Genomic DNA, 72089 nt, shown 5'->3' with positions numbered 1-72089 from the left:
TAGTATATACTGAAGCGATCTTCTGTATATAAAGATAATTGAAAATGAAAAAAAAAAAAACCTTGGTGTTAAATTGGAAATTACATAGAAAATTAATCAATCTTTTTTAAAAAATATCATGCAGGATCTCTGTCATTAATGTGTGGTACATTGTTATTTAATGCTATAACTAGTACTCCAACAGTATTTTTTTCATTTTGTGTTGCTATGTGAGGGCAAACTGTTGAAATCTTTATATATACTAAACTGATTTTCTGTATATAAAGAGAATTGAAAATGAATCTTGATGTGAATGGAAGGGGAGAGCGAGTGGGAAAGGGGAGGGTTGCGAGTGGGAGGGAAGTTATGGGGGGGGGGAAGCCTTTGTAATCCATAAGCTGTACTTTGGAAATTTTTTCAACTGTAAGGATGTGACAGGAAACTTGGAGTAAAGGCTGTTACCCTGGTGCTCATAGAGTTTCAGTTCTGAACTCTCCTGGCCTTGGTGAGGAAACTAAAGATTGTAGGGACCTGAAGCAACAGGAAAATGATTTCTTGCTATTGCTTATGAAAAAGCAAGCACAATATGTGACACAAACATTATTCATACAATTCATATTCAACATAGACTAGACCATAGATAATCTATTCTGGAAAACAAGTGACCCAAATGTCTACTAGAACGTGCTTTGTTACAAGTTACTGACTGCTGCTCTGTGTTGTATCACTTATTCTTCAACCCCTGGGAATGTGTGCTTCCTGCAGTTTCTATTGATTGAGCACCACTTGCCACTCTATGTGCCTCTTGGACAATTCTTCAGAGCACCCATGCAGATCCGTGACATACATGGATGACATCTAGCCAACAGAACAAGTCACAGTGACAGACTGAATATGCACAGACTGTTCTATGCCAGCATCTCTCCTTGACCCATCATTCTGCAGCCACCATCCCTGTTTCACAACCTTTCCATTTTTCATGTGAAACTGTATCCCCAATCCCTATAACCCCTAAGTATTGAAGTAGATAAGACATACCAGGTTCCCTGCAGTGGTTTCATGGGGGCATCTGTCCACTAAGAATCAAGTAATAATCATTTCACCCAGTGCCTCTCATTGTTGGTGGTGTCCTGTATCTTAATATGTCTTTCGACCAAATCCTGTTCCTGAGTTTCATGAGTGGGTCATGGGTATGATTTTTTTCCTGGTGCAGGCAATACAGTACATTTTCAGCAAAGAACTTTCAAACAGTAGTAAAATGAACTGTCAGTCAGTCTGCTTTTATTATTACCATGTGTTAGCAACTCTAAACAGTGTTGTATGGGTTGAATTCTATACCTCTTGAAGATAAATTGAAGTCCTCAGTTTCAGTACCTGAAAATGTGATCTTATTTGAAATAGGATTCTTACAGACATGATTAGTTGATATGAGGTCGTATTGAAGTGAGGCATATCTGTATTCCAATATCATTATTGTCTGTCAAGAAAAAACAGCTATGTGTAGACACAGAGACAGGAGAATGTTGTGCAAGGATAGAGGCACAAGACTATAATTTCTATAATTTTGATTAGTAGGTATCCCTTCTGATTGCAACTTCACCTTGAATTTGGATATGCAGGCTAAAGGCAGGAGAGGATCATCATAAGCAGGGAAGAATGAGTGGCCTGGAAGAAAGCCATGGCTGCCACATATTTGTAATGGTCAACAGAGATAAATGTGGTGGCAGTGCCTAGCCTGAACCTGATGTTAAAATGCCCTGTCTCCACCAGCCACAACCATGATAAGAAATCTGCAGCTTGGTTTGTTACCCAACTTTTGCTCTGCTTAATGACTCAGCATTGTACTCTAACGTCTAACCCTAGCTCTCTGCTTCATAAACTCCTAGATGAAGTTGGGGTTTCACTCGTAGGTCAAGAATCAGTTGAATCCCACAGCACTATGTAAGAATGCTAGCCTGATCCAAAATGTCTGATGCCCTAGGGAATGATTTCCTGCCTAAGTTTTAAATATTTATGCATAACTAGTTCATAAAATCAACAGAACTGCTTTAAAAATAATAGAAGAAAGGCATATCAATAAGCAGATTTATATTTTTATCTCCATTATTGACCAGAAAACACCAGTTACTCCACACTTTCCCCCACATTCAGAATACCTTAGGTGGGTATTATGCATTCGCAACCTGTCAGCTTTGGCTGAATTACAGAGTGCTCAATTATGCTCTAATCGAATAGCTGCCCAATGCAGGCCACGTAATGACTTCCTGATTATCTGCCTTTAAATGATGAATGAAATGAATATGTAACATTCTGTTCAAATATAGCATACTTAGCATGCCAAATGAAAACTGATTTTGTGCTCCTCTTTCTGAAAAACGTATATTTTATTGTAATTCAGTTCAGTGGTTGCTCGGTTGCTTGTTTTCTTGTCATCAAGATAAACATTGAATGAGCTATCTAGGAGAACATTTGTCTTCATTTTTGCTTTCTAACAGATGCTAAAGGTGTTAAATATTGTTTATGTTATTTAGGTTCCTCTCCTTACATAATCTCATTGGGAAAAAATGAGGGAAATCATATTTTACAAATAGTTCTTGTTGGCTGTATCCTAAAACATTGGCAAATAAAACCCCCCAACACTCACCCCTCAAGAAAGACCCCAAAAATCTTCTTTGATAAATATATTGCAAAAATAATACCATTACAATATGAATAAATTCTTTATGGTTTTTTTTTCTGGTTTCCAAAGTTTATTAAAAACCAAAGAATAGAAAAACTTTACATAAAAATATGTCGATTTTAGCTTCCACATTGTTGTCCACACACACAAAAAATCGAAACATGATATCTGTTTGTTAAACCTGTAGCGCGACCACAGTGGCAGCCAGGCCAATTCATCTGGTTCACCATGACGGATACGAACATGGAACCAGTGTCTATGAACGGAGCTTTAAAATGTGCACCCCAGGGGACACTCGCCACTGTCCCCACAGTGGTTTCCTTAATGTGGGTTACAGTCAATATTGCTAACGCGTAGATTAGTACAGGCCTACCGGTCAGTTTTTATAAATATTCCTTATCAATAGGTTCACAATTTAAATATTTTTTAAATATTTTGGATAACTCTCGATCACCAAGAACTGCAGACGCAGTGTGCTACTCTGCTGGCCGCCACCAGGAAACCGGCAGGGCAGGCGGCAGCTCCCGGGAAGGCCAGGTCTGCTTCCAAGGCGGGTTTTTTTTTGTTTTTTTTGTTTTTTTTGTTTTTTTTTTCAGGGAACACAAGGCGCTTTATATATAACACACACAGCAGAAGGTACAGGATCTCAATAAGCAAATACACTCTCTGTTGAGGTGAACCCCCATAGCAGCCACTCAGAACACTCCAGGGTGAGGAAGAGGGAAAGGGACAACCATAAATAAAGACCAGGATGGAGGGTACTGTTCTACGGGGCACACACAGGCCGGGGGAGACATGACCTCCTCTCCCCCAGAAGAGCGCAATGCAGCAGCACAGGAAAATGGTAGCCACAACTTTATTGTTAACAGTGCTTTTTGTAAAGCAGCAATTTATGACATTAGCCCTCTAAAAAGATACATCTTTAAAATTTGGCTGTACAATTTATGTCTGGTCTACAATAATAACATGGGTGCTTATTGTGGTTTTTTTCTTTAACATATATTAATTTGCAAAAACCAGCTCAAGAAACTACGTAAAGAAATCCATTATGTGTATTTGCTTTTTTAAAAGAGTAATTTATTCATTTGAGAGGCAGAGTTACAGACAGTGAGGGAAAAACGAGAGAGAGAGTGGGGCGGGAGAGAGAGAAAGAGAGATTGATTCTATCTGCTGGTTCACTCCCCTAATAGCCTCAATGACCAGAGCTCGGAAGATTTGAAGCCAGGAGCTAGGAGCCAGGAGCCAGGAGCTCCTTTTAGGTCTCCCAGATGAGTGCAGGGGTCCAAGCACTTGGGTCATCTTTTACTGCTTTCCCAATGCATTAGGAGGGAACTGGATCAGAAATGCAGCAGCCGGGACTCAGAACTGGCACCCATATAGGATGCCAGCACTGCTGGCAGAGGCTTAACCTACTTCACCACCACACTGAGCCCATGTATTTGCTTTTAAAAAATGATTTTTTTGTTTGATTTGTATCTCTTTTGCACTATGGTTAGGAAGTGTTCTGCCTTCACATTCTTTCATGATACTGGTTATCTTTCTTCTGTTTCTGTGTGTGGTACATCCTTAAGTGTCATTTGTAAGGCTGGCTGGGTGGTGACAAATTCTTTCAATTTTTGTTGGTTTTGGAAGGTCTTTATTTCACCTTCACTCATAAATGAGAGCTTTGCTGGGTATGCTTCTCTGGGCTGAGAGGTTCTTTTCTTTAAGGACTTGGACTATATCTCTCCATTCTCTCTTTGCCTGTAGAATTCTATCTATGAAATATATAGTTTGATCTATTTATATCAATAAAAATTTTTAAAAAGTTAGCCTATGAGAAAAAGAAAAAAATGACTTTTCCACTCACTAGGGAGAGGACAGTAGGCACTCTAATGAGAAGGGATGGCTGAAACTTTGTTACCCATTCTGGACTAAAATGCATTCAAAATTGAACAATTAAATTGCTGCTTATGTCAGTTATCTTGGGAAAGTTTCGCATAATATCTATCCTGGATTGGCTTTTAGTAAAATCTATCGAAGAGGAAGAACAGAGAGCCTCATATACACCTTTTGAAATTTTCTTGTATGGGAAAATTCTTAGTGAAAATAAAGGAATTATTTAAAGATTTATTTTAAGTAGTTGTGTTAGTTCTTGCCTCACTGTGCATTTCTTTCCCCCTTTTCCCTCTTTATCTACCCCCTTATCTTCTTTCTCCTTCCTTCCCTTCCCTTTTTCTTCTTTTCCTTCTATCTTTCTTCTACTGATTTTTTTTTTGTTTTCTTTTATTCTTCTCACTTCTCTATTTCATGTTTATTTTAGCCAGTTTTTAAGACCTATAACAAAATACCTGAAACAAACTACTCATGAAGGAAAGAAGTTTACTTTGTCTCATGGTTCTGGAGGTTTGCAATCCAAGGTCAGGAAGACTCACTGGTTTGGCCATTGATGCGGGTTGCAAATGGCAGTAGCAGAATCTTGTGTAAAGGAAGGACTGATGCCATGACAAGACAGGCAGCAGAAAGAGAGGCTGGGTACCAGAGTTTATAGCCTGAAGAGAATTGCCTTTAGAGGGTATGTCACCTATATCTACACACTTCTTTCTCAGCCCACCTCCTAAACACCACTCAATACAATTGAGTTTCCACCCTGTTAACACCATTAGCTTAATGTCTTGGTTTAAATGCTTGCTTGAGTTCCTGAGCCAAATCATCAAGCCAGAGCAACATTCACTACTCCTTTTCTTTGTTTCCTTGTGTATTCTTTTTTTGTTTCCTGGTATAAAATATGAACTGATGGTCCTATGGATATATTACACACACACACATACACTTAGGTGGAGAATCATAGAACCTGTATTAAAAATCTTCTGGGCTGGCGCCGGGGCTCAACAGGCTAATCCTCCGCCTGTGGCTCTGGCACACCAGGTTCTAGTCCCGGTCGGGGCGCCGGATTCTGTTCTGGTTGCTCCTGTTCCAGGCCAGCTCTCTGCTGTGGCCCAGGAGTGTAGTGGAGGATGGCCCAAGTGCTTGGGCCCTGCACCCCATGGGAGACCAGGAGGAAGCACCTGGCTCCTGGCTTCGGATCAGTATGGTATGCTGGCCTTTCTCCCTGTCTCTCTCTCTCACTGTCCACTCTGCCTGTAAAAAAAGAAAAAAATCAAACCTGAAAATGAAAATATGTAGCTATCTTGTGAAGTTTTTAAAAACACCAGGTTTAAAAAACAACAGGGTTTTTTTTTTTTTTTTTTAAGATTTGTTTATTTACTTGAAAGTCAGAGTTACACAGAAAGAGAAGGAGGGGCAGAGACAGAGAAAGAGGTCTTCCAGTCGCTGGTTCACTGCCTAGATGGCTGCAACATCTGGAGCTGGGCTGATCCTAAGCCAGGAACCAGGAGCTTCTCCCAAGTCTCCCACCCGGGTACAGGGGTCCAAGACTTGGGCCATCTTCTACTGTTTTCCCAGGCCATAGCAGAAAGCTGGATAGAAAGTAGAGCAGCTGGGACTCGAACCCGTGCCCATATGGGATGCTGGCACTTCAGGGGGCAGCTTTACCACTATGCCACAGCACTGGCCCCACACCAGTGTTCTTATGAAACAACACCATAATTTCATGTGTGTGTTGGCAAAGGTATTTCACTATACAGCTGTGTGGTATTTTTTGGTTTTGTTTTAAAATTTCATAATTCAACCTAAATTTAAGAATTTCATTTTATATTTTCATTTTGCTGATACAGAAATGACATATCTAGGATCGAATAATTTGAGGAAGGTTTTTCTTTATTACTTAAATATGGGAAAGAAAAAACACAACACAAAAATCCTCAGTACTAACGGTTTTATTAAATGAGGAGATAAAATTTCCTTTTTGTTTACATCTGGATTTGACAGGTTCTATCACCACTGTTTCTCACGATAATGGGGGGAAATCACCTAAAAACATGGAGCTTTTTAAGGCTAACCATAGACAAATTTCACACTGGAATTTTTCCTTCAGTTTTCATCTTGACTTTCAGTACTTAATAGTTTAAAAATTGAATGCAGTTTGCTAATAATGAACAACTGCACACTTCAGACTATGACCATTTGATAACTGAGTATATGAAGCTAACACAAATGTTGATTTGTCTCCAACTTATAGATGGTAGTAAAGCAGAAAGTTCTTTCCCAGGAAAGTTCCTTGAAGACTTTTAGCCCAATGCAAAATAAAGCAAAACTCTACTGTGAGTTTTTAAAAATTCTGCATCAGTGACAACAATGCTAGCACTTCCGGAATGATGGGTTTTCAATATTTATAAAACTTATAATAAAACCTGGATGCTACCAAGCAAATATTATGCCTGCAAATTCTTTCCTTATTAATGTATTTATCTTCTTGAAAGCAGGACAAAAAGCAACGAAAAAATTATAAGGAATTCTTAAGTAAAAACAATAAAAAGTTAATTTCTAGTGAAACAAAGGACAATATTTTGGCCATTCATATTGTCATTTTATAAGACATAAGACTCATTTATAATTCTGTAGGATAAACCTTTTTTTTAACCTTTTGTAGTATCTGCCTAGATCTTTCTCTTAAAACAGACATGTTCCAGTGATTTTATATCAAGATCTACAAATTCCACAAAATATGAAAAGAAACCTAAATTAATATAATCAAGTTATAGTTCAATTCAATATTTTTCTCCAAAAAGAACAATTACTATAACATACACCATGAAAGATGGCATTGAATTTTGAAATGCTCCTGATTTTTTGCAGTGGGACTAAACTTCTGTGTAAAGGTGGGGCTAGCAACACTTTATTTCAAATATCAGAGAATGGGCTACTACAATGTGCCAAACAGTGGAACACTGAGTTCAATGTCAAGTTCATTATTTTATACTGATGTTTTAAGATATATATTTAAGGTAACTACTTATTCATTAGCAAATAACTCTTGAGATATAAAACAACCAGAATATGTTGCTCTTGATTTGGGTTAGCTTATGTTTGGCTGACTTGCATGGTTTTAGAATTCTCCAGTTTTAGTTTATGGATTCTAATACTTCATATAAATTCGCTCATAGTTTCTGACGACCTTATGTTGTCTATTTGCTATGACAACTTCTAAATTGTTATTCAGAAACAAACATGATCCTAACAATATCCCATTACCTTTACATATTGTTTCTTTAACCTTCTAAATGAAAGCTTTGGTCGTGAATGAACATCAGCTTTGTAAGTACTCAGTCTCTGAGGTTTTACATTCCATGTCCATTGAAATATATTCCTATGTAAAAAGGCTACCTTAGCCAGCTTGATTCTGGACAAATAAAAACAAGTTTTTTTTTTATTTGTAGTTTTATTCTGTAAGCAATCAGCTTTGGAATGCTAGGATTTACTGATGGAAAAATAGGAGAAATGTACTCCCTTATCCTAGCCAACTGAGACACTAACCAGGAGAGCAAGGACTCTAACCAGTCTTCTCTAAAGCTGTCAATCTAAGATGCAACCACACCTACACTTAAAAGCATCTCAGCAGGATGCAGTCTTGTTCGTGATGCTATCCTAGAAGATTTATGATCCTTCATGACAATTCTGGCCACTGCTGCCAAAAAGAAATGAGACAGCTATGTGTCGAAGAGGGAAGAAATGAGTTAATGAAAGTCTTCATTTGGACTTTTCCCGTTTTTCTCTAAGTACAGACATGCCCCTAACAGGCACAAAAACCCAGCTCCCAATGCTGATCACTAGGAATTTTAAGTTATCAAAATTAAAAATAGTTTCCTGAGGGCAGCATTGTGACATAGCAGGTTAAACCACTGCCTGTGACACTGGCATCCCACATGGTCTTTTTTTTTTTTTTTTTTTTTTTGACAGGTAGAGTTATAGATGGTGAGATGGAGAGACAGAGAAAGAAAGGTCTTCATTCCGTTGGTTCACCCTCTAAATGGCTGCTACAGCTGGAATTGCGCTGGTACAAAGCCAGGAGTCAGGTGCTTCCTCCTGGTCTCTCATGTGGTGCGGGAGCCCAAGCACTTGGGCCTCCTCCACTGCCTTCCCGGGCCACAGCAGAGAGCAGGACTGGAAGAGGATCAACTGGGACTAGAGCCAGCACCCACATGGGATGCCGGTGCCACAGGCAGAGAATTAACCAAGTGAGCCACGGTGCCAGCCCCCATATGGTCTTGGGTTTGTGTTCCGGCTGCTCTAGTACCCATCCAGCTTCCAGCTAATGTCATGGGAAAAGCAGCAAAGAATGGCCCAAGTCCCTGGGACCCTACAACCCATGTGGGAGACCTGGATGATGTTCCTGACTCCTGGTTGTGACCATTTGGGTGGTAAACAAGCAGACAGAAGGCCTTTCTCTCTTTCTCTCTCTTTCAAATAATCCACACAAATCTTAAAAAAGATATATAGTAGCGGTAGTACCAGTGGAGATATCTTTAATGAAAACAAAATCAGTTTTGTATAGTTAACAAATTATATGAGTCAAATGAAATATTTTATTTCCATCTTTTTCTAAAAGTATATTTTGTGTGTTTCACCCTCATAAAGGTTTTAGAATGTATAAAATATGTTGTAAAGTAGCAAAATCATAAAATTCATAAATAAATAAATATTTATAGAATGAATATATATTACAAAATTATTTATAGATAGGCATATAATCAAAAAAGTTTGCAACCGTAACTGCAGCCCATATATTGCACTGTTGGGTACTACTTTTCCCTGTTGTAAATCTGGTCAGTCAAGAAAAAAATGAGAAAATGCAAGACTCAGGACCTGCAGATGGGGATTTATGTCCCTCATATGAGCCTGGCCTGCCTTTGCAGATGACAGCATCAAACACAGCAATACTGTGTTGAAAATGATGGTAGCCACATATGTTTTCATTTTATTGTTATTGAAAATATGTGTATACATTTTTAAAGCTTTTCCATAATTCATTAACTATGTATTTACTAACACATACTTGTAAATTTTCTACTGAAATATGGAAAAGTATTTTGTAACTATTTCCAGATTCTCTGTTTCACTTATTCCTTTAATGATGTCCCGCGCTGTTCGATGGCGCAAGAGACATCAGGGTAGACAACCCAGAATTTTCTTTTGTGGGAGTTTACATTCTACTGAGAGAAACATGCAATGAACAAACAAGCAGGATATTTTCAGAATTGAGAAGAAGCTACTCAGAGAATAGAACCAGGGTAGTGTAATAGAGTTGACTGAGGTGTTGGCTTCATTGTAGTTAAGATGATTGCGGATGGCCTAAGGCTGCAGTGATTTCTAAGGTGAGACAGATGAGTTCTCCAAAAGACATCCTGAAGCTGTCCACTCCTACTCCTCTCTAAGCAAGACTGTCAGTGTCTCAGAGCTCAGTGGTGGCAGCTCAAGGACATCCTGCTAGCTGTACACCTATGCACGCTATCCAGCTTCCACCCTGGCCTCTACAGCCAGGAGACTATAGGCTGCAGGTCTTCTTATTGTCTCCAGATTCCCAGGCTCCGGCCTTCTCTGCTGGCTGGTATGGGCCTGAGGTCATCTGTGCCATTGCCCTTAAGAAGCCTTTCCCATATGCATACTGAGTTATGGAAAACATAGTAGAAAGGAAAACTCGGAAGGAGTTGGGAGTATAATTCTGAATCTACTGCCTACCTAGGTAAATCTATGTACCCCATTGAGAGACGGCTGGGATATTTAATCAGGACTGCAAATTTTGAGTTTTCAAATACAATAATACCTACAGGCTGGGAAGGGGGAAATTTTAAATTCCCTCTGATATTTTGGCTTGAATTATGTTATTTGTTTTCTGAATAGATTGCTAATGAAAAATAGAGATAATTTTTAATCAGCAAGTTTCCCTTGACATCCTGCTTGCCTGATAGGTTTTCTCATTGCATTTCCTGGAAGGAGAGGGCATGCTGGAACTACTCAGAAATAATGTTTCCTCTTCCAAACAATGTCATATTTTTTCTTTTCTTCCTATATATTAATTTCTTACTGTTCCCACACTCTAACGCTAAAACATCGACCTTACGACTGTATGTTTTCCTTTGAGTAGATAAATCACCATTCTTCCTTTGTTCATTTGTTTAGCAAAACTGGAGGGAATACAATGAAAAGAAAGCGTTTCAAACTGTGTTTAATTGTACAGGTAAGCAGGACAAGGTATCTGTGTTGTATTACACTCCTAGTGACTGTGCAATTTTTGTTGCTCTTTGTTCACTCACAAACTCTACAGAAATTTGCGGGTGCTAACAAAGAAGGCCGTGTTGCTCAGGCAAGTGTCAGCGTCCTAAACTCCTCTCTCTCCTTTGATCTCTTCCTCTGAAACCAATGTGCCCAGGGCAGGAGTAGGTTCCTGAGCTCTGACAGACTGGCAGCTGCTCACCATCTTAGGAATCTTAGCAATTCATTAGTTTTGTCCTGCAATTCTACAGCCCTCAAGTTCCCTGCTCCTTACCCTTTGTCCATGCTTCTAAGCGTTAATGAATTCACTGGGACTTCCAAAAACCCACATTTGGTCATGACATTTGGGGGCATTGGTGATGAGGCTTATTGAATCCTATTTTGCTTCTCCTCTCCACATTGATGAAATGGTGCTCAGAAAAATAAAATAAGCCAATAAGTTAAGATGACCCAAGTTTTATAAATTTTCATTGATATTAAAACAGAACTCAACAAGTAAGTTTATAATTTCCTCTTATAATAGCAGCATTTCCTGAGCTTCCTCAACTTGATTTATTACTAACTGATGTATATGTTTAATTTAATATGCCATAATTTCATTGTACTATATTTATATACAAGTCAAGGTATGTGTATATGTTGTTCTGATAACAGAGTTAATTAAATTAAATCATTATGTTATTATGAGAATTATATATTCTGATAATTATATTATTCTAATAATTACATGTTTACATCCCTATGAAATATATTGCTTTATTTTATCACCATAATTTCCTTTTTGGTGAAGTAGTATCAATATCTATTTCCTAGGGCTATGGTCATAATAATGAGACAATGCTTGCTCAAAGTGGCTGGCACACTGGCACACTAATTTCTATCTCACATCTAATCATTTTGGTTGTTTTGTTTTCCTAAGACTTGTACCTCCTTGATTACAACTTTGCCTTAGACTTGCTATGTTTTTTGTTATTTTTTTTCTCCCATTCCATTTCTTTCCCTGCACTACCTGTGCTATTCCCCACTGACTTAGCTTGGTTTAGGAAATATTCTAAAAGGCTTCCTCTTCCAACAAACATCACTTCCTTTCTTGCCCCCTCTGCCTCAGAAGACTTTGCATTTATAGTCTGACCTATTTGAGAGCACTTCATGCAGTTAGTAGAAGATGTACTTCATTTTTTGATTGCATTTTACCACAAACTTTTTGAGGTGTCCACATATATCAAAATGGACATTCTTATTTCAGTTGCAATTGTGGAGAACATGCAGCCTTATGGTTCTAGGAAGCACATGAAAACTTTTTTTCTGTTTGTTTTTGTTGCGTTAATGTTAATAAATAAAATTTTGAAATTAAATACCATTACTACAGATGGCAGAAAACATAGGACCAGGAGCAGGCTAAAGCCAGCGAGGTGCCTACATGGGGTGCAAAGTTTAAGGAGAACCTATCTCTTGGCTTCCATCAGGTGCAGGGTCAGCCCCTCTGAATGCCCCCTTCAATTTTATACATTGCAAGTTTGACTTGTCTCACTCTGGCCCAGGTAAAGGAAAGACTCTAGGTTTTTTGTCCCTAGTTTCAAAGGCTGGTTAGAGCATACTTGGATTCAGAAGGAAGATATTCTGTTTGGGGTTTTTATAATGATTGGCTTACTCAGTAGTCCTCTTGGAATTTGCTGTGGCATGATAACAAGTTTAAAATCAGACAACGGTGTAGTAAAGGCCAGGTGTTCAAAGTATAATAAACAGCTCCCTAAAGATTAGAAAATGAATATTTAACTAGATGACTACATTTGATTTCCTTCATTCATTTTTTATGATTTCACTGAAAAGCTCCTTGATGGAAATCACATTGACTGGATTTTAATACCTTCTGGTAAATGAAACCTGCCATTCTAATGGGGTTACTATGTCTTTACAGAGCCTTATGGTAAGCTCTGATGACCAATGATTTTCTCAATAGTTAGGAATTTGGGACTTCTCTGGAGATTGTACATCAGGAGTGTAGAATGTGTCCTCAGAGGTTGATAATTGTGATGAAACTAGTTATATCAATTAGGTCCTGTTTACAAAAGATTTGTTGGTTTTTGAAGAAGAAAAAAAATGGCTTCATTTATTGAAGCTTGAAGAGCTTAATTATTGTTATTTCAGAGGCAAAGGGAACTCTCCTGCCCATCAAAACCGAGTTCCATGCTTAGGGTCTACCAACCTTTCTTGAAAAGCTGGGCCCAAGAAGAAAATCTCTCTAGAGCTGAAATTCATTGAAAATTAGTATTTAGTACAGTTACCTTGGGAATAGAGATCAGAGCATCTGCCTTTATGTTTCTATTGTGTTTATTTTGTGACTGTAGTTACAAGCTACTGCCTGCAGAGTCAGAAACACTTTTGAGTTTCAACATCAGATTTTGCTAAGGAGGTTTTTTCCAATTAGCACAATTGACAATTTTCATCTAATTTGCCTGTTGGAACTCACAGGCAAATGCTAAAACAATTCTGGAACCTGATAAAAATCATTGAATTTCTCTATACAAGCCCAGGTATAATTTTCTTGTTGTTGTTGTTGTTGTTGTTTTAACATGTACCTGTTGACATTAAAGGAAATTCTCAAGTGTATTATTGTCATGTCATGCTAATTATCAAAGATTCTCATGGGAGATTGATTTCAATACAAAGGCATAGTCCTGAGACGCTTGACATTTCATAAGGTGTCCTGCTTTATAGCCTTCATAATGGTTACCTATTGCACTTCTTTTCACCAAATTAAATTAATTGCAAACCTAAGACAAATAATGACTTTCTGATTATCTGTCTCTAAAGGATGGAATGAAATGAATATTGTCACTCAACAGAGAGATAAATAGCTTGTGTAACCTTTGGGAGAAAAGCAAAACTATTTGAAATAGAAGTGCTTTTCAGGCTTTTTAGAAACATTTTATCTTTCCTTCTTTATCATGGTTGGCAGTGGTTACAGTGATAGCCGTTGCATTTCAGAATCTGATCAAATCCTCATGGAAGCAGTAACAGAGACTGAAGAAAAACTGGTAGTATCAGGTTAATCTAGGATTTTCAAACTGGGTTTAGATCAAAAAAGAAATGCAAGATTTCCTAGTGAATAAGGGTCTTGGTTGTATTCCTATAAAGCTGTTCCTTCACCCAGTCTAGCATGATGCTGCTGAAATGCAGAAACCTGTCACCTCTGAGATAAACCACTAAGCCACCTCTGTCCTTGGCCTTTTCTATGGTCTGTGGGCAGATCTTCCGGTGTGGCTATTTCCTATCACTTATTCTCAGCACTACCTTTTGTGTTATAAGCTGATAACTTTAACCGCTGCTTTTTCTGTCTTCTAGATTCAACGAAGACATCTAGACAGCTCTGTGTGATGTTCTGAGAGCAGCCCTCGGTTGAAACTCTTCTGTAGGTAATTCCCAGGAATGACAGCATGTGTGTTATGCAGTTAAAGGGTTGCTCTTGTGTTCACCCAATCAAAACATCTGTGAATGCTTATTTCTAAGTGAATATGCAAATCAACAGCAGCCTCATTTGGTATTTTTCTTGTTTTAGTTAGGATCCTAAATGCTCTTGCTTATATTTACAAAACAAAAAAACTCGTCTGCTCCTCCCTCCTTCCAGTCCAGGTTAGTTATCTAGGTCTCTCATTATACTTTCAAGTTACCACTTAAAATAATTCATGGGTTTCATTTCTGTTCCAGAAACTGCTTGCTGAAAAAGACAGTGTCTTATTCTCTTTGTCCTTTTTAAACCCCCAGTCCCTGACCTGTAGGTGTTTAGCGAAAGTTGTACAAATGTTTGAATGAACTAATGAATGATACCAGGTAACTAGTTAAAAGTTGTGTCGATAGCTGTAAATAGACCTAGATATAAAATCTCCTATCGACAGCTCCATCGAATATCAACTTTATGTGTCCACATTTTTTAATAGTGTGATCTTTTTCTTTTAGTTTCAGTCTCAGCCACCACCCTGACATGTCTTTTCTGTTAGATGAACATATGACAGTGCACACTTTTCCTTTGTTGTATCTATCGCCCTGAAGAAAGGATGTCCCACTGCAGGGAGATCTGATGTGTTCTAATGAGGTTGAGTGTCTGAGAGCTGCTGCCTCTCACCCTGGGAGTTCTTCCTGTCACCCAGCACGTCTCAGCCGACGTGTTAGGCAGTTGGTGAATGAGATTTTGGAGAAGCTCCAAGCTATAGTTAATCACCTACTTCTTCAAAACTCAGCTGACTTTGCTGTCCTCACAGGTGTCTTTGCTCTCTATAGTAAGTGGTTGGTTGGTTGGTTTGTACCTCTAACCTTATTTATAGTTTTATTTAATAAATTAGAAGCATGACAAAATACTGAGGCAAATTACACGTTACATTAGACTTGTTAAAAAGTTTTTAAAAGGCAATGAGAGAATGTAAGTTATGGGACTTTAAAACTGGTCAAGAATCCTACAGCTGAAAGGAATTTATCAGTAATCATTATTAGCTTTGCTTTTTAAGAAACACTTGAAACTTCTAACATTTGAGCTTGCGACATGAAACATTTTTATATTTTTGTTGTGGTTTCCATGAGATTTTTTTGTTCTTTTGAATTTTATTTTGAATATAAAATGGGTTGCTTGTGTGCATATAGGCTTTCTGCAAATTTACAGCTTTTGTATGCTTTTTTTTTTTTTTTTTTTTTTTTTTTGGTTTTCCAGGTCATTCCATTCATTTTGATTTTGCTTGTTCATGCCTAATGACAGTAAGACAATAAATTTTTTGATAAAGCTGATACATCAATCAACTCTATAAATGACAAGTCTATGGGATTTGGGAAACGGAATGGATGGCCAGGAAAAAGAGGAAGTTGCAAAAAAAATTGGGTGGTTCTCACAGAGCGTTTTACTTACTGAAATTTAATCCCAAAGGAAATTGTTGCAGTGTGAAAGACTTAGTAAAAGAACTATTGATATCAGATATATATATGGTATGGTCAGAGGACCTGAGAAATTGATGAGTTGCTGATATGGGCTGCTGTGTTTGAAGACATTTCATGAGTGAATTCTGAAATGGGGTCCTCTGTTGGCTACATACTTTGCAAGTCTCAGTATTATTGATCCATTGAAGACAAAGGAGAAAACGTTCTGATTGGTATGCTAAGAAGAGTTTGCTTCCTAGGGAAAGCAGTATCATGCTTCCTAACTTTTCATTGCAATTGTGAAGCCCACCTAGGAAGACAGAGGTTTGAATTATTAAAGAAACTGAGTTTTCTAGCCTTGAAGCAGAATTTTCAATATTCTGCAAATTTTACAACATCTTGTTTGGAAATACATGTTTCTTTCTCCTGTTTAGAAGCAGAAAAAAAGATAATTCACTCAAGGAGTGCAAAAAGTTACTTATGACCTTGAAATTCAGTTGAATGCATTAAGGTGTGATTGGAATTTTAGACATGTCTTAAGAATCAGTATCTTAGATTTTAAATGCCCTGCATACTGTTTGATATTATGTCAATCCCAAAATGATCTGTGGAGAAAACTAATGTTGTTGTGAATATTTGAGATCTTTTTGTGTAGATAAACTGGTGTAACTAATTTTCAATCCATATTTGAAGGGTTTTCCACTTAAAATATCCTGTTTTCTTATTTTGTTATGAAGTGAATATATTTAAACCAAAGAATAAAGTACAACTCTTAGCATGGAGGAGCCAGTCTTTTTGCTTTCTTAGAAGACAGTCAACCTAGTAGCTTAGGTTGAGCATTTTGGAACAATACAGGCCTGAGGTGAATCCTCATGTTAAATTTTCCCAACTGTATTTATGTAATCTTTGCCAGCTAACATCTTCAAATTACAGATATCAACCTGTAAAATGGGATTAAAATTAAATCTTGTCAGAAGAGTTTGTTATAAAGATGACATTAGAAATCAAAAACCTGGAGCAGGATATGAAATACAATAAATAAATGTTAGCTATTCCCATGATTTCTGTGACTCTATGAAGGATACTGTAAAAAAGATAGAAATGTATTGGAGTCAAATGCTATAAAATCTTTTTGGTCAGTAAGATGTATTCCAGGTAGATATTTTGGTTTTACTTTTTTGGGGGCTGTACACAAGGCTTAGGAACACATAAGTTCTAAGAGATAGAGCTGTGCAAGGTCTTCCTTCTCTTAACTGGAGTTCTCATTAGTGCTGCTAATGAGAAAAGCTTAGGTCAATAGTCAGAAAATACACCTTCTGGCTGAGAAAGGGAAGAGGTCCAAAGGTCAAGGTGAGAAACCAGTGAACAGGTCAGAATGTGACAGTTTATCATCCAGCATTAACTGTCAGCTGGTCAGTGGCAGAAGGTGCACCCTCGTAGAGAAGAGAGATGATCACAAACTCTCACAGCTGGAATGAATTAAAACAGTATGTTTCTTGACATCAATCAGAATATCATTAGAAGAATTTCCTTTGGAGTTCAGGCAAAACATGAATCTGAGGCACAAAAATGTTTGATGCCAGATAATAGAAAATTATTGCTTTCAGAGCAGTAGAAGGTGGCTTCAAAAATGGCCATGTGAAATTCACATTATCTTGTAGTTCCATTTCCATTTTTTTGTGAATTTTTTGAAGTCCCCTTCTATACCTCTATGGCATGAAAGTAGTTGTGTGATGGAATGGGAAGTAGAGGTAAATTGTCACAAGTCATAATTCATATCAAAGGAATTTCCAATTTGAAGATAGGCATCTTGGGTCTACCTGTGAATGCTTGTAGTCCTCATGCAAACACTTCTATTAATGTATCAATTTCAGTTTGATTTACTCATTAATTTATTTTTTCATGCATTATTGTTTTGTTTCTGCTGGATAAAACTATCATACCATAATCTTTTCCTGTCAACCACCTCATTTTCACCTTGGTATGTTGACGTACTTATTTTCGTTCGTTTTACTTTTCCCATGGAGCTAAGATGTGTCTTTATATTTATTTTCTAGCTATGTGATCATTGATGCTAGACGTTTACCTTCTGGCTGCAGTGCTCTCTTTCTGCAGTCCAGGTCTTGATCAAACATTCAGCAGGTTTTCTGTAAAACATGCAATGGAAAGTGATAGTCTACTCTCACTCATTTATTTCTTCTTGGTGTTAGAAGCAATCATGAAGGCTTTACCTGGATTTAGACAGCCTGATACTGCACAACGCTGCTCTTGTTTGACGTGCCAGGGCTTGCAAACCACTGTGCAGCCAGCAGGAGCCTCTTTCCTTTCCTTACACTCACAACCCAAAGGGATTTGAACCCTTTCTCAACCTGGGGTTTCTTCGGCTGCTCTTTACTTATGCTTCCCAAAATGGACTTTTTCAATTCTTTCTCTAGTATCTCACTTCAGATAACCCATCGTAAGAGATGACTTTATTGGTTAACGTATGTTGTTTTGTCATCCTTCAGTTTATTGACTTTTTAATTTATTTTTACAATAACATAAAATCTTTTAAGTTTTTATTTTAGAATAGATTTTAGTACACAAAACAAAATTGTGAAATAATCCACAGAATTCCTTTATGCCACACACCAAGCTTCCCCTACTGTTCATATCCTATATGACTATATGACTAAATTTGTCACAATTTATAAACCATATCCAACTTCCCCATTTATCCACATCTGCTACGAGTATGACATACTGGTTATAATTAATGAAAACTCTACCCATCTTCTCCTACATTTTTAAGTACAAATTTCCTCTATCTCTCTCATTCCTGCTGTCCCTAGTCTCTGTGAATAGTAGAATACAATGAATCTAAATTATCTATTCAGATGGAGTTCTTGTATTGATGTTTTGTTTTTGTTATTCAATTCCCATGTATGGAGGGAGAAAATTCAATATTTTTCTTTCTGTGTCTGGCTTACTACACTTATCATGAGGTCCTCCACATCTATCCATCCCTTTTGCTACAAATGACAGGATTTTATTCTTGTTTATTGCTGAATAGTATTCTGCCATGTATACATACTGCATTTTCTTAATTAATTTATCTCATGGTAGACACCTTGGTTGACCCCATATCTTGTCTATTGTGAACAGTTCTGTGATAAACATGGTGAAACAGGTATCTCTTTGACACAGTGCTTTTATTGCCTCTGTGATAGCTTCTCTCCCAACCTATAATTTTTGTTTATCAATTTAATTATTTACTATGATAGATTTTGATCCCGTTAGCATGCAAATATCATGCAATTATATGTTTTTCTGAGTTGACTTTGATTTTAGCCTTAGGAATCCAGGGAAAAAATAAAAACTTGGCCTTTGGTATGTACTCAGTAATATTTTTAACAAATGAATGAATAAATTACAGCCTTATTATGTCATCACTGTCATAGTCTGTGATTTTCTTCGTGCTTTGAGTATTCAGTGTTTATTGAAGATATGACATGTGAAAAGAACTTAGATTCTGTGAACATGCAGATTAATAAAGACTTGGTTTTTTTCCTCTGCTTCAGAATGAACAAATATGTGCTACCTGCCTAGTGAATTCCTGGAGTGCTATGTATAGAAACATTCTGGGGATGCCAGCATTGTGGCATGGTGGGTAAAGCTTCAGCCTTCAGCATCCACATCCCATATGGGTGCCTTTTGAGTCTACTGATGCAGCTCTCTGCTAATGGCCTCGGGTTAGTCACGTCACCTACATGCTTCTTCTACCTAACGGAACAGACAGATTTTCAGTCTGCCTTTCTTGTGGCTATTTAAAATTTCCACTTTTTGCCTTAAAACTTCTTAACACAGGCAGAAACCCACCCAGCTCTCTCACCCCCATATACCATTTTTCCCTCTCTCTCTTCCACGTGACGAGTTCCTCTTTAGGGATTTATCCTCTAACTGCCACTCTGAACTCTCCAGACTAAGTTAATTTTTCTGTCCTACAGTTTTCATGGTCCTCTGGCATTTACCTTGGCATTCTTGTCATTGTACATATATCTATGGTGTTGGTTGGTTAATGTCTGTCTCCCCAGCAGTACTGTAAATTTCATAAGTACAAGTCTGTCCTTGACTTGCTCACTATTTCCAGTACCAGTGACCTGAGATCAAGCTATGTGTTCCCTGGAGACTTCCTGTTCATATCAGATTATGCTATTCTCAAAGTGCCAAAATTACTGTAAGACATAGTTTTTAACATTGCCCTTAACAATTTTGATATATTCTTTCTGCTGTGGATTTGTAGATTATCTGTATAGAGAGGATGGTTTCATCAAGTAAATATATTTTTAATCTACCATAATCAATGATTATAAAACAGTGAAAAAAAAATTTAGTGATAAGTCAATATTTGACCACAAGGTGACAGGTGAGATTTGGCAAGGCCTGGAAGGTTTCCAACTATTCTTGGACACTATGAGAAGTATCACCCAGCTGGTTTGCCTTACACTATGCACTACCACTTCCCAATTTCTTTCACCTCTTGTATCATGGAGATTAGCAGTTAAAATTTTCACTATAGAGATAAAAAAAAAAAAACCACAGTATAATCAGTCACTTTTTCAGACTGAATCATATATCCTCCTCCCTAAAATGTTTTAAGCATAAAAAATATTTTTGTATTGATTTATTATTTGCTTCACTTATCAGCTGATTTTGCTCAGTTTTTTTTTTTTTCAAATTAGGCTCCAAATGCCCCTTCCTGTTTTTTCTAAAGTGAATATGTGAATATGACAGAGCTCTTTACACTTTCAGAGCTAGCTACTTACATTTATAACCTTGAGGTTGCCTTTGATCCTAAATCAGCTTTTAATTACTATTGTAGTTACACTGGGTGGAAAAAAAAAAGATTTTATTATTTCTAGAACACAGCAAGGATATGACCAATACTATCTCATGAGTACAGTTATTTTAAGGCTTTTATTACTAATTATAGTTGGTTTATTATAATTCATTGTTCACTGGCCTTCTAGGCTATTTACTTAAGGTTCTCTTCAGTGTTACAGCTGCTTCTGCAGCTGCTATTCCTCTGAGATTCTACGACTTCATGAGAGTAACAGGGCTCCTATTTGGAAGAGTGTAATTGGGCTCAAGGGAGACACTTAACTTGGTGTCCCCTGGAACATGGTACAAGAGGGTGCATTATTCCCAACTCCAAGAAGAGGTTAAGAATATAAAGAGAATGGTAGATGAACCCTTTAACCATAATAAACAGACATAGCAACAATGAAATTATTCATTTATCTACCTACTTATTTATTTGGCTAGCTATCCATGTCCAGTTTTCCCATTTTGCACTAGATTCCACCTTTATGAATAAGTTTCCAAATTTCTTAATTCCTCATCAGGCCTTATTTCCTGTTTTGTAAATGAGAAACAGTGGGTATTTTAGATTTTTATATAATTTGTTTTATCCAGCAGGAATGACTTAGCACATACTATGTGTCTGGAATGGATTTTGCAACTCATGCAAATATTCATTAACAAAAAGACCTAAACTTTATTGTATTCTTTTTTCTTTAAGCTCAGGAAATTCCTGCTCACTGGCTCTTAGGTACTTGTTAAGTGGGGATATGAAAGTGTGTAAGAACATCCTGATGACATAAGCCACTAGTATTCTAATTGAATTGGGCAAGAGAATACTGTATTAGGTTCAAGATGGAGAAGTTTGTGCCACAAGTGTAATTTGCTAAATGTGTTAGGCTTTGAGGGTGGTCAGGTTCATCCTCTTTCACCACGTGTATGCAGGGGTAGCCAAATTTCACTCTTTTCACAAATGAAAAATGATGTTCACTCACCTTACTCTGGTTAGTATATCCTCTAGAGAAGGTTTAAGCAAGGATATTTAAAATACTTGTCTTAGCCATCTGTAGATCCTTGATTGAAATCTTCAAAAGCTGGCCCCCATTGGACTATTAGTGTAGATCAAATGTAAAATAAGTCTTCCAAGAGAGTGAATGCATTGCCCAGGGCTTTATACCCTCTTGTATATAGTGAAGAACTTCAATTATAGGAACTATAGCATCTCACCTGTTCCTGTGTACTTGTTGTGTTCCAGAATCAGCAATCTTGCTACAGGACTGCAGTGGCAGCAGAACTAAGCTAGTGACAAAGACCTCATACAGAAACCAGTTCTAGCATAGTCTTTCTTATGCCGGTCAAGTGAATTGTTCCACTAAATAAAATTTGTTATCTCTTCCCCCCCACCCTTTATTTTAGACTTTAACTCCTGAAAGCTAGAGCTGGAAGATAAAAGATTGAAAACAAAATAACCACTGACAAACACACCTTGCCTTCTTGGCCCCCCTCCGCCACCTTAGGAATCCCTTTGCAGTTTACTTAGTAACACAATGTCTGTATTCAGTTAGATGATTCAGAAGTTAAACTGACCTGAAATGTTTGTAACATTTTTATTGGTGCAGATGGTTTATTTTGTGAAAATATATGATACATGAAGTTTACCATTTTAACCACCATTTTTAAATGTGCTGGTCAATAGAAACAAATATACCCACATTGCTGGGCAACCGTCAGTACCATTTCTCTGCAGAACTTTTTCATCTCCATGAACTTCTTACCCATTAAGTGCTGGCTCCATATTACCCTGGTACCTAGCAGTCATCCTTCTACTTCCTATTTCTGTGAATTTGACTATTCTAAATACTTCATAAGCCATGCAATGTTTGTTCTTTTGTGACCATACCATTTCACTTATCAAAATGTTTTTGTGGTTCATCCATGTTGTAGTATGTGTCAGAATTTCCTTCCTTTTTAAGAAAAAAAATAACATTGTAAGTCTTCTATTCCATATTTTGTTTTTTCACTCATCCATCAGTGGATATATGGATGATTTCCATATTTGGATTAATACGAATAATATTGCTGAAAAAAATTGAGTTTCAATATTTGTTTGATCCCCTGTTTTTCACCCTTTTTGGATATATACCCCAAAGTGAAATTGTTGGGTTAGATTTTAACTCTTATGTGTTTTTTTTTTTTTTCAAAAGCCACCATAGCATTTTCCACAGTAGCTTCAGTGTTGTGTATTGCTACCAGCAGCACCTAAGACCTTCATTTTCTCCACATCCTTGTTAGTGCCTTTTATTTTCTGTGTTTTTGTTGTTTGTTTTTATAATAACTACCCTAATGATTATGAAGTATGATTTCATTGTAGTTTTGATGTAAATCCTCTTAATGATTGATGTCATTGAGTATATTTTCATGTGTTTATTGGCCACTTGAGAATCTTTTTTTAAAGAGATATCTACGCAAGTCTTTCACCTGTTTTTAGAACTGTGTGTTTTTTATGCTATTATTGAGTTATAAGACTTCTTCACACATTCTTAATGTTAATACCTTATCAATCATATGATTTTCATATATATTTTCCCAATCTGTTGCTTGCATTTTAGATCTATTGATGGTGTTCTTTGATGTACAGAAGTCTTTAATTTTGATGAAGTCTAATGTACCTATTTTTTCTTTTGTTGCCAGTGATTTTGGTGTCATATCCAAACAAGTGTCACAAATCTTTCCCCTTATTTTTTATTCAAAATTTTTTATAGTTTTATTTCATATGTTTACCTTTTTCTTATACCTGGAGTTAATGTTTGTATATGTTATAACTGGAGGGTCCCAGATCATTTTTTTTTTTGCATGTGAATATGCAGTTTGCCAACTTGATTTGTTGAAAAGACTCTCCTTTTTGCATTGAATGGTTTTAGCTCCCTTGTTGAAAATCAGTTGACCATACAAGTAAGAATTTATTTCCAGGCTATATATTCTATTATCTTGGGCTATGTTTCTTTTTCTTTTCTTTCCTTTTCTTTTCTTTTCTTTTTCTTTTTTTTTTTTTTTTTTTTTTGACAGGCAGAGTTAGACAGTGAGAGAGAGAGAGACAGAGAGAAAGGTCTTCCTTTTCTGTTGGTTCACCCCTCAAGTGGCCTCTATGGCCGTTGCGTTGCGGCCAGCACGCTGCGCTGATGTGAATCCAGGAGCCAGGTGCTTCCTCCTGGTATCCCATGCAGGTGCAGGGCTTGGGCCATCCTCCACTGCCCTCCTGGGCCACAGCAGAGAACTGGACTGGAAGAGGAAGAACCGGGACTAGAACCTGGCACCCATATGGGATGCCAGCGCCACAGTTTGGAGGATTAACCAAGTGAGCCATGGTGCTGGCCCTGAGAGTTATTTTTAGAAGTAAAATTTCTTACTAAGAGGTAGGTGTTGCAGCACAAAAGGTTACTTGCATCTCATTACTTACTCTTGGGATTGAGTTCCAGCTCCTCTGCTTCCAATCTCATCTCCTACTAATGTGCCTTGGAGGAAGCACATGATGGTCCAAGTCACCTGTGTAGGAGAGCCAGATGGAGTTCTTAGCTCCTGGCTTTAGCTTGGCCCAATTCCAGCTCTTGCGGGTATTTTAGTGAACCGAAAGATGGCAGATCCTTCTGTCTTTACCCACCCCTTGACTCAATCACTCTGCTTTTCAAATAAATATATTTTAAAAATATTAATAACTGAACAAGTTAGAACTGCTTCTACCTAAAACATCCACCTCAGTGGCATACAACATTGAACATTTATTTGACACAGAACTCTGGCAATTGACTTAGCACTGGCTATTCTAGGCTGGGTCATTTGTGTTAGCTTTGATCTATGTCTCTCATTCTTCTCTTGAGATCCAGGGGCTAAGGACAATTTTCCTATGTGATAGCAGAAAGAGATAATAGGCCAAATAGAAATAAAGGAACCTTTTTAAGGTCTCAATTGGGATCATCATCCTGCCACTTGTGTCTCATTCTGTTCTTTTTTTAAAAAAATATTTATTTAGTTATTTGAAAGGTAGAGTTATAGACAGAGAAAATGACACACACACACACACACACACACAGGGAGAGAGAGGGGGAGGGGGAAGAAGAAGGTGAGGGAGAGGGAGAGGGAGAAGGAGGATATCTTCCATTCTCTGGCTCACACACCAAATGGCTGCAATGGCCTGAGCTGTGCCAGGCCAATGCCAGAAGCCAGAAACCTCCTCCAGGTCTCCTATGTAGGTGCAGGACCCAGGGACCTGGACCATCTTCTGCTGCTTTCCCAAGCACACTGGCAGGGAGCTGGATCAGAATTGGTGCAGCTGGAACTCGAACCAGTGGCCATGGAATGCTGGTACTGCAGGCCACTGCTTAACCATCTGCAGTGGAACACCAAGCCCTCATTCTATTCTTTAAAGCCAATCTCATGCTTGACCCATTGCTAGGAGCCTAACACACACACACACACACACATACATTATCCCTTTAAATGGAAGACTAAAAAGTCACATGGCAAAGGACATGCATGTAAGTCAACTACATCAACATCCTTAGTAGTATTAAGGTCAAAAATTAACTTCTGTGGTTATTTTTTATATTTCACATATGACTTTTCTGTATGGGACAACAGAGACACACAAACTAAAATCTAATTAACATGGGGAGAGGGAGAGAAATGATAGATTTTTAAAAATCTGTGTCTCTTTTCTTTGGTACATTTTGTATTCATTTTCATTTAATGTATAAATGTGGCTCACATGTCTAGTCTTCTTATAAATTGGAATTATGTGAGGCCAAATACCATGGCTTATCACGAAACATGCTAGTCATTCCAAACATGTTTATAAAGTACTTACAATGTGCCACACCCTGGACTAAATGTGGTACAAATAAATTTTTTATCATCAACACAACAATCTGATGTAAATAATAGAATCTTCACAGATGAAAAATTTAGGCAAAAGAAATGAATTCCTGGAGAAATTCATGCAGCTCTTTTTCCTGGGATCCAATCCTAAATCATAAACCAGTGGTAGCAGCAGGGAAAGGTATGCCATGACTCAGAGTCATGGAGCACTATGTCTGCCAACTGTCTTAAAGTAAATTCTCTAGAGGGGGAAAAATTACATGTGTCAGAAGTACTAAAGAGCAAAATGTCCATCAAAGCAACCATAAAGAAAGAGAAATAAACAGTTCTATTTTCTCTTCAACATTGTAAGGCATTCATAAATTATCTGTTGTTCCAACTGTGAAATAAAGGCAAACTCTAGATGCTCCCTGGAAAGGAGACACACCACTAAAATGGATTGCACTAAAGTACCTGCCTCTTAGGTTTTTCTTTTAGTTATGGTTTGTTTTTGTTTTCATTGCTTTGACTAAGGTTTGCATTCTTAGTAAATTTTGATTGTTGAAATAGATGTGTTATATAAGTTAAATGATTAATAAAAGCTCTTATATAAAGGAATATAAAATCCCTCTTAGGAGCTAAAGTAGTCACATTTTCCATTCATTCACTCAAAGTTGCAATAAAATCGAAGTTGCAAGAACTTCCCATTGAGTTATAATCAAATCTTTGGATCCAGATTTGATTATCCTGTTTTGTTTTGGTCCTTGATGTTATGCTTTAAAACTTCTTAAAAAATGTTTCTGTGACAATTTTTACACAGCCTATGAGTTATTTGAGTTTAGAATAAGATATAAGAACTTTAACATTTATTATGAAAATATTATGATTAAATTGCATAAGATGATCTGAATGATTAATTTCATATAGCCAAACACTGTGCAAATTTAAATGGTATTAATGCTTTCATTTTTTCATAGTCAATATTTGCACTTCTTAATAGTGAAAATCTGCTTAAAAATCAAATGAATCATGATATTGAGGCCATGAGCAACTAAGGAGTCTTTTAAGGGAGAATTTCAAGCTTAGATACACATGCCTTGGCTGAGGTCAGAGTGTCCACATTGGGGTAGAGGGGTCTAATTCTGCTGTCCATGTAACATGTTTGAATGTTAGCAATCAGTTAGCTGGGAGCCAATGAGCATCGAGAACTGTTCTTTATTTAGAATTGTCCTTGGTCTTCAGAAGACAAACAGGAGCCTCAGTTAAGCTTTGAACAGGGGTGTTTTTATGATGTGAGTTATGTACACAGTGATGCATTTGGAATTGATGTTCTTCCACCTTTGCTAAAAAAAAGTCGCTCTTTTAACAAAATCAATCAGATAGGAATAGAAACCTTTTCAAACATCATAAATTCCTGAACAAAAGCTTTTTATTAAGAATCACGTACTATCATTTTCAAAGGTGGCCATAATTACCAAGTTTTTCGTGATATTCTTCTATTATGTTGCGGGGGAACAGAACATCACCAGAAAATCTGTACCCTGAACTAAATACAAAGGAACTCCCTAATATTTTTTACATATTGAAAATAAATCACTAAATTTATGCCAGCAGAGATAATGATTTTTGAAAGAACTTTTTTCTGGAGCATAGTTAAATGTAATCCCCCACCCCCTCATGTCCATCAGATTCCTTTTTAAGCACTGTATACATTTTAATATTATTTATTTGGAAGGCAGAGTGTTGGAGACAGGGAGAGAAAGAGAAAACATCTTTCATCCATTGGTTTATTCCTCAATTGTCTTCAACAGGGAAGGTTGGGCCAGGCTTACAGCCATGAGCCCAGAACTTCATCCATGTCTCCCACTGGGTCGCAGGGACCCCGTGCTTGAGCCATCACCTGTTATATCTCAAGGTGCACATTAGCAGGGAACTGGATTGAATGTGAAGACAGGATTTCAACCCTAACACTGTGATATGAGATGCTGGTGTCCCAACCGGTTGCTTTAACTACTCTTCCACAAAACCTGCCCCCCCCACCCCGATTCTTTATTTTTTTTTCTTGTAGGGTAAAGAACAATGCCTTTGAAAACTGTCTGTAACATTTTTTGAAGGCACAATGTGCTTCTAACCTTCCCTAGATTAGAAAAGCGAACAACATTTCTAGAATTATCTCTGCAACAAGGATAACTAGGTTCCAGCAGGAACCTATGTAAAGGAATCCCGTAGGTGAATTTAGTAAACTGTGTGATACTTATTTTGACCTTGTATCTGTGCTTATCTTTATTTCTGAGCACTTTGTGTGTCATAGCTTGTGTGATGTAGGAGAGGAGAACTGCTGTTTGAACAATGGTCCAATGCAGACACATTTTGAAGAAGTGTGTTTTATAGAGCTGACACTGAGGCTTGATTTAGGACTGTCCTTTTGAAAAAATATATAAAGATTAACTTGGACCCCTCCCATCTAACTATCATTGGTACATTCCATTTGGCTGCCTAAAGTTTCTGCTTCAGTCCTACTGTAGACAGTAGCCCAAACATCAGGACTTCTTTGCTTCTTCCTAGCTCTAACTTAACTGACTTATATTGGACATAAATTCTCTGTGTTGGAGTGCCAGTTTCACATACTTTGTGTTGCACGGATGTAATTTTGTCACTTTCCTTGACAAACCTCCAGCAATTTTCATTGTGTCAAAGCTGCATTCCTCAAGAAGACTTCTGAAAAGGGTCACACTTTCTTCCACACTGGAAATAGTCTTCAGATCTACCCCACCCACAGATTCCACGTAAAATGTCATCCTTTCTCAGAAGCTTTGCATAGATTCTCTGCATAGAGTTTCATGATTCTATTCTTTATCTTTTGCTCTGGTAATTTCAAGTAGTACATAATTGTCAAGGTACACTTACTTATTTACAAAGTTGATTTTTTTTCCCCTCTCTAGATATTGTGGTCCTTCAGAGTTCAGGCTATGTAATGTTCATGTTTCTCCTGTGCTTAGCTCTTAAAATAAAAATGACACTTGTGATAGTGGAAATAGTGCTTGATAAATTAAGTGATTATAATTAGAATTTTCACTTTGTTCATTAGCTTTTTTATCTGTCTCAAACCCTTACACTTTCTTTTTGGTTTCCTTTTTTTGAAGGTTTAGTTTATTTATTTGAAAGGCAGAGATAAAGAGAGAGAGAGAGAGAGAGAGAAAGAGAAAGAGAAAGAGAAAGAGAAAGAGAAAGAGAGAGAGAGAATTCTTCCATCCATTGATTCATTCCCAAATGGCATGCAATGGCCAGGGCTGGGACAGGCTGAAACCAGGAGCCAGGAGCTTCTGCCAGGTCTCTCACGTGAGTAAAGGCATCCAAGAACTTAGGCCATCATCTGTTGTTTTCCCAGGTACATTAGCAGGGAACTGGACTGAAAGTGGAGAAGCAGGGACTCAAACAGGCACCCAAATGGGTTACCAGCATTGCAAGCAGAAGCTTAACCCATTCTGCCACAGCACCGGCCCCACACTCTATGTTCTAAAGGGTGAGAATCTTTGAATGTATAATCCACCATTGTGTACCATGCCCAGGACACTGTTTTGTTTAGAGCTGATATGCAGGAAATGTTCACAAAATGAGCAGACTGATAACTGATGGTATCAGTTACTGATGATTCTTAATGTTTAAAAGAGTTTCTGAACACAAAATTTTTAACTCAAAAGAATGAAAATCTGTTGATGAATATTTTGACATCATTGAAAAGATGGTTTTAAGATACAGCTGTGATTTTGAAAATGTAGGTTGTGACTTACATTTGACATGATCTCAATTTAGTTGACTCTCACTGGCACTGAGAAACGGGGACTGATGGTACAGCACAGTGGTGCTAAGCTGCCTCTTGAGATGCTAGCTTCCCATATCAGAGTGCCAGTTTGAGTCCCAGCTACTCTGATTCCATCCAGCTCCCAAGTGGTCTTCCTGAGAAAGCAGCAAAAATGGTCTACATGCTTGGGTCCCTGTCATCTACATGTGAGACATGCATGGAGTTCCAGGTTCCTGAATTCACCTAGCCCACCCGTTGCCATTGTAGCCATTTGGGCAGTGAACCAGTGTATGGAAGATATCTCTCTCTGTCTTCTATGTCTCTCTCTCCCTCCTTTTTTTTTCTTTTTTGGTCACTCTGCCTTTCAAATAAATAACAAATCATTTAAAAACTTGAAAGATGAATTTGGATTTTGTTAGTTTTCTACTTGAGTCCAAGAAGTCACCACAAATTTAACAGGTTAAAACAACTTTAATATATTATCCAAGTTTCTCAAGTATTGGTACCAAGTTATCTAGGTTCTCTGCTCAAGGTCACACTAGTATGCAAGAAAGGTGTTAGCTTGTGCAGGTTTTAACTTAGTCATGGTGTCCTCTTCCAGGCACATGTGGTTGGTAGCAGAATTCTTTTCTTTGAAAAGTGATGGTTTTTCCTTCTTCAAGTCCAACAGGAGATACTCTGTTCCTGTTTTAAATCCTTCACATCTGCTTCTTGTTTCAAAGGCATTGCCTTCCTAGGTCTGGCCAGTGCAGGTTTATCTCCCTTTTCGATTACCTGCAACTCATTAAAAGCTAGACACTTTAATGGTATCTGAACTTTTTCTTCACTTTTCTTTGCATTGTAACTTAAAGTATAGCATCTCATCACATCCAGTCAAACCCAGATAGAGTGTCCCCATTCGAGGAGCTGGGTTTGTACAAAGACGTGTCCTGGTGGAAGTTCTTTTAGAATTCTGCCTATGGCAAGTATCTAGTAAAAGTATATATTTCTTTTGTGATTTCTACTTCAATAAAGTATATGTGTATGTGTGTAGCCCTTGTATTTATTATATATATATATATACATATATATATATATCTGTGTAAATAGTGGGTCACAATGCAAAATATATTTTACACAGAGTCATTATTCAAAAACCATTTGAAAATCACTAGGCTCAAGGATAAATTTATAATGAATCTCATGTTTCCAAGTGTCAATTAATGCTTATTCTAACCATAGACAATGGTCAGAACCTTTAAAAATTCATTTCCTAATATTCATCATTGGCCATAGAAATTTTGAATTTTGTCATTCAATCAGTGGTTAATTGAACTCATATTACATGTAAGACTTTGTATTAAGCAATAAAGACATTTGATTCCTCCTTGTGGAAAACACTACATGTACTTAAGTAAATAACCAGTATGACACCAGCTAGAAAGTAAAAAAGAAGCAGTTTAGGAAATTTTGAAAAACATCCAAAACAATTCACATTTTGAAGAAGTTTTAATGTTATTATATCTGATAAAAGACCACATTTCCTTTGCAGTTTTCTAAGAAGTAACCTTATAACAATAAGAGGATAAATAAGATAAATAATTAAAAAGGAAGAAAAGGAAAAGATTAAAGCATTTATAGGGACCGATGTTGTGGCATGGTGGATTAAGCTCCCACCTTCAAATCCAGTACCCTGTATGGGTACTGGTTCCTGTTTCAGCAGCTCCACTTCCAATTTAGTTTCCTATTAATATGCCTGGGAAAGCAGCAGAAGATGGCAGATGTGCTTGGGTCCCTGCACCCACATTGGGGATTTGGATGAAAGTCTTAGCTCCTGGCTTCCACCTGGCCCAGCCCTGGCCATTCTCTCTGTAACTCTGCCTTTCAAATAAATACATAAAAAGAAGAAGAACTTATCAAAGGATCCAGTGTCTGGAATATAGTTCTCATACATTTAAAGAAATGTCTTTACTCAGTAATAAAAATTAAAAAGTTAAAGTGCATTTCTAATACATATCTTATTTTGGATAGTTATATTACCCACTTGAAGTTGCTTAAAACCTCAGACATGGGGGCTGTTAGCCACTCAACTTGTTGTCAGTAAGGCTGATGAGTTGTTCCATTTGCTGAACTGGCAACTGGTTCGGAACAAGCTGTGAAAATCCTCCAAGTCAAGCACAAATTATGCCCTCATTTTTCTCTGCCACCAAGCTGGAGCCAGTGGCAATGAGAAGATCATATACTTTATATTTCGTTATTTGGACATGCAGACTTCCCAAATTACTCCTAATGGAATGTCACTTTCTCTAAATCATAGCATATTGTGATCAGCCAGTTTTGTTATGATACACAATCCGTTTCTTCATGCACTGTCAAAGTTTAGGTCAAAATTTTAATCTTATTAATATTTTTTCTAGTTTTTTTTATGAATATAACAAAACAGATTTTATGTATCTCATAGGCACAGCTCTTCCCTTCCCCTAGTCTTCATTTTCTCTCCTTCCTTCCTTCCTTTCCTTATTTTTTTCCTTTAATTTTTGCAAAGACTTAGTTTCAGTCCACTCTATAATCACAGGCTTAGTTCACCACTAATCATAATATCATCCATAGGAAAGGGCTGCTTTGTCCTTAACGTGGAAGCACAGTGTGCAAATAAATGTTTTCCCTGAGTATCTTGAGACTTTCTGTTTCCAAATGAGCTCAGATTCAAGGTTAATGCACAACAATAATTTCCTGGGTAGTTAGATAAGGATATGTTCAGTTTAATTATTATGAACCAATGGTTAGAGGACTGGCTGGCTGCAGTTGTCATGCAATGCCCTTTATTTGCTTATTGCCTCACATTTCTATCAAGGTCATTGTCTTTCACGATCCATTGATACTTCCCCTACCATGTCCATAGTGTTTTTTCTTTTAAAATCTCAAAGAATTTAATGAATGTATCTCTATTTCTGTTTTATTAATGTTTTTGATTAGATATATGGATTTATATGTTCGTAATTTGGGCTCATGAAAGATTTCTTCGCATTGAGACAGAAACCCAAGAGATTAATTAAAACCTCTATCAGGGCTCCTCTTTTACATTTCACCTCTGCTAGAAAACAAGCATGAATGCAAAAGAAGGTGTTAGATTCGTTACTAACTGATTTATTTTCAACAATCATGTGTGATGTGTAATTATCTAAAATTGTGTTAAAATCCATTATTTCATATAAATGAAAAGGGAAGAAGGTCCATCTATAAGATAATCTAAATATTACAAACTCTATTATATCTAACAGAGTACGTAGGATGACAACCTTGAAATACTTGAGTTAAACCCTTCATCTCCTGTCCATGAGTTCTGTAAAGATAGCTAAAAATAAATTGTTTACTCATTTTCCTGTAATAGAGATTTCAGTTCTCTATTTGCACAGCTTTTCTTAGTGATGTTGCAGCTATTTCCACTTCTGTATGTATTAATGTGAAAAGAGTTCAAGGGTAGATGTCCTTCAGATAATTCAAAGTACATGTTATAGTTGCAAAAGTTCAGTTTCAAATGAATAAGCTGCACTTAGTACATGGTGACATTTAATTTATATGCTCAGTAGTATAGATTATCGGTTCTGGGGGTTATACCTTGGCCAGTAATGAGTGTAAAAGTGACATATGACTGACGTTATTGTTTGCAAATTATTATACTGCCAACGAAGGTAACTATTAAAGACAATCAAATATAGCCCAGTTGTATAGTGAAATCATTACTTTCTGCAAATATCTTGTGATTTATTCAAACGCTTTTGCTTTATGGAGCACCAGAGAATTTGAGAGCATACCCACCATAATCCTAGGAGGTTGTGACCTCATAGATTAAATGCAATGATGAATTTCTGTTGTCACAATGACACAGCCTTGAAGAAACAGCCTTGAAAGTATAGAGTCTGCTTGATGGGATTCAAGCAGTGAGTGCATTTACATGTCATTTGAAATGTTGGTATATGATCTTCTTTGTCAGATGAAATATTGACTTATCAGAGATTGATTTGCTGTTGAAAATACTCATTTCTAATGGTGGATAAAATTGAAAAACCATATTTTTTTTCTTTTGCTTTTTGACAGGCAGAGTTAGGCAGTGTGTGAGAGAGAGACAGAGAGAAATGTCTTCTTTCTGTTGGTTCACTCCCCAAATGGCCACTACGGCCGGCACGCTGTGCCGGTCCGAAGCCAGGAGTCAGGTGCTTCCTCCTGGTCTCCCATGCAGGTGCAGGGCCCAAGCACTTGGGCCATCCTCCACTGCCTTCCCGGGCCACAGTAGAGAGCTGGACTGGAAGAGGGGCAACTGGGACACAACCTGGCACCCCAACTGGGACTAGAACCCGGGATGCCGGCGCCACAGGCGGAGGATTAGCCAAGTGAGCCGCAGCACTGGCCAAAACGTAATATTTTTAAGAGTTCTTATTCTCCAAATAATTTTTCAACAGAAGTTTCTGGTTGGCTGGGCCTTACTTCCATACTCTGGGCTCATTGTATTTTCTAATTATTTACTATTATGTAATTTCCCTACCACTCCCCTTTTTTTCTTCCTGTTACACTGTATTCCAAAGAACTACTTATCTAAAGTGATGACTGGCAACTTTTATAAAGATCTCAGCTTTTCTAATGTCCATTACTAATATAATTGAGCTCTTATCTGAGTTCATCAAGACTGAGTAGCTTGACTCATGAGAAAAATCAAATAAATAGATAAATGCTTTCAATTCTTCACTCCACCTTTTCACTAGAAGAAGCAATGGCATATTTAAATTTTCAGTTTTCCAAAGATGCTCTTTCATTGTTCCCTACCCTACCACACTGCTGAGTTTGTATTTAAATGTTTCATTTCATGCATTTCAAACTGTCAGCCTGAAGAAATACCAATAAGTGTGTTAGGTTTAGATAATCGAAAATTCCCTTTACTCAGCTTCTTAGTCTATATTTATCTGTCTGGCTGTGAAATCTATTCCAAGAGTATTCATCTACCACCCAAATCTATTCACCAAGCATCAAGACTCATCAGTGAGATGGAATAATGCCATTTAATTAGTCTTTGATATACAGCTTAATTAGGTCTTAATAAGGGGTAGTGCATCCTAAAATCAATTATCTTGCTCTTTTTAATAAGAGCAACTAATTAGTAGGAAAATCACCACAGTTCTCTTTTTTTCCTGAAGCTTGCCATGGTGCTAGGAAGAAGGTTATGGAGGAGAAAAAATAGCCTCCAAAATATTTGGAAGAAATGTCAAATTGAACCTAAAAGGATACAGTCAAAATGGTTGCAATAGGTTAGAAATATTTTACAGAAAATTTGGTGTTACCCATTCAGCATATTTCATAGCTTTTTATTTCATGCAATAAGATGAGGTCAGGTGCTTCGTATCTGGGTGTAGCTCTTCCTTTTGTATTGTTAATAAATGTCCTACGTGGGTGGCCACCATGACTATGTCTGTATTGGTCATTGTCCTGCATTTTAAAGTCATCTTTGTTAACTGGTGCCTTCTTTTGCTTTTGCCTAGAAAGTACCCCTATCACCTGCTGAAGATGAGCAAGTATGTGTTCTGGGTCTTAGGGTTTTTCTGTTTGTATTTGAATTGTTCTCCCAAACACTGTACATTCTACTTAGCTGTACAGAAGAAGAACTTCTTTTCATATTTATAAAATCAGTCAACACATAGTTATTCAACTGTTACTAGAAACTAAGTCCAGCTCAAATCATTGGGATTCAAATGTGATTAAAACAGACAAGGTCCTTGCTCTCCTAGAGCTCAAATGTGAATGAAATGAGAGTAAAGGAAATGAACCCTGAAACAAATCTATAAGAGAACTTAGATAGTGTAGGTGCTGTAGGTGCCATCAGGTATGATACTGCGGTAGGTAATCCCTGAGGTCGGATGATGAGCTTCAGCTGGGAAAGTCTTGGAAAGGGTCTCTAAAAAGTTGCATTTAGCCTGATATGGGAAGAATGAGAAAGAGATGGTCATGGGAACATATAGTAGGAGAGCAGTACAATGAAAAAATGCTCACTGGGGGAATGGCACCATTCATCTAACTTACAGATTTTCAAAATCAAAATTAGTATTCATTATACTCACAGAATTTATGGCAGTGGGTTTATAAGTTTCTACTGTACGATTCTTTCAGCTGATCTTTGTGTCTTGAAAAGGTGCATAGTAAAATACTGGGGGAGAAAAGCAAAATGTCTGTCAAAATAGAAAACCTAGAAGCAGGGAGTGGTTCCAGCATTAGATGATGGTAGTGTAAATTAGGTTTTCATGGAAGAAATGAAGAGAGACGTGCCTTTAAAAAAAGATCATGTTAAAAACTAATGTCAGGGCCGGCGCCACGGCTCACTAGGCTAGTCCGCCTGTAGCGCCGGCACACCGGGTTCTAGTCCCAGCTGGGGTGCTGGATTCTGTCCTGGTTGCTCCTCTTCTAGTCCAGCTCTCTGCTGTAGCCTGGGAGGGCAGTAGAGGATGGTCCAAGTGCTTGGGCCCTGCACCTGCATGGGAGACCAGGAGGAAGCACCTGACTCCTGGCTTCGGACCGGCACAGCATGCCGGCCGTAGTGGCCATTTGGGGAGTGAACCAACGGAAAGAAGACCTTACTCTCTGTCTCTCTCTCTCTCTCTCTCTCACTGTCTAACTCTGCCTGTCCAAAAAAAAAAAATAATAATAAAAAAAACTAATGTCAGATGAAGTTGCTTCTCTGAAAAAAGTTCTGTATTTTATTGTGCTTAAGAGTAAAATCAAAAGTTCTTTCCCCTGGCTGGTCTCTTACCACCCAGTGGAAGAACAGTCCATGAACAGTCAGAGATTTCTGCCTTGTCTGGCTTGTCAAAATTTGGAAGAGTGCTTCATGGAAGCTAGACTAAGCCTTGGAGTGCACTCGATATTATGCTTTTACTTATCAAGTGAAGCAGGACTACATTATCTGTTCAGCTCTACATGATGCATTTTATGTTCAGCTCTACATGATGCATTTTAATTCTGGCATACTTAAGGATGCAGTAAGGAACACAGAATCCAGGTTCAGGCTTAACTTAGTTCCCTTTGGGAAAGTCACTCACCTCAGCAGGTGGCCAGCTTCCAGGAAAACCCTTCAGAGAGTGGATTAATAACAGCTGCTTGATGCTAACTACTTCTTGGGAGTACATACTTCATAGAAGGGACAACAAATGAGGGACCTTTTTGGAGAGCCTAGTAATCAAGCTCAAGAAGGTATAGGTCATGGACTTTTTGCTTGGCCCCAAACACTGTCATGTGTAATTGGTACTTAACAAAAACAACTCTATGATGATAAGGGCACCTATATCAGTGAGAGCAAACACATTAAAAAGTTTCTTTGATACTAAAAGCTCTCAGCATCCTCTCTCTCTCACTTGCCTTGGCAGCATGCAATCCAAAGGATGCCCAAATATATGCACAACTTGAGCATATGTCAAAGAGCAGAAGTTCTTATTGGGCTTAATTCTTTAATAAATTTAACCTGTATTTTCACTTTGAACAATTTGAGAATGCATCACGATTTCTTTCAGAGAATTCATTTGGTCTTACCTGGAAGATTTAAAGAAGCAGAAAGCTGAAAAGAAATAGACCATTAAGGAAGTGCTGTAGTTTTAGTTTGCGGTTCAGAGAGAGTTCCAGAGCTATCTGACAATGGTGAGCAGGTGTATCCCTGCTTCAGTCTTTCACCTAATACTGTGTCTTTATGTCTTCTCTTCCTATAGTACTCACTGATCAGAGTTAACCCCTACTTTAAAAGTCTCATATGCTCTCTGCCTCCTTGTTTCTCTCCTTCCTTGTGTTTATCAAGCTTCTTGGATGGAAGAATTATCCTGAAACCCACTCCCCCTCACAAGACTGGTAAATTCTGTCTTCCTTTGGATAACTAATCCTGATTCAAATGTTGATTCTGAGTCCCATTGTGGCATAACACCCTTGTGAGTTGTAGTTGCTGGATGAAAAGGTGTCATGGAATGGAAGAACAGATGTTCCAGCCTAATTTAATCCAAGTGCAATTAGATTTGGGGAGAGGAAGTAAGGAGGTAGAGTGGAAAGGAGAGGAGGATCTATTATTGAAAGAAATAGGTAAATAGCTCCACCTCTTCCTGAGGAAAAATCAGATTTGAACATGACTTTATGCCTCTTGAAGGAGCTCAACATCTAACCTAATGAAAAGGCAAAAAATTGGGGGAAAATTTTTAATGAAGTTTAAAAATTAAAAGATTATCAGCATGAGATAGCTAACAAACTTGGGTTTATTAATACAATGTCAACCCATATACAAACACATAAGCCACACTGAAGTTCAGGGCCCTGCTGCAAAGCTCAGCTCCATAAGGGATTGGTGGGTTGATGGATAGATGGATGGATGCATGGGTGGATGGATGGATGGATAAATCTACAAATAGGGAGGGCCCTTCTGGTAGAATGAAAAAATACAATCTGTGACCCTAAAATGCTCTCACTGGTATAATATACAGAGGAAAGTCAGAATTCCATTTCATATTGTAGTCATATGCAGGAAACAAAGATTTATGCCAAAAGTCTCCAACCTCATCTCTTCTCAGACAATTTGGTGAAATGTCACGTTTGCTTTGTCCGTATTAAGCCAAGGAACTGCTAGTACTGGAAACACTGGATAATCAACATGTATCAACGGCTCAGAGGAACTTGGCTGCAATCACAAGGCCTTTAGTTGACGAAAGCCTTAAGCATTGGCTCTGGTTTACTGCTTCCTCTGTTTCTAATGTCTCAACACTCACCCTCTGTTGAGGCCTCGATAATTGACTGTTCCACACCAGTTATCACTTTATTATAAGCATTCGTACTCATTGTTTTTGTATCTGCGTGTCTTATCTGTGATAATAGAAGATTCAGTTAAACATAAAGAATTAGCTGCAATGTCTCACATGTGAGATCCTTCATTTTTCTTCCTTTGTGACTCTGTGTAAAGAAATTAACTTCTCTGAGCCTCAGTTGCTTCATGAATTATAATAAGGATTGAAAAGACGCTTACAGAACTCCTAGAATACATCAGCCTTCAAGTGGTTTTGCCATTATTTAAAGTTTTTAAGGATTTTTCTCTTTTTGTGTTACAGTCTCCTCTAGCTGATCATAATGCTAAGAATTTAGGCACTGTGACTTTTTTTATTTCTTGTAGAAAACAATTTTCCCTCTTCCTTTCATCTTGCTTTATAAATCGAACACTTTTGATTTTATTTTTTTCAGTGCCCACACATAAACCTTGAAAGTTAATACTTGGCAGTGTTTTCACTATAACCTTCTCTTCCCATCCCCACACTATGTTGTCCCAACTATAAGTGTTAGCATGTGTTTCCCTATAATTCCCTGAGTTTACACACCATGATAGCATTCAGGTCCAAGGAATTTTGGCATCATGATTGGTAATTAAATATTTCATGCATTTGTTTTGGCCTCTGTGATTCACAAGTAATACATTTGATGCCACAGTAAAATAGGTATTGATTACAAGGATGATAGAAAGTACAAGGGACTCATTGCTATCAATATATTTCCTTCAGCATGGAGATATATGGAGATCAGAAGCAAAGGGAACCTGTTTCTCTGTATGGCTTCCTTCTATGTAGTTCATGTAGCCATTTATGGCTTCTTTTGCTGTTCTCCTTAATTGATTCCTTATTCAGCAAATAGAACTAAGATACAATTAACCTTGTGAATAGTTCTTTAGGGGGGTACATATTCAGATTTGATTGGGTCTCAGTTGGGTCACTCTCATTGACCTGAAGGTCAAAAAAAGAACATGTTGGCTGCTTTTGGGTAAGTAATATTGAATTAAATCTCTTCAGAGACTAGTTTAAAGCCTGGAAAAGTCTTCAGGCTTAAACAGTGAGAGATAATTGGAGTGTCTTGTGGTATCAAGTGTTTGAGTACAAATTAATATTTTGGTGTGATTGCTTGCTGTATGCTTTTAAAGGATTCCCGTTGAAAGTCAGTTTCGTTTACACACAACCCTCAGTTATCTGCTGCGAACAGTTGCAAGTAGCAGTTACAGCACTAATTACTGGATAGCCATTTTCTCTGCCTATGAAAATGAAGTTATGTTCTTATGACACTTTAAGCAAGTATTATAAGAGTCTGGGCATTTCAGAAGTTAAATGCCTCCCTCAGACATCTATTTAATTGAAATTCCACATAGCAGTATTTCCATTTTCCTCTTGTTTTGAGATAAAGAATTCCTCCTCTGGTACTGAAGATTAAGTCAGGAAATTTGGGACTTGGAGAGCAGATAAGTGAAGGGCAAGAGGGATCTTTGTGAACACTAGACATCAATTTTTAGTGAAACTACCCCAAATCAGAGTGGCTTTCTTGGAATAATTTAACCCCTCGAAATCACCCACCTTTTATGCACCCTATGACCCCGATATGCTGAATAGTTGCAATTTATTAAGATACAGTTTCTCTGGTAATTTTCTTGACTCCTAACACATTTTAACTTTAAAATAATTTATTCTTCAAGGTTATATTCTTGGCACAAGATACTCAAGAAAGTCAATGTATAAGTTGATTTATTTTCTCACATCCTGGATTAAAACCAAGAGGCTTTGTTTCTACCTTGCTTGAGAGATGTAATATTTTGTCCTCAATTATGTTTTATCCACAGAATATTATTGGCTGGATGCTTAGTGCTTATAACCTTATGAAAGGACTTAAAAATACTTCAAACTTAGCAAAAATATTATCTCAAAATATGAGGAAGAAAATGAAAATTTGAATTTGATTTGTATTTCATGTTGATAACATAGCCTATTAACTCATTAATTATTTCATAAAATTTCATTAAAATTTCATATTAGTTAAGATAATTTTCAGGTTAGACAACCTCCTCCTATAGGAATTTCTGAGAATGTACTGTGACTATTGCAGAATCTCTACCAATAATAAATTGAGCTAGTGACACATAACCAAATAGGTACAAAAGCAAAATTATGAACAATAATTTCTTGGCAATTAAAAACCATTTTGATGTCAAACATGTTTGCATGTTAATATGCGCAATGTAGTATTAGGTACTGCCCCTAAAAATAAAAGCCAAAAATTTAACAACAATGTGGTAACATGCAAGATATTCTTAGAAACTCAAAAAAAAGAAATTAAATGTCCCTTTAAATCCTGGACAAACATACCTGTTCCTGCTTATCACTTAGCAGAAAATGTTCCTGTTAAGAATTGATAACAGGTTCTTGAAGACTTACTTGGACATCCATATTCATAGCAGCATTACCCACAATTGGCAGAAAGTGGAAAAAAAAATCACATTGTCAACCAGCAGATTGGTGAATATACAAGATGTGGGAATAAACAATATTGTGGAATATTATTCAGACTTAAAAAGAAGATTTGTCACGTGATACAAAATGTATGAATCTTGAGAACAAAGTAGAAATAAAGCAATCACCAAAAGGCAATGAAGTAGAATGGTAGTTGGGTTGTTGAGTGGTGATAGAGTGTCAACTTTTCTAGACAAAAATGTTGTGGAGATCTGTTTGACAATGATGAGAATATACATCACAGTACTGTGTATATAAGAAGTGGTTAAGATAGTAGTTATATGTTAGCTGGCCTTACCACATTTGAATGAAAATAATGTTTGAATTATGAATTATTGAGTCCTCTATTCCTAGAATTTTGCTATACATGATAATCCTTTGATGAAAACAATAGGTTCTTCTCTTATTCATATCACTTTCCCTAACGTAAGAGAAAACAAAAGCATAAGAAAACAAACTGTTCTATTATTTCTCACATGTAATTTTAGACCTGTTTGAAATTAAAAAACAATTAAAAGATATCCAATCTTTTCAGATTTTTAAAATTTTTAATATTTTTAAGAAAGCCTTTATTTAATGAATACCAATTGCATAGGTATAGCTTTAGGAATATGGTGGTTCTCCCCGCCATAATCTCCCCACCCCCACTCCTGTCCCACCTCCTGGTAACTCCCTTTCCCATCCCATTCTTCATTAAGATACTATACTAAGTAAAGATTTTCGCAATTTGTAGCCACACAGACACACAAAGTAGAAAGTACTGTTTGAAAATAAGTTTTATATTGGCCGGCGCTGTGGCTCACTAGGCTAATCCTCTGCCTTGCGGCGCTGGCACACCGGGTTCTAGTCCCGGTCGGGGCACCAATCCTGTCCCAGTTGCCTCTCTTCCAGGCCAGCTCTCTGCTGTGGCCAGGGAGTACAGTGGAGGATGGCCCAAGTCCTTGGGCCCTGCACCCCATGGGAGACTAGGAGAAGCACCTGGCTCCTGCCATCGGATCAGCGCGGTGCGCCGGCCGCAGCACGCCTACCACGGCGGCCATTGGAGGGTGAACCAATGGCAAAAAGGAAGAGCTTTCTGTCTGTCTCTCTCTCACTGTCCACTCTGCCTGTCAAAAAAAAAAAAAAAAAAGAAAAGAAAAGAAGTTTTATAGTTAATTCTCATAGTGCAACTCATTAGGGGCAGAGGTCTTACATGTGCAGCAAGTGCACAGTGATTCCTGTTGTTGATTTAACAATTGACACTCTTATTTATAATGTCACTGATCACCCGAGGCTCTTGACATGAGCTGCTAAGGCTATGGAATCCTTTTGAGTCCACAAACTCTGTCAGTATTTAGACAGGGCTATAAGCAAAGTGGAAGTTCTCTCCGCCCTTCAGAGAAAAGTACATCCTTCTTTGATGGCCCCTTCTTTCCACTGGAAATTATAATTCACTTTGTTCTATGGTTGCTGAAATATTTATATATGAAAATATAAAAATAATTTAACTTTTGGATGATGCAAACAAAAATTAAAGATTATATTCTCTTACTGTTTTTGTTTTCTTGTATTGTGTGCAAACTTCTTTATATGACATGGTAAACATGTTTGTTGGACATGGACTGAGAGAAATGTACCATGTATATATTAAGATGGTTCTGTGTTCTTTTCTCATTAGCCTACTACAATAAAAAAAAATGACATCTACAGGATGATTAAAAATGTAACTCTCAACTAATATTTGAACAGTTCCATAGTATTCAATTACAAATGCTTAACCAGCTGATTTAGTATATGCTTCTATTCCTTGCTTTAGATTATTATTGAAGAGAAAGCAAATTTAAAACCTTGTCAAACAAATTCTATAATACTCTCTGAGAAAACACTTAGGAACCCCAAGTTATAATACAATGTGAGAAGATGAATTACATATATGAGAGAGAAAGAGGGGAGAGAGACAGATTGGAATATAGAATATTCTAGTATAAGATGTATTCCAAAGTGACATTGGTATATAAGAAAATCAGCTATGCTCCTGGGGATCAGGGAAGACTTCAGAGAGCTAGCTTGAATTAGCATTGAAATTGAGCTTTGTTAGATAAGTATGAAATGCCAATGGACTAAATGGACATGGCCTGAACAGGAAATCCCAACTAGAAGGAGAAAGTTGAGCAAAGGCCAAGGCATGAAAAAGAGCAGGGCACATTTGAGGGAACAACCTAGAATATGGGTGTTCGGGAGAGTTGCTAGAGAGGAACTAGAAGGGTACAGGGAAGCCAATTTATAAAGGATCTTAATGCCCTGCTTAAGACTTTTGTAGTTGATTTAATAGCCATCAACAGGCACCCTCCAAGACTTTTAAACTGTAGAGAAAAGGGTAATCATATTTGTGTGTTAGAGGTACACTGACAATGTACCTAAGGAGAGATTTTGTAGCAAAGAAACAACTGTCATTAGGAATTACAAATAAGCCTAAAAGGTTTGTCAAGGCTAAAGATAAATTAATTTAAAGGCAATTACTTTGTTTAATGTTGGGGAAATGAGGAAAATATTGTTCATTTGAAGGGAAGGGAGTAAAATTTTTAAAGAACCATTTGGGTTGCCATTATGTGGCTTATGAAATATAGCAACTACCCCCAAAAGCTCTTTTAATAAGCTGGAATTTCAAATGAAAAGGACTGAGAGGAAGAGTCTCCTATTTGTAAACACATTTCAGGAAAGTGCAGGTTGCTGGAGTACATACCTGGGAGAGATGAGGAGCCCAGCACTGTGAGACTCAGGATGCTGCCTTTTGTTCCACTGAGTATGATGCATGTTTCTTTCAAGAACAGAAGTAAGAAGATTTATCTTTTTGTGATAAGCTAAGTTGAGAAAAGTGCAGGCATGGGAACTTAGGTGGGGGTCATAACAGATTGATTTTGGTTACAACTTGAATTGGAAAGAGAACAGATGAAAGAAAGATTCTCACTCATTTTTCAGTGTGATAAGTCATCGCTTAGAAAGAAGCAAAAACACTTATTAAAAACATGTTGGTAGCCTAACCACCTGGGTACTCACACACAGTTTCACTTCACTGTTTTAAAGATTGAGTTTATGAACTTCCCCCCCTCAAACACTGTTCCTCTTTTTATGTTTTCTGAGTTAATTAAAGAAATGCCTCTTTCCTATAGATATTCACTCCTGGTTGCTGAAACTATAGCCCTGAGAGTCATCCTAGAATCTTCCCTCCCCCAAGTTTTCTGCCAACTTTTCTTTTTTTGCTATTATTATTTATAAAATTTGTCCCTTCTGCTCTATGTTCACTACAAAGAACAACATGAATTGTATTTCTTCTGACCTCTGACATTTTATTTCTTATTTCTTGTCTTCTTCCCAATTCATCCTTCACTAATCAATTCACATCCTGTTTTTTACCTGAACTGTGGTCACTCCTTTATCCTATATTAAACAATGTGTTTTAAGTCTCCCATAGACATATATTGGTGTCAAGCACAGTACTTACTTACTGAAGGCCATGAGACAATATTGTTCAGCCTCTGCATCTCAGTTTCCTTCATGATAGCCTTGTGAGGGTTAACTAACGTAACAATGCAACATGCCTAGTAACTGATCACCGTTGTTATTGTCTACAGTGACTTCCTAACAGCTCCCCATCTCCATCTGAAGGAACTCTTACACCGAAGTGGAGGTCTTTGAAATATGCCATCTACTTACCCCTCAGATCTCACCTTTCTCCTGTGATGTTCAGGACCATGGGCTCAGATATGTAGAGGAACTTCTCTTTTCCTGAGTGAACCATACTTACTCATCCCGCCAGGTCTTTCTATATGTCAAAGTATCAAGTGCCTTTTTCTTATGTCAGAGTAATTTAATTTCTACTTTTGGCCTTTCCTCATATCCATATTCATGGATAGCAGCTCCTAATAGTAGTCCTAATGTGTATTTCTGTATTGCCCTACATACCCTTCTGTAATGGTAGTTATTACACTGTTTGAATTCTAATTTGTCTCATCTATCAGGCAAAAATCCCTTATGGCCAGCGTTCTAGCTCTTACTCTCATCTAAAATCTTAGGATGTAATTCAAATATACTTGAATATGAGTGACATAGGAGTACATTAATAACATTCCAAAATTTTTGGAGTTCTTCAGAAGTGACTCTGTGGACAATATTCCCAATTCAGTGATACACTGCTATTTATTTGTTCAAATCAAAATTGAAAAAGTCATAAACATGATGACATTTAAAATTGATCCTTTTTTATTGTTTTTGCCTATTTTTCCACTTCAGACACTACATTACTCACTGTATATGGATGGTAGTGGGAACTAGTTAAAAACATTTACAAAGCACACAGCTTTTAAGTGAGATAAGAGGGACATATGTTTCAAAAGGCCATCAAATATTTGAACACAAAAGAAATTAAGATCAGAGATCTCTTGGAAGAGCTGAAGAAATAAAATGCTCAGGTAATTGGAATGATTGAGATTAGATAAAGTAATTCCATGGTTCTCCTTTCTTGCAGTGGTCTGTTATTGCTTTTGTTCAGTTTACAAATTTTTTTTTTCAGTTTCAGAAAAAGCATTGTATTGATATTGGCAGGTAAAACATTTGGGAACCGTAATTAGATTGTGGAAAATAAATTATTATATAATGATGTATCTCCTCTTATCCAGTGTATTAGATTTCTGTTTTTCTTTTATTCTTCTTGGTTTATCATGTTTTTAAAAATATTTATTTATTTTTTATTTATTTATTTATTTGAAAGGCAGAGGCGAGGAGAGGGTAGAGAGATAGAGACATGGACAGAAACAGAGAGACAGAGGTCTTCCATCCACTGGTTCACTCCCCAAATGGTTGCCATAGCCTGAGCTACACCATTCTGAAGCCAGGAGCCTGGAGCTTCTTCCAGGTATTCCATGCACGTGCAGGGGCCCAAGCATCTGGGTCATCTTCCACTACTTTTCCAGGCCATAGCACAGAGCTGGAACCAAAGTGGAGCAGCTGGGGCTTGCAGCAGCTTTACCTGCTACCCCACAGCACTGGCCTATGAGAGGGTTTTTTTTTTTTTTTTTTTTTTTTTTGACAGCGTTAGACAGTGAGAGAGAGACAGAGAGTGAGGTCTTCCTTCCGTTGGTACACCCCCAAGTGGCCACTACGGCTGGCGCTGCGCCAATCTAAAGCCAGGAACCAAGTTGCTTCCTCCTGTTCTCCCAAGCGGGTGCAGGGGCCCAAGCACTTGGGCTATCCTCCACTGCCCTCCCGGGCCACAGCAGAGAGCTGGACTGGAAGAGGAGCAACCAGGACTAGAACCCCGTGCCCATATGGGATGCCAGCATCATAGGCGGAGGATTAACCAAGTGAGCCACGGCGCTTGCCCTGAGAATTTTTTTTTCGTTTTTTTTTTTTTTCTCACCTAGTTCTCTTTTCCTTTTTTTAAATATAGGGTTCAGTGAAATCCCCAAAATAGTCTATACCCAGAGGAACTCATTTTCTTTTCAAGGAAAAGGTCCTGAATGAAAATTGGGGCACTAGCAGTGCTCCAGAGTTCTGAACTCAGTCCCAAAGTCATGCGACAATCATTGATCCCCTCCTAAGGAGGATGCTGTATGAAAGGCACACCTGTTTTCTTCTTTCGGGGAAAATTACCATAAAATACTACATTTAGTTTCCTTGGAATTAGCCATCTCGTTCTCTTTGTCATTCTTTTTATCATTCTCTTTCTCTAAACACATACATCTGTCTTTTCCCAGATCAACACATTTCATTCTTCTTGTAACTGCTTTACTGTTTCTCCCTGGGGGACCGTTCTCTCTATAGTGTCCCCTTATTGAATATAAATCCATCTCTCACTGCAGGGTTATATAGCCAACTGAAACCTGTCATGTAGAGTCAACCAGCTTTTTTTTACAACATTGTTTTTAGACCACTCAGTGGGAGAATATGAGCAGGCTGAAGTAACTGCCTCCAACTTAGAATAAGGAAAGAGCCCCAGTGCAAAAAAAATCTATTTACTCTAAGGAGGCAAAGGCACAGGAAGACACCAAGATCTGTTTCAGTCCCTCCATCCCCTTATGCTACAGCTGCAAGAAGAGCCACTTAATATTTCCATTTTATGAGCTAGTACTGCTAAATTTTCTGTTGCTGTGATAAAAGGTAGACACAGTAACATATGAGTATTGGCTAGTTGCTAATGGGTTCTAAAGTCTTCAAAGGAGGTAAGAGGTATTTAGAGAGACTGTTTAAAACTAGACTGTCGTTTGTCAACCATAAAGACTTTAATTCAGTTGAGAGGTGAGGAAAGCAACAAGTACTGGGTTCTCTATGTTTAAGAAGTTTGCTTGATTTTTTTTTTTTTTTTTTGACAGAGTTAGACAGTAAGAGAGAGAGAAAGGTCTTCCTTCCATTGGTTCACCCCCCAAACGGCCGCTACGGCCGGTGCTGCGCCGATCCGAAGCCAGGAGCCAGGTGCTTCCTCCTGGTCTCCCATGCGGGTGCAAGGCCCAAGCACTTGGGCCATCCTCCACTACCTTCCCGGGCCACAGCAGAGAGCTGGACTGGAAGAGTAGCAACCGAGACAAAATCTGGCGCCCCAACCTGGACTAGAACCCGGGGTTCTAGCCAAGTGAGCCGCGGCACCCGCCAGAAGTATGCTTGTTATTCCACTGGTGTTAATCTGCATGTTACATACTATGAAAAACTAAGGTAGTGTTGACCTGCTTCCTTTTCCAGAATTAATCCGACACTACTAAAAGAATATTTTAGATGACTATTAAAACTAAACAAAAAGCAACTTGAATTTATGTCCTTTAAATATTTACTTTTTTGAGAGTTTTTTTTCCTTGAAAATAACATCATCCTGCTTCCAAGTACGGCTTAAGAAAAAAAATTTAAATGCTTTTAATGGTAGCATAATTTATAAAAATTACCTGCACTCACAGTTTGCCCAAGATTTAAACACGGTGTTTTGAGCAGTTTTGAAGAATGGCTTATCGATTTGCCATGAGGGTTGAAACTTCTATTGAACCACATTTTGCAGATAGCTGATTAGCATATTTCTTGTTCATCTAGCAGTCAAAGAAAAATTTATTGTCTCATGTTCTTTATACTGTCCTCAAATTAAAGAGTTTTTAGTCTTCTGTTTTCTTTATAGAAATAAAAAGCAAAAAAATAAACAGAAAGGGAAGGAATTCAGGAAGGAAGAAATGAATTGAGGAAGAATGAAAGAGTATTGAGCATTTAGTATAGTAATTATTGAATCCCAGAGAAAGGTGGAAAACTCTTTTTGGCAATATCATTCCACTAAATTAATTTAATTAATTCAATGACTTGGTTAATGAATATTCATGGAATGCTAACTGTACTCCAGGAGTTGAACTAGAAATATAAAGATGAATACACAAAGTACTACCTTGAAATAGTTAGTAGTCTGTTAGAGAAACCCAACTGTATATGACTAGTATATGATGCATTTTTAAACATATAATGTATATTGTGAAAAAGCTATCCATAGATTTCAAATTGTTTTTTGTATCCAAGTAAACTTATCTTTTAATTCCATTTTCCATGAGCTTTTTAAATACCCTCTGTGGATTCAACAATAAAGTGCATGTATCAATGTAAAGATACTTAAAAATATATTAAAGTAATGATTCAAATAGTTTTTAATCAAGAAAGCATCAGAGTACCAATAAAAGGGTAAAGAATACATAACCATGTCAGTTCTGAATTATTTCACACACCAGAACTGGTCCCCAGAAATGATCATTTCAAGAGATAATAGAAGAGCAGAGAATATCTTTGCAATGGTTTCTTAAATGATATCAATTTGAAGCAGATTTAACATAATTTATTGACCCACCTCTATGTCTTGGGCAAACTCTGCAATTCTCATAGCAACTCTACTGTTGACTAGTAGTATGACACCAGACAAGATGCTGAACCTCTCTAAATCTCAGGTTCTTCATTTATAAAGGAATGATTTTATTGCATAATATATTTCCGGTGTGGTTCACACTGCTCTGCAGTTTCATGTTTCCTTTTAATGTCATTTTCCTTTCTCCTAAAGACTAACTTTAATGTTTCTTAAAATGTGAGTTCCCTGGTGATAAATCATTTCAGCAGTAGTATGCTTGTAAGTCTTCATAAAATGTATATTTTCTGAATGTAAAATTCTCAGTTGATTTTTTTTCAGTAAAGATATTGCTCCACTGTCTTCTTGTTTGCATTGTTTCAGATAAGAAATCTGCTGTTATGCTTATCTTTTTTTTCTTTTTCTAGGTAGTGTGTATTTTTCCTTTAATAGTTTTAAGAATTTCTTTTTATCACTGTATGTAATAAATGTTAAATTTGTTATGTACCTTGGCATAATTGTCCTTCTGTTTTTTGGAGTTAGTTGAACCTCTTAGATATGTTTTCATCACATTTAGATGTTTTTGATAATTATTTCTTCAAATGTATTTTTGCTTTTTCCTTGTCTGGGACTCTGGTTGTACTTTATTTGTCCACTTGAAGTTGCTTCATAGGGACCATTATTGCAATATAGGGACATTTATCTAGAGATAATTGTTCTACACTATAGAAGCAAACTCAACTAGTTCCATGTGAATTCTGAGATCATTTTCAGACGAGTGGGAAGAGGTACATTTCCTTCCTTCTGTAAACACTAAATACTGTCTCTAGGTGTCTTTTTGGGAGGTTTTTTTCCTTGCCACAGCTAATTTTCTTAAATGCACAGTTGATTTGTCCTTTGCCAAACTTGTGATCCTGCTGACTATTCAAGGCATTTCCATGCTAGGCTGCTGTCTCCTCTCCAGTGCTGTAACTGCCTTCTTTTTCTCCTTGTGTTCTCAGAACTATCTCCATAACATAGGAATTCCACTGGGCATGGCCTGGTTCCCTTTGTTTATGCTAGTCTGGAAACTGTCTCAGAGAGGTCAGTTGGGGCAATTGTCAGGCGCTTCTTGATTTCAGAAAGCACTTCCTTTCATTATTTGATATCCCATGCCTCAAAAACCATTGTATGATAATTTTTTGCAATATTTCCAGAAAGAAGATTAATCTGTGTCTGTTATGCTACCTTAGCTCAAAATAGAATTTCTCTGCAGGTCATTTGTTAAACACCAAAACATGTTTATTCTCAGGGTATAATAGGTTACAGTTTCATATACTTCATGTTCCTAGGAGTGCAAGGATTACTCCTCTATCCAGGGAATCAGGAAACACGCCTTTATAAAGGGAGGTCTCATTATCTATTTGGACTGTGGACTCTGGAGAAAATAGCAGTAGTGAAATATTTGGTGGCTTATGTGACTTTGTTTTTTCCAAGAATACTATGCATTTTGGGAATCCTAGATAAAAGCTTTGGTGTTGTTTCATAGGATGCCTTGCTGACTGCTGGAGTTCTGTTCTAACTTCCCAAGTGATTTGTTCATGACATATGTAAGGGTTGTTTGGTTTATTGTAACATTACATTGTAAGGGCCAGCAGAGTACAAGAAGAAAAACATTTTCTCTTGATTCTAGGAGGTGAGAAACTATATTTCAAAATAAAACAGTTATGTTAAAATCAGCAAGAAACTTTTAAATTTTTAATGAAAAAAATTTTTAAAGATTTATTTATTTATTTGAAAGTCAGCATTACACACACAGAGAGAAGGAGAGGCAGGGATATAGAGAGGTCTTCCATCTGCTGGTTCTCTCCCCAGCTGACCACAATGGCTGGCATTGAGCCAATCCAAAGCCAGGAGCCAGGAGCTTCTTCTAGGTCTCCCACGTGGGTGCAATGGCCCAAGGCCTTGGACCATCCTCCACCACTTTCCCAGGCCACGGCAGAGAGCCGGATTGGAAGTGGAGCAGCTGGAACTCTAACTGGCACCTATATAGGATGCCGGCACCACAGACAGCGGCTTCAACCACTACGCCATGGTGCTGGCCCCAGAAAATGTTTTATTTTATTAATATATTTGAATTTACTAACTCAAACTGATAGGGCTGAGGGTTAAATTGATCTTAGTCTTATGTTAGATACTTAAATCTGATTTCATATATATTAGAGCTTGTTATTGTTAAGAAATCAACAATGTGCCTAAATTTGAAAGGGAAAGTACCTTCATATCTTTACTCTCATATTTCAAATAACATTGTATATTCTATCTGGTAGTTTTAGTCAGGTTTTCACTACTCTGAAATATCTAAGAGAAACCATTAAAGAAAGTTTATTTCAGCTTAGAGTTCAGAGGTCAAAAGTCAAAGGTCAGAATCAGGCAGCCCCATTGGTCTGACATCTGAAGGAAAAATCACATGAAAACCAGGAAGGGCAGATGTTGTGGCTTAGCAGGTAAAGGAGGCTGGCATCCCATATGGGTGCCATTTCATGTCCTAGCTGCTCCACTTCTGATCCAGCTCCCTGCTAATGGTCTGGGAAAAGCAGCAGAGGATAACCCAAGTGCTTGTGCCCCTGCCATCCACATGGAAGACCCATAGGAAATCCCTGGTTCCTGGCTTCAGCCTGGCCCAACCCCAGCCCTTGCAACCATCTGGGAAGTGAACCAGTAGTTGGAAGATCTCTCTCTCTCTCTCTCTCTCTCTTCCTCTCTCTGTAACTCTGCCTTTCAAATAAATATGTAAAACTTAAAAGAAAAAAAAAAACAGGAAGAGAAAGACATGAGGAGCATGTTCTTCCTCTGCTGTCTATGTGGTCCCACCTTATTGTGTAGTCTCTTCTTACATTTCTAATCATTATTAGCTCATGGTGCTCCACCCTAGCAACCTAATCCAACACATTTTCCCAAAAGTTCCAGCTTCAAAAACTGTAACTGGATCAATCCAACAACTTAATTCATCAACTATTAATCCATTAACCATTGACAAAAAACTTTGGTGTTGAAAATATGCAATAGTTTTAGTAACCAAATCTTACTCATACCATACTAATGGTTCAATTTCTGTCACAATACCCTGCCTGTTGACATTCACACGTGTTGCGTTTTTCTCTTTTACAACTCTTGCTTTTACACATACCCTTGCTTCTATATCTTTGCAAAATTATTTGAATATTTCTTTAGAATCTTTACACAAGTTAGGCTTTTAGAGGTTATAGAAAGTAGAAAATTTTACTCTTGACTGTAACTGTCCAATTGTTCTCCCCAAATAATTGTGCCTTGAATTATAATTTTTACCACAATTGGTATAAAGTGATTATAAAAATAATATAATGGCTACTGCTTTGATCTATCAGGACTGATATGAAATGTTTACTTGAGATATAATCAAAATGTATGGCATAAACCACTGTGAATTTTAGTTTTTATTATTAATAATAAGTATATAAGTAAAAGGTGTCAATTACTAATTTACAGCTACTTAACTAAATTGGCAGTCTAAATAATAACTATCTGTTATGAATCCATAATTATATATAATTAGCTTATTAAAAATAGATGTATGAATCTCCCATGCCGATGTCTAAGGAAACCAAATGAGAGTATTCACTTACATAAATAAATTTGGGAGCCAATGATGTTGAGTGAATGCTACATTACTTGCAGTTTTTTTGTTTGTTTGTTTGTTTTTTTTGTTGTTGTTGTTGTTAAGAGCTCATATCATAAACACTTTTCTCTGCTTTGAGAAATCAGTTCTCCAAGTGGGTATATTTCTGCAGGTAGCCCCTTCTGTATTTGTGTTGGCAAATAGTGACAATTAGATAAAATTACATTGTGAACTCTCAAGGAAGGAAACTGTAGGAACAGAATGAGCAGTGGCAATGAAATAAAAGTAAAGTTTCCTGAGTAACCTTTTCGGATGTGTGAGAGGAATCCAGAGCATGTTTCTTTTCAGGTTAAGAATAGGGAACCAGCCACTGCTGACCATATTGAAGATAAAAAAATATACCAAGAAGAATTCAAAATACTGCTACAGCTCCTTCTGGAATCGTTACTCAACAAGCCTTTTTATTGCTATTACTAAGTTATCTTAACTGTTTTGTGGACAACAGCCTCAGGGGCCTGTCTTTATTTGCATCTGTTACTCTGATTACTGATCATGAAAATAATAAAGTTGGGGGAGAGGGAGAGAGAATAGACCCATTTGCTCTGTTTCTTTTAGGGTATAACCCACAATAATACAGAAAATAATAATCTGAAGAAGATAGGGTTGTTGTAATTTATTGGACATGTTGCAGTAATGCTTCCTGTGGGCACAAAATGAAATAAACCAACAGCCTGCATTTTAAACATGGAGTTGTGCTGGTAATGGCAGATGTGGGTGAATAGATCATATCTTCTTAATGAGATCATATTAAAATTTAGCTCTTCCTCTTGATCTGCAACATTGTGAGCCCACTTTTTTTTTTTTTCATTTTTAGCATTTCCAAGTGCTGTTTATGAAAAACTTGCTGTGAAGTCATCACCATCAACTTTTGTTTGGAAGTTGATAATGAGATTTGTAAACTTTTGGGCTGCACAATTACAGTAGAAATTTCTGGTTTTTATTTGTTGAACTTTTTATTTAGTGGAGGTTTAAGCCTGTGATTATAAAGCAAATTAAAAATATGTTAGCTCAACAATTAAAAGAATAAAAGAAAGAAGGGAAACGGAGGGAGGTATGTAGAGAGGGAGGGAAGTATCATTATATTCTAACAATTTTATCTATAAAACTTGAAATCTGTTCCATTTATATTAATAAAAAAGAAAATGTAGGAAAAACTGTGCTGTATATGTTCAAACCTATCTTCTCTTGAAGAATTTGTTACACTGGGACTGTGTTAATAGAGGGTTGTCAAAATTTTTCAATTTACTCTTTTTGCTCACTGAATGGATGAATTTCTTGCTAGTATTCCATCCATTCAAATTTCAGTACATAAAAATTTCCCTGAGGCTAAATTCCCCCTTAGGAAATAATATGGAACTTTGATTTTAGAACATAATCAAAGTAGTTGTCAGTTTTACTTTATTTTTTGAGCTTTAAATTATAAGAAACATCTTTATTAAACTGAAAGCAAAATAAAAGGCATCATCAGTATCCTTTCTTGAAACAAGGTTATTATCAGTATGACTCAAAAGAAAAATAGATGTACAATTTGTTAATGCATGAAATTTTCTAAAATCCAGTTTCCTGTACATATTCTAAGTATCAAAGTGAATTTGTTATGACAAAAGACTCTGGAAACAGAAATCAATTTCCTTCATTCACCTGCCATTGTGATATCTATGTTGCTACTTATTTAGGTACAAGAGCAGACTTCCCACTTCTAATTTAGGAAAAATAATAGTCAATCTAGAAAATATCAAGCACGCTCATACTTCCTATAGCAATTAGTGCTATAAATGTCTCATCTCTGTCTTTTTTTTTTAAAGCTTTATTTATCTGTTTGAAAGGCAGTTACAGAGAGAGAGGAAAAGACAGACAAAGAGAGAGGAGAGCAAATGAATCTTCTACCTGTTGGTTCACTCCCCAAATGGCCACAACAGCCAGAGCCAGCAGCCAGGAGCTTCTTCCAGGTCTCCCACGTAGGGCAGGATCCCAACTACTCAGGCTATATTTGATGCTTTCCCAGCCACGTTAGCATGAAGTTAAATTGGAAGTTGAGCAGCCAGAACTCAAAGGGATACCCTTAAGAGGTGCTGGTGACACATGCTGTGGCTTTACCTGCTATGCTACAATGCTGTCATTTTTTGCATACTTTCCACAAACTGAGGTAAAGGTATCATCTTGGAATGCCAGGAAATTGGTCAACACCAGAGTATTTAATTAAAAGGAATATTTAAAAAAAAATATTTGAAAGGCAGTTACAGAGAGAGAGAGACAGAGAGACAGAGAGAGAGAGCTTCCATCCACTGGTTAGTTCACTCCCCAAATGGCCACATTACTGGCAGACCTGGATCAGACCCAAGCCAGGAACCAGGAGCTTCTTCTGGGTCTCCCAGGGACCCAAGCACTTGGGCTATCTTCTGCTGCTTTCCCAGATGCATTAGCAGGGAGTGGGTCGGAAGTGGAGCAGCTGGAACTTGAACCCGTTACACCACACTGCCAGCCCCAAAGAGGAACTTTTTAGTCTTAACTGAGCTGATTCCACCATGCAATATGAAACCAATCATTTATATTCAGTAATAATTAAGGAATCTTCCATTTGATCTTTTTTGCACGGCCCTGTTTTGATTTTGGCATCTTTAATATTTGAATACTCTAGCATATTCCATGAGTAAGTCCCAAGAAACTGTTCAAACAGCAATGTCTTTAGGTCAGCAGAAATTCAAGGGAGAAATTTGGTTTCACTGTGCAACTATGAGAGCTTTTGTGACAAGCATTTCTCTGCAAACTATTAAAAATCTCACTCAGTTTTTCACTAATTTTCACTGATTCTAGAATGGATTGCATGGGCCCAACTGTGAGGGTCTATGTGTCTCTCTGAGTGAGAATTAATGGGGTAAAAGATGCTTGAAAAAAAGGAAAGCAGATTTTAAAAACTTTGTTGCTGCTGCTCTAAGTTACTCATCCATTTTCATCTTCAGATGTCCTGTGTGAATACCTTCTAGGGGATGGATCCTCCTGCTGCTTTTGAGAATGGACAATGAATACTTTATAGAAACATGAACTTCAAACATTCAGAGTTCAGTCTCCATTGCTGGAGTGCCATTTTGCTTTTCTATTCACACAGGGCTTTTGTTTTCCCTAATTCTCATTTGTGATGGTAAGTAGATATCCAGAATTATTTTGACCTACCAAGACGTGTGTCTTTGCAATATGCTGATGTTTCCATGAATATGAAAAGACATTCTCCTGCAGGCGGTTGTATTGGCTTTGGAGTGCTAGAACTATCCATTTTGAATGTAATTATGCAAAATAAATGAAAGAAATCTACCCTGCTGATATTTATGTAACAACTCTAGAATAAATCTTCTCATTTATAAATATACTGGGACCATTAGCTAGAAGCCACACCACTTCATTATTTCACAGAACTTTAGGCAATTGTGATGACTTTTTTCAAATCAGCATTATTCTGCAAAGTAAAATAAAGCAGAGAAATGCAATTGACTATTTCCCCAGCATTTCTGAAGAAGAAACAAACCTGCTTAAAAATCAATGAAGGTTACAATTTCAGAAATATTTTTAGATGTGTTTTGTTTTGAAACTGTATTTCTTTTTGCACAATTCATCTTCATTTTTTTGGAGCTACTTAATATCCTTGAACTGTGTTTAACTTCCCTGGGAAACTATAAAGAGTGTGTTGAAATCTGTAATTGTATTAAAACTATGGTCCCAATAACAATAGCTGTTCCACAAATGCTGGCAAATGCCTTGTCATAAGAATATAAAAGCAAAGACAACATGAGTCTTTTTTTGTTTTCCTCTGCTCACTTTTTAGTAGTACTGAAACTGAAGCAGAAGCTCAAGGGTTTGGAGGGAAAAGATAGGTAGTAAGAAAGGATTCTGCCCAGAGAATTGTCAGTAGGCAAGATTGCGAGCAGCCACAATCAGCCCAATGTGTGCATATTTCAGTATCCTATCTTAGCATCCTTGAGGAACCATCAGGATGCCCAGCCTACTGCAGGCATCCCTGATATCTTGCCTACCCATACATTAAGATTTCTCCCTTACATCCCACAGTGAAAAATTTTAATTCTATACTAGATGATCAGTATTTTATTTGATCAAATACACCCTCATCACTGTTTTGTTTTCTAATTAGTGAATGACATATTAGTAATGTTATAGGAACTTCATGGAAGCAACATTTTAATTCAAAGGAGGGTCTCCAGGGCTTCAAATCTCAAAAGGAGCTCTGTGCATAAACTTTTCTGTTCAGATAGGATGTTCAGTAATACTTAAGTCTCCCCAGATAATGGCATTTTCTGGTCATGCGCAGATGGCCCCTGGAGATGACTGAAAGTTCATATGAAAGTATCAGTATAATTTTCAAATAAAGACTGGACCTGTGCAGTGGTTGTCTTTCAGTTTTCAGGATATACATGTACATATTTTCAAAATTCTATTCAAAAATTTTAATATCCAATCCTGAAATGCATGTATATGTGTGTGGATGTACATATTTATATACATAATTATATTCCTGTGTTATGAATAAAATATTTATATTGATATCTCCAATTCAAGATCAGATATAAAAACAACTGAAAAAAATCAAATATATCTGAAAACTAAATTTGGGGCAGGTGTTCATCCTAACAGTTAAGACTCCATGTTTTAGGCTGGCGCCGTGGCTCAACAGGCTAATCCTCCGCCTTGAGGCGCTGGCACGCCGGGTTCTAGTCCCAGTCAGGGCTCCAGATTCTGTCCCGGTTGCCCCTCTTCCAGGCCAGCTCTCTGCTCTGGTCCAGGAGTGCAGTGGAGGATGGCCCAAGTGCTTGGGCCCTGCACCCCATGGGAGACCAGGAGAAGCACCTGGCTCCTGCCATCAGATCAGCACGGTGCGCCGGCTGTGGCGGCCATTGGAGGGTGAACAAACGGCAAAAGGAAGACCTTTCTCTCTGTCTCTCTCTCTCTCACTGTCCACTCTGCCTGTCAAAAATTAAAAAAAAAAATTAATGGGAAAGAAAAACTATGGATGCCACTGGTGCTGCAGGGGAAGATAACAGCATTAGGATCAAGCACAGGAGCTCAGGTGGCCTTTCCAATGAGAAATATGATAATACAGGGGAGAACCCTATGCGGCTAAGATGGCAGCGCCTGTGCTGCCCATCAGGGCCCAGGGGAGGCAAACCCAGAAGACCTGCTGACCCTGCACTGGCAGTTGGGTCTGTGCCAGGCGGCCAAGCAGTTCACACAGCATGGCACTGCCTCAGGGTTGCCCCCAGTTTGCTCTGGCCTTCGTGGGAGCAACTGCATGAGCTGGAAGGCCAAGGACTACCAATGGTACCTGAGCCTGGTGACCATGCAGGAGTCCCTGAGAAATCAGCAGCTGGCCGAGGAGTGGTGGCATCCGGGAGAGGGAACAGCTTATTGCAGAGCACACGGCCAAGATGCCACAGATGACTGAGGACTTGCGGCAGCTGCAGGGGGAGCACTGGGAGAAGGCAGAGGTGGACAAGGAGAGGAGGGTACAGCTGCAGGCCGAGGCCCAGGAGCACCTGGACTAACACATGGACCCAAGGAGCACCTGCTACAGGACCTTGAGAAGCAGTTGTGCAGTTGCCTCAAGGAGGAGAAACAAGGAAGGAGGAGGCATGGGTGGCCACCATGGCTGTTGCCACTGCCGCTGCTCCGGCCAGCCCAGGACCCTGCAGCCTCTGGGGCTCCCAGCTCCTGAGTATTGTGCTTTCCCCAATAAAGCCTGCTACCTAGTGGCCCCTGGGGTGGGGGTGGGGAGGTGGAGAAGAACAATACAGGGGAAAGAAGGGAAAGAGAATGAAGGGGCTAGTGCTGTGGAGCAGTGGGTGAATGCCCTGGCCTGAAGCGCTGGCATCCCATGTGGGCGCCGGTTCGAGACCCAGCTGCTTCACATCTGATCCACTATGGCCTGGGAAAGCAGTAGAAGATGGCCCAAGCCCTTGGGGCCCTGCACCCACGTGGGAGACCCGGAAGAAGCTCCTGGCTCCTGATCGGCGCAGCTCTGGCCGTTGCGGCCAATTGGGGAGTGAACCATTGGATGTATGACCTCTCTCTCTCTCTCTCTCTCTCTCTCTCTCTCTGCCTCTCCTTTCTCTGTGTAATGCTGACTTTTAAATTAATAAATAAATCTTAAAAAAAAAAGAAAAAAGACAATGAAGTTGGAGGGTGAAGAGGCCAAAGGATGGTGTGAATGTAAGGGTGTACACAAGGGCAGGTGCAGCAGCTTACATTGCAGCCTATGATGCCAGCACCCATATGAATGCCAGTTTGCGTCCTGGAAGTTCCAATTCCAATCCAGAGCTCCCTGCTGATTTGACTGGGAAAGCAGCAGATGATTGCCTAAAGGCTTGGGCTGCTGCTAACCACGTGTGACCCGGATGTTATTCCAGGCTCCTGGCTTCTGTCTGGCCCACCCTGGCCACTGCAGCCAACTAGCAGATCTCGCTCCTGTTGCTTCATCTCTCTCAGAAACTCTAACTTTCAAAATAAGTGTATCTTTTTTTCCCTTAAGATTTATTTGAAAGAATGACAGAGAGAGGAGGAAAGACAGAGCTCTTCCATCTGCTGGTTCACTCCGAAATGGTTACAAAGGCCAGGGTATGGGCGGCAGGGGCCAAAACACTTGGGTCATCTTTCACTACTTTTCCCAGGCCAATAGCAAGGAGCTAGATCACAAGTGGAGTAGCTGGGACATAAACTGGAACCAATATGGGATGCCAGCATTGCAGGCACAGGCTTTACCCTCTATGCCATAATGCTGACCCTTCAAAATAAATTTTTAAATAAGAGGAAAACATACATGTAGGTTTGAATCCATGTGAAAAAGTCTAGCTATCATCCTCAAGATTAAATTTTAGAGAACTAATTTCAGTAAATGATGTATGATTTGTTTTTTTGAAAAATATTCATGAATTTAGATTTGAATTAAAATACTGTATATGCAAACTAAAAAAAAAAAAGACTCCATGTTTTGACACCTGATCCCATTGAGTGTCTGGGTTTGAGACAAGGCTTTGCTTCTGATTCTAGCTTCCTGCTAATGGTGACCCTTTAAGACAGCAGTGACAGCTCAGGTGCCTTGGTCCCTGCCGCCCATCTTGGAGACCTGCAATGAATTCCTAATTCCTGGCTTCTGCCAACATGGCAGAGCCATTGCAGGCATTTCAGGAATGAACAAAAAGATAAAAATTCTTGCTCTCTACATCTCTGTGTGTGTATGTGTGTGTGTGCCTCTCAAATTAACAAAGAAAATAAGGAAATTTGTTGTGGGTCTAAGATCTTCTTAGCAATAATAAGATCAATGTCGAAATAACAATAGGTATCTATCCAAGTATTTGAGTTCTGAAGAAGGGGAAAGCCATGAGAACAGGTATTGTGGACCTTGGAACTTCCTTCGTTGAGTAGTTACCTAGCTGAAATATGTGTTTATTCTGTTATGCCTTTTGTTTTGAGTACTTCGTATGTCTTCCATTTAATTCTTTTTTTTTTCAATTTCAATTGACTTTATACACATATGATTGACTCTTAAGCAAAGAGTTCAACAAATAGTATGAAGAAGAAAAAAAAAAACCTGTTCCTTTACAGTTGAGATAAGGGCTGTTCAAGTTATTGCTTCTCAAAGTGTCAATTTCACTTCTACAGATTTTCTTTTAGGTGCTCTATTCGTTATAACAGATCAGGGAGAACATATGATATTTGTCCCTTTGGGACTGGCTTATTCCACTAAGTACGATGTTTTCCAGATTCATCCATTTTGTTGCAAATGACTGGATTTCATTTTATTTTATTTTTTTACCATTGTGTAGTAATCCATAATGTATATATCTCATAGTTTCTTCATCCAGTTTTTGGTTGATGGACATTTAGGTTGATTCCATGTTTTAGCTATTGTGAATTGAGCTGAAATAAACATAGGGGTGCAGATAACTGTTTTATTCATTGATTTCATTTCCCTTGGGTAAATACCCAGAAGTGGGATGGCTGGGTCAAATGGTAGGTCTGAAATAAATATATTAAGATTTCTGAGGTATCTCCATATAGTCTTTCATAGTGGTTTTACCAGTTTACATTGCCATTAATAGTGGATTAGGGTACCTTTTTCCCTACACTCTTGTTTGTTGTTTGTTGATTTCTGTATGAAAGCTATTATAACAGGGGTAAGATGAAACGTCATTGTGGTTTTGATTTGCATTTATCTGATGTCTAGTGATCCTGAACATTTTTTCATGTGTCTGTTGGCCATTTGGATTTCCTCTTTTGAAAAATGTCTGTTTAAGACCTTTGCCCATTTCTTTTTTTTTTTTTTTTTTTTTTTTTTTTTTACAGGCAGAGTGGATAGTGAGAGAGAGAGACAGAGAGAAAGGTCTTCCTTTTTGCCGTTGGTTCACCCTCCAATGGCCGCTGCGGCCGGCGCATCTCGCTGATCCGAAGCTTGGAGCCAGGTGCTTCTCCTGGTCTCCCATGCGGGTGCAGAGCCCAAGGACTTGGGCCATCCTCCACTGCCTTCCCGGGCCATAGCAGAGAGCTGGCCTGGAAGAGGGGCAACCGGGATAGAATCCGGCGCCCCAACCGGGACTAGAACCCGGTGTGCCGGCGCCGCAAGGCAGAGGATTAGCCTGTTAAGCCACGGTGCCGGCCAAGACCTTTGCCCATTTCTTAACTGGGTTGTTTGTTTTGTTGTGGAGTTTCTTGATCTCTTTATATATTCTGGTTATTAATCCTTTATCAGTTGCATAGTTTGCAAATAATTTCTCCCATTCTGTTAGCTACCTTTTTTCAGTACAGGAGCTTCTCAATTTAACGTAATCCCATTTGTTAATTTTGGATTTTTGCATCTGTGTTCATCAGAGAAATTGATCTGTAGTTCTAGCTCTCTGTTGTTATCTTTTTCAGGTTTAGGAATTAAGGTTATGCTGGCTTCATAGAAAGAATTCTATCAATTGTTTTGAAAAGCTTGAAAATAACTAGAGTTAGTTGTTAGTTCTTTAATGTCTGGTAGAATTTAGCAGTGAAGTCATGCGGTCCTGGGCTTTTCTTTCTTGGGAGGGTCTTTATTACTGATTCAATTTCCATCTTGGTTATGGGTCAGTTTAGGTTTTTTTATGTCTTCATGTCTCAATTTAGGTAGGCTGTATGTGTCCAGGAATCTATCCATTTCTGATAGATTTCCCTGTTTGCTGGCATACAACTTTTTGTAGTAATTTCTGATGACTCTTTTTATTTCTGTGGTGTCTGTTGTTACATTCCCTTTTTCATCTCTGATTTTATTGATTTGGGTCTTTTCTCTTCTTTTTTTAGTTAGTTGGGCCAATGGTGTGTCTATTTTGTTTATTTTTTCAAAAAAACAGTTTGAATTTTATTGATTTCTTCCCTAATTTTAGTTATTTCCTTTCTCCTACTAGTTTTGGATTTGGTTTGCTGTTATTTTTCTAGATCCTTGAGATGCATCAATAGCTCATTTATTTGGTGCCTTTCCAATTTCTTGATGTAGGCACCAGTTGCTATAAACTTTCCTCTTAACAGTGTTTTTGCTGTATCCCATATCTTTTAATATGTTGTATTGTCATCTTATTTGTTTCCAGAATTTTTTTGTTTCCTTTTTAATTCCTTCTATGACCCACTATTCATTCAGGAGCATGTTGTTCAGTCTCCATGTGTTTGCATATGTTCTAAAAATTCCTGAGTTGCCGATTTCCAGCTTCATTGCATTGTGGTCCAAGAAGATGCATGGTATGATTTAGAATTTTTTGGATTTGCTGAGACTTGTTTTATGGCCTAGCATATGGTCAGTCCTAGAGAACATTCCATGCACTGGTGAAAAGAATATATATTCTGCAACTGTAGCATATAAAGTTCTGTAGATATCTCTTCACTCTATTTGATCTATACTGTGGATTAATTCTGCTGTTTCCTTGCTGATTTTCAGTCTGGTTGATCTGTCCACTGCTGAAAGTGGGGTATTGAAATCCCTCATTACTATTGTATTTGAATTTATCTCTCCCTTTAGATCCCTTAATGTTTCTTTTACATAGCCAGGTGTCCTGTAATTAGGTGCATATATGTTTATAATAGTTAACATCTTCCTGTTGAATTGATCCCTTAATCATTATATACTTCCCTTCTTTGTCTTTTTTTTTTTTTTTTTTTTTGACAGGCAGAGTGGATAGTGTGAGGGAGAGACAGAGAGAAAGGTCTTCCTTTTTGCCGTTGGTTCACCCTCCAATGGCCGCTGCGGCCGGCGCATCTCGCTGATCTGAAGCCAGGAGCCAGGTGCTTCTCCTGGTCTCCCATGTGGGTGCAGGGCCCAAGGACTTGGGCCATCCTCCACTGCCTTCCCAGGCCATAGCAGAGAGCTGGGCTGGAATAGGGGCAACCAGGATAGAATCCAGCACCCCAACCGGGACTAGAACCCGGTGTGCCAGCGCCGCAAGGTGAAGGATTAGCCTGTTAAGCCACGGCTCTGGCCTCTTTGTCTCTTTTGACAGTTTTTGTGTTAAAGTCTATTTTGTGTGATAATAAGATAGTTACACCAGCTCTTTTTTGATTTCAGTTGACATAGAATATCTTTTTCAATCCTTTCACTTTCAGTTTGCATGCACCTTTGTTAGTGAAATCTGTTTCTTATAGGCAGCAAATAGATGGATTTTGTTTTTGAATCCATTCAGCCATCCTGTGTCTTTTAATAGAAGATTTGAGGCCATTTACATTCAAGGTGAATATTGATAAACAACGACTTTGTGATGCCATTTTTCCATAAGTATTCTTAGTTTTTACTTTGAATTTCTTTTGTACTTTTACTGGGAGATTTCTTTTGCTTACCTTCTTTTGTAGTGATGACCATATTTCTGTGTTTCTGTGTACAACCCATCCTGTAGCAGCTTCTGCAGGTCTGGATGAGTGGTGACAAGTCTTTCAATTTCTGTTAGTCATGGAAGGTCTTTATTTCACCTTCATTCATAAATGAGAGCTTTGCAGGGTGTAGTATTCTGGGTTGACAGTTCTTTTCTCTTAAGACTCAGAATATATCTTCCCATTCTCTGCTAGCCTATAGGGTTTCTGATGAGAAGTTCACTGTGAGTCTAATTGGAGATCCTCTAAAAATAATTTGACATTTTTCTCATGCACATTTTAGAATCTTCTCTTTATGTTTTACAGTGGAGACTTTGATTACAATGTGTCATGGTGAAGATCTTTTCTGGTTATGTCTCTTAGGAGTTCTATGTGCTTCCTGTACTTGGATGTCTCTTTCTTTCTCCAAATTGGGGAAATTTTCTGTTATTATTTCACTTAAAAGGCCTTCTAATCCTTTCTCTCTTTCCTTGGGTCATTTGATAGTATCCTGAAGATTACCAAGATTGTGTTTTAGCTTCCTAATTTATTTTTCTTGTGTTTGGTCTGACTGTATAATTTCCTGTGCTTTGTCTTCTAAGTAGGATATTCTTTCTTCTGCTTCACTGATTCTGTTATTAAGGTTTTCCACTGCATTTTTTATTCATTCTATTGAATTCTTCATTTTCAAGATTTCATTTTGATTTCTCTTTAAGATCCCAATTTCTTGGGAGAAATTTTCTTTTATGTCACGTTCGGAATTCATTAGTTCATGCATTTGCTTCTGATTACTTCTGAGTAATCCTATGATCAATTTTTTGAATTCTATTTCCAGCATTTCTTCAATCTCATCATCTTCACCATCTAGTATTGAAGTGTTGTGTTCTTTTGGGGACATCATGTTGTCTTCCTTATTCTTGTTTCTTAAGTTGTTGCATTGGTTATTTGGTATTTGCGGAGATACTCATTGGTTTCTTCTTTTTTTTTGTTTCCACTGTGGCAGCTTTTATCTTTGTACTATGCCTCTGAAGATTAGTGGAGTGTCTGCTTTCATTGAATGCTTAGAGGCGTATGTTGAGTGTGGCCAAGGACCTCTGTTCATTGATCCAGGGTGAAGGATGTTTGAGGTGACACACCCAGTTTTGGCATGGTAAATCTCTCTCTTTTTTTAATCAGAGGGGAGGTTTGTTCTTGTCTGTTGGGGTAGACTCAGCTGAGCTCTTCTCCTCTAAAGGAGACCAGTGCCTGGGCACTAGCCCCATTAGGTATTTTATTCTTCCATTCTGCCACAAGGACCACACAAAGAATCTGTGCAGTCTTCAGTGTAAGCTCAGATTCCCCAGCAATGTCCCTAGCCAGTTCACCAGGGAGCCCTGAGCACATGGAGCCTTCCACAGTGACTGCCCAAAGTCCCAGCCACACCCTGAGTCCTCCTATGCACCTCAGTGTTTTCACAGTCCTGGCACCCAGCCCCCTGTCAGTTCTCCCCACCAGATTCAGAAGTCTCTGCTTGACTGGTTGCTGGGCACAGACACATGTTGGAGCAGCTGTTACGTATGTCCAAAATGGCACCTGCTCTGTATCAGCTTATAATAAGATGCCATTGCAGGGTAATCAGGGGGAGAGAAATATGTCCCCCCTTTTTTTTCCCTCTAGTTTGGCAAGTACATTGTCCCCCATGGATTCTCTCCAGGCTCTTCCTGCAGCTTTTTCACCAGTGGCTTGGGCTGCTGCAGTCTGGTCTCACCTCAGTCTCCAAAACTGGTGCAGAGGCTCTCAGCTGCTGGAGTCCTGAGTTATGTACATCCATGCCCTCCACATAGGTACACTGTTTCCCTCTAATTTGCGTAGTTTCCTCTGCTTTTTGTCCTAACTCTTCCCCTCATTCAATTCTTAAAATAAATTTGTAAACCAAGGCAAAGAGAGATTAAATAACTTGGCCAAGGTCACACAGTTGGTAAGAAGTGAACTTCAGATTGAATATAGGCATTCTAGCTTCAGAAGTCTTGCTCTTATTCACCATATTGTGCCTTCTAAGATAGAGTTTCTCATACTTCAATGTGTTTAAGAATGGCCCAGGGAACTTATTAAGCATGAGTTTCCCCAGATATTCTCTCTCTCTCTCTTTTTAATATTTATTTGAAAGGCAGAGTTACAGAAAGAGAAAGATCACTCATCCACTGGTTCGCTCCAAAATGGCTACAGCAGCATGTGCTGGGCCAGGCTGCAGACTGGAGTCTGGAACTCCAACAGGGTCTACTACATGGATGTCAGGTACCCAAGCATTTGGTCCATCCTCTGCTGCTCTCCTAGATACTATAGCAGGGATCTGGATAGGAGCATGTGGGACCTGAGCTGGTACTCACATAGGATGCCAGCATCACAGGCAGCAGCTTAACCAGCTGTGCCACAGCAATGACCATCCACCAAGATTCTAATCCAGTGGGTTTGGCTAAACCTGAGGCTTTGCAGATGATGCAGCCTATCTGCGGACCATGTTCAAAGTAGCACTGTGCTAATAAACAATGCTAATAAGCCAAATAGAGTAGCTTTGCCAGTAGGCTACAAGAATCCTGGTTCAGATTCTTCATGAAGTCTTTCCAGAGCTTTGGAAAATAAAACCTATATTTCTTTTTTGATCTCAAGAGATTGTGGCCTGAATCTTTATAAGTCTAATTCCTAGCAATGACCCTTCATATACCCTATATCTTAGCTAAAGCTAAGTTTTACTGGGGTAACTGTGAAAATTGAAGTGCACAGGAAAAGGTCCTTCATGAAGTTTCTCTTGGCTTTTCCATCTCCCTGGTGCACTGGCCCTGTTGCTCAGGGCCATTCTTCCCCAGACATTGCTAGCCTCCTCAAGGAGCCCTCCTGGTCAACCTCCCCGGCTTTAGGCAGCACCCACTGCTTCTTGCTCTCTCTCTTGGCTCAGAGTAAGTGTTCAGCCCTTTCAGCCCTTTTATGTCCTGCCCAGTGAGCTCCCAGTATCCGTGCTGGCCTGCATGCACATGACCTGCTGCGGTTTCCAGCAATCGCAGGGAGGGCTCCAGGTGACTTCTCTGCTTTTCTCCTACTGTTGTATAGGGTCTGACATCCTGTCATTGGCCTCAGGTTAGGGATTAAGCTGTTTCTCAAGATTGCAGATGATGGGAAATCTTATCCTTTCAGGAAAAATTTTATATATATATATATATATATATATATATATATACACACATATACATACACACACACACACATATATATATATATCACACCCCCAATAGTGTTTTGTGACCCATTAACCTCAGTCAGATAATTTTAAAATACTATAGTATGTTTACATCTCCTGTAACCTGAAGTACTTGGTCATGTCCCTGATAACCTGGTTGTAAAATAAACAGTGTCCCAAAATACAAGTCAGGTTTCAGGTTTCTCTACTTGCCACATCTGTCAGAATTCTCTAGGGATTTGTTGTGGGTTTTTTTGTTTTTGTTTTTGTTTTGTTTTGTTTTTAAATTTCTTCCCTATAGAATTTATCAATCAGTTTGGAATATGTGAGTGGGAGTTTTTTTTTTTTTTTAAATCGCAAAACTATTTCCCTGAAGTGAAGCAACTTCTTGTGTGCAAAGAGGAAGAATTAAAAAAAAAAAACTAATTAGTTTATATCACTTAACATTTTTGAAAGAAAACCATCCAGACACCAGTGTTTAAAATTACATGGTAAAAATCTTTGAAGTCACTGGCTTATTGATCAGATTAATTTACAAAATCTATCCCAGGGAGAATTATTTGTTGTGTGGGTTTTATTACTAATATACAGTTGTAATAAGAAGCCATGCATTCTATTAGATTATTCAAATGGTGCAGTGTCTTGGTATTCATTTCTGAAGCATTAGGTGGATCCATGTTGTTATCTATTCTACTCACTTTCTGATGAATTCTGTAAAGATGTGAGTTGTTCTTCTTCTAAATTTTTTTTTTAAATTAATTTATTTACTTGAAAGACAGAGTGATGGAGGGTTGGAAAGAGACAGAAAGGGCTAGATCTTCCATCCACTGGATCACCTCCCAAATAGCCACCGCAGCCAGGGCTGGGCCAAGTCAAGTCCAAGAGCACAGAATTCCACCCTGGTCTCCCATGTGGATACTTGGGCCATCATCTTGCTTTCCTCTCAGGCATAGTAGCAGGAAGCAAGATCAGAAGCAGTGCCTTCAGGACTCCAACTGGCACTCCAGGTTGGATGCCAGCATTGCAAATAGTGCCAAACCCTTGAGTTATTTTCAAAGCCTGGCCCTCAAATTTATTATTCTGGGTTTTGTTTGTTTGTTTTTATCTTGTTTGTTTGCATTTATAAACTCAATCTTATTTAAGGAAGTTACTCTGAAATTTTCAAAAAAAGAAGAGGAAGAAAATTAAGCCCCCTACTGATTTAAAGAAATTATATCTTGGAAGATGCTTACCTCTCACATTAATATAAATTTGAGGAAACTTCAGAAATTTCACAGAAAAGTTGCATTAAAAACTACAAGAGGGCTGGGCGGCGCCATGGCTTAACAGGCTAATCCTCCGCTTTGTGGCACCGGCACACTGGGTTCTAGTCCTGGTTGGGGCGCCGGATTCTGTCCCGGTTGCCCCTCTTCCAGGCCAGCTCTCTGCTATGGCCCGGGAAGGCAGTGGAGGATGGCCCAAGTCTTTAGGCCCTGCACCCACATGGGAGACCAGGAGAAGCACCTGGCTCCTGGCTTCGGATCAGCACGAATGGCCGCAGCGGCCATTGGAGGGTGAACCAACGGCAAAAAGGAAGACCTTTCTCTCTGTCCCTCTCTCTCACTGTCCACTCTGCCTGTCAAGATAAAAAAAAAAAAAAAAAAAAAAAAACTACAAGAGGGGACCAGAGCTGTGGCACAGTGGTTTAACGCCCTGGCCTGAAGCGCCAGCATCCCATAAGTGTGCCGGTTCTAGTTCTGGCTCCTCCTCTTCAGATCCAGCTCTCTGCTATGGCCTGAGAAAGCAGTAGAAAATGGCCCAAGTGCTTGGGCCCCTGCACCCACATGGGAGACCCGGAAGAAGCTCCTGGCTCCTGGTTTCAGATCAGCGCAGCTCTAGCTGGTATGGCCATCGGGGAGTGAACCAGCGGATGGAAGACCTCTCTCTCTGTCTCTACCTCTCTCTGTAACTCTGCCTTTCAAATAAATAAAATAAATCTTTTAAAAAAAATAAAAAATTAAATTAAAAAACTTCAAGAGTTTTCTTGATGCAAACTTTTTTCTTCATAATACATGGAAAATGTGTATTATGGTAAAACTGTGTATAATTTGAAAAAATTTTACCAAAGGAAACTCATACTTTAATTAGTTTTAAATATTTATTTATTTGAGAGGTAGAGTTGTAGACAGAGAAAGAGAAAGACAGAGAGATAGTCCTTCCATTTGCTGGTTCACTCTCCAAATGGTTGCAACAGCTGGAGCTGAGCAGATCCAAAGCCAAGAGCCAGGAGCTTATTCTAGGTCTCCCATTGCAGAGGCTCAAGCACTTGGGCCAGCTTCCACTGCTTTCCCCAGTCATAAGCAGAGAGCTGGGTTGGAAAAGGAATGCCAGGACATGAACTGGCACCTACCTGGGATGGCAGCACTGCAGCCAGAGGCTTAGCCTACTATGTCACAGCGCTGGCGCCTGATTTCTTTCTTTTTTTTTTTTTTTTTTTTTTTTTTTTTTTTTTTTTTTTATTTATTTGACAGGTAGAGTTACAGTGTGAGAGAGAGAGAAAGGTCTTCCTTCCATTGGTTCACTCCCCAAGTGGCCGCCACGGCCAGTGCTGTGCTGATCTGAAGCCAGGAGCCAGGTGCTTCTCCTGGCCTCCCATGCGGGTGCAGGGGCCCAAGCACTTGGGCCATTCTCCACTGCACTCCTGGGCCATAGCAGAGAGCTGGACTGGAAGAGGAGCAACCGAGACAGAATCCGGCTCCCATGTGGGATGCCGGCACCGCAGGCAGAGTGAACAACGTGAGTGAGCAAGTGAGCCACGGCGCTGGACCCCCCTAATTTCATTTTTGGAAGTACTTTATTATTGTCCCTGAACTCTTTTCTGCATTTTTAATATGATTTCATCTCTCTGCCACCTTTTCAGGATGGGGACTGAAGATTACTATAAGACTGGAGGTGGGCCATGCCTAAAAATTTGCCCAGGATTATAGCAAGACAGAAAACAAAAACATCTAATTTATTCCTTTACTTTTACTTTTTATTTTATTTTTTTGAAAGGCAGAGAGACAGAAAGCAACAGGGGGAGGGGAGTGAGAATGAAAGAGATTGATTTTCTATCTCATGTTTCACTCCCCAGATGCTCCCCACAGCCAGAGTTGGGCCTAGGCTGAAACAGGAGTCAGGAACTCCATCCGGGTCTCCCACAGAGATGAAAGGGATCCAAGTCCAAGTCCAAGGCCCATCACCTGCTGCCTCCCAGGATGTGCTGAGGGTGTCCTCAATCCCAGGCACTCTGATTATGAACATCCCATGTGGCAGTTTAATGTCCTCTCCTAAACTCATTCATTTCTTCAAGCCCCCATTAATTCATGGTTTTGAATGTCTTGACTTGTCCATCTATTCGTCTGTCCACTCATATCACAATCATTGCGTGTCTGCTGAGTCCTTTGACAAATCCAAAGGAAATCCAGGAATCCCATGTCAGATTTGCTCTACATTCTGGTTGCAAATGCCATTGTCAGACCCTTGAAACAACACCTTCCCGACTCAGTGCCAACCCCTCTATATCTTAACCTTTTGGTTAGTGACACCAGGCTTCTGCTGGTGTACACGTGTTCCTGACTTAGAACTGTCCTTGCTTGTTCCCAAATACAGCCCAGCATATGGAGATAAAGCCCGTGTTCAAATAAAGAGGAAATAGTAAGATGCGATTTTTGTCCATGAGAAGTCTCAAGCAAAAGCTCTCCATTCATTGAGCTCTCTAGAAATCTTCCAAGTGTCCCAAGAGGTACTTTGGGAAACTGTTCCCAGACCTTTTCTATGAGATCTTTACAAAACCACTAATGTGGAGCAAAGCTTTTCTTTTTGCACTGAAAGCCACATTCCATGCCAACTTATTAAACTAGTTTTTCTTTTTCTTTTCCTTTGCATGTATTTTCTACCAATGGCTATAGGGGAGGAAAAAAACCACTTTATATAAAACAAACTCAATATACAAGTACTAATGGACTCAGTAACATTTAGTATTGGCAAATTGCTGAAAATTTGTCAGGTAATGTGATTTTGTTTTCAATTTATGCCGCTGAAAAGTAATGTAATGTCTAATGCCAAGGAAAAAAAAACCCACTTCATAAAACTGTATTACTGTATATGGGTTTGGCATTTGAGAAGCAAATGAGAGCAAGTTGCCCTTTTCTCTATTTCTTAAACAGTGTGTAAAGTTGTTAGATTATACTGTAACATTTTAAGAAATCCTTTGTGCTATAAGAAAATTGCCTTCGAGAGCATGGTGATGTATACCAAATGGAAAGCGTGTGAGTGAGAACTCAAATGGCAGTGTGGGGAGATAAGACCTGCAGCTGAGTTCAGAGACTAGGAGCTCTGACATTCAGTAATTATTCCATCCTGCGGTTTTAGCTTCTTGACCAACATAAAGAAAATTAGTAAAATTTCAAGCACATAAGTGAAATTCTTAGTTACATAGATTTAAATTAAGAGAACTTGAGGCAGTTCTCTTTTAAAATACTGCAAATATAGTTTCTTCCAATTGAATTGTTAAGTGCTTTCTTTATTGGTCTAATATGCTGCTTTCAGAGGTAGAGATGGTAGTTACTAGGAGTGTCCATTGTTTGGAGACAGTTTATATGGAAGTTCTAGAAAAAAAATATGGTTTTAATCTTTAATGTCACACATTTTATTAATTTAGTTGCTTTTACCTTCCTGAAACTATTACCTTTTTAGAAATATGATGATAATGAGATAAGATCTTCTCTACATTTTTCATGCATGACTCTGAGGATCAAATTAAGTATATGTGAGAATGCCTTAAAAATAAGTTGTTAGAGTTATGCATCTCAGAATTTTTTTAATTATTCTGGAGTTAAGGCTTAAGGGAAGGTCTTTACACTTGTTGCCTGGTGAGATATGTGTTAAAGCAGAACAAATCATAGAACAAAAGCCAAGTCCCTGAACTTCTAGTGCTGGCATTGTGCTCCATTCATTGTTCTCGAATGGGTTGGCAGAAAGTGAAAACAACTCTGATTGAATGATACGAAAATGAAGTTTGACCTAACTCTTCAGGCAGCTTTGAAAGCGATACTTGTGTTCATTTAGTAAAGCATTGTTCAAGACTTATGAAATTTGATGTTCAGCAGTTGCTACCAAGTGCATGCTACCAGCGATCTTCTCATCCTATCGACCAACTCTGGACAGCCCCTCAGCTTCTGAAAGATGCTTCATTATGGTCCTTGTATGTTTGGAGACAGAGTCCCGCCTGGTCTCAGGCATGGTTTCAAACCATTACTTTTCCAGTATCAGTCTTTCTTATCCTCAAACTAATGGACTAGGATCTTTAAATGGTGCTGGAAAAAATGCAGTTGGAAGATAGGCTGATTTTGGGACCAACGTGTTTGAGATCCAAGCATAGTGTTTTTGTAATACATATTACCGTGAACTTTTGGAAGCTTGATGGTGTTTGTTATAGTCGTCTGCATTTCTTTTCCTTCTTTCTGTGTGAACTTACTTTAAGTAGAATTTTTTTTTTTTTTTTTTTTTTTTGGCCAGGCAGAGTTAGACAGTGAGAGAGAGAGACAGAGAGAGAGTTATAGACAGTGAGAGAGAGAAAAACAGAGAGAAAGGTCTTCCTTCTGTTGGTTCACTCCCCTAATGGCTGATCCGAAGCCAGAAGCCGGGTGCTTCCTCCCGGTCTTTCATGCAAGTGCAGGGGCCCAAGCATCTGGGCCATCCTCCACTGCCTTATCAGGCCACAGCAGAGAGCTGGACTGGAAGAGGAGCAACCAGGACTAGAATCCAGGGTGCCGGCACTACAGGCAGAGGATTAGCCAAGTGAGCCACGGTGCCAGCCACCTTAGGTAGTTTCTAATGATTGTTTTCCAGGACTTTAAAATGTTAACTTTCAAACTCATTTCAGTAAGCTCTAAATTATGGCTAAAAGGATCCTGCCTTTTATTTTGAAAATTTAGATGTTGAAAGTTACGATTAGCTGTTCACCTCTACT

The 72089-nt window shown here is 38.3% G+C and overlaps 1 pseudogene; it reads left to right on the top strand.

Annotated features, from left to right (window-relative positions):
• The first annotated feature begins 13758 nt into the window (after nucleotides 1-13758).
• On the top strand, nucleotides 13759-57757 carry LOC133758756 (large ribosomal subunit protein mL64-like; annotated as a pseudogene).
• The last annotated feature ends 14332 nt before the right edge of the window (nucleotides 57758-72089 follow it).

Source organism: Lepus europaeus, chromosome 4 (assembly GCF_033115175.1).
Source record: "Lepus europaeus isolate LE1 chromosome 4, mLepTim1.pri, whole genome shotgun sequence".
Taxonomy (NCBI): Eukaryota; Metazoa; Chordata; class Mammalia; order Lagomorpha; family Leporidae; genus Lepus; species Lepus europaeus.
The sequence above is the reverse complement of the archived record's forward strand: the minus strand, read 5'-3'. Positions and strand labels throughout refer to the sequence as shown.